Source organism: Seriola dumerili, unplaced genomic scaffold (assembly GCF_002260705.1).
Source record: "Seriola dumerili isolate Sdu_G_001 unplaced genomic scaffold, Sdu_1.0 BDQW01000043.1, whole genome shotgun sequence".
Taxonomy (NCBI): domain Eukaryota; kingdom Metazoa; phylum Chordata; class Actinopteri; order Carangiformes; family Carangidae; genus Seriola; species Seriola dumerili.
The window spans coordinates 2,196,959-2,269,047 of record NW_019174298.1 but is presented as its reverse complement, the minus strand read 5'-3'; the positions used below and the strand labels follow the sequence as shown (position 1 = coordinate 2,269,047).

The 72,089-nt window shown below is 40.6% G+C and overlaps 2 protein-coding genes across 2 annotated transcripts; one reads left to right on the top strand and one right to left on the bottom strand.

Annotated features, from left to right (window-relative positions):
• The first annotated feature begins 19,585 nt into the window (after positions 1-19,585).
• LOC111217353 (prickle-like protein 2) lies at positions 19,586-55,379 on the top strand. Its single transcript, XM_022739178.1, has 9 exons — positions 19,586-19,726; positions 45,955-46,139; positions 49,914-50,027; positions 50,138-50,275; positions 50,813-51,016; positions 52,290-52,476; positions 53,088-53,242; positions 53,379-54,180; positions 54,270-55,379. Exons 2-9 carry the CDS (start codon positions 46,008-46,010, stop codon positions 55,220-55,222), a joined length of 2,685 nt encoding a protein of 894 aa, XP_022594899.1. The 5' UTR covers positions 19,586-19,726; positions 45,955-46,007; the 3' UTR covers positions 55,223-55,379.
• Positions 55,380-59,241: 3,862 nt separating this feature from the next.
• On the bottom strand, positions 59,242-69,319 carry LOC111217372 (zinc finger CCCH domain-containing protein 13-like). The gene is made up of 7 exons (XM_022739205.1): positions 68,994-69,319; positions 67,802-67,882; positions 67,581-67,684; positions 67,197-67,420; positions 63,628-63,686; positions 60,654-60,812; positions 59,242-59,791 (listed from the first exon to the last, which is right to left on the bottom strand). Exons 1-7 carry the CDS (start codon positions 69,030-69,032, stop codon positions 59,609-59,611), a joined length of 849 nt encoding a protein of 282 aa, XP_022594926.1. The 5' UTR covers positions 69,033-69,319; the 3' UTR covers positions 59,242-59,608.
• Between the last annotated feature and the right edge of the window lie 2,770 nt (positions 69,320-72,089).

Here is a 72,089-nt window from a genome sequence, read left to right as displayed (position 1 = left end):
TTGTCACATCAATATTTTTGGTAAGGATCTTTTCAGAGCTGAAATGATTAGTCGCTGGAGGAACATAAAATTAGCTGGAAAACCAATTTTGACAATCGATTCGTTTGCTTCAGTGATTCTGTGGTTGCAGCTTCACCAACGCAAGAATGTGTTGCTCCTCTCTGTCTTTGGTTGGTCAACAAAACAAAACATTTGAAAATGTCACTTGGAGCCCTGAGGTGGGCATTATTTCACCTTTTTTCATTTCACAGACAAAAAAATTTAATAATTAGAAGATGAAATTATTCCTTAAATTTGGTTTTTAGTACTGAGCATAACATTTAGCAGTTGAAAAAGGAACTTGTCAGCTGAAACATGCAGCATCTTTGGCATTTCTGCTCCTTCAATTTCTTATTACTTATCCACAGACATCAATCTGCAATATGCTAATATCAGCCAATATACTGCTCTACAGGCAACCTTGGTAAAAGTCGAAGATTAACATTTTCACTTTGCTCATCCTTCCACTGCATGATAAACAACACAGCTCAAAAAACACATCCAGCCTCATTGTAGACTCGTCTAAAATATTGCTTAAGGTGACATTTGACATAACATCCCCAATAATGACAGCAGTACTCCTCTTTAACTTCCAAACCACATTATCCTCTGACTAGAGTCTAATATTACAGCAGATGCATCCACCGCTGCCATCAGCCACCAGTATCTCACTGCTTCAAATTACAAGATGCACAAAAACAGTTGGACATGTTATTATTTAATGCCTTCCATGCATGAATAATGTTCAGTTCCGACACATAGTTTATGCAGAGTCAGGGTCTTGATCAACTGTCAAGAGCCACCTAGCTTGATCCCACAGATGCATCACACCAAACCTATTACGTATTAGGTGTATTACAGCTATTAGGTCCTGGTAACACAAGGGTGGAGCACGCTGTCACACTGCCAGTCTGTCACACTGTCAGCCTCAACAGGAGAAACGCAAAGCCGTTTTGTGTTTCATTTCTAGGCATCACAGGTCAAAAGAAAGTGAAGTGCGTCTAAACATCGGGCTGTTGAAGCTGTCCTACACTAATATGTGTAGATACATTAATATTCATTATATTCAAGTGTGTCCTACATGAAGGGAGCAGTAATCCACGATGCCACTGTACTAGTTATTGACAAGATTATCCTTAGTTCAGAATAAAATTCTTATTCATGCGTGACTGTACGAGCAGCTCGCCACTACTCGTTCCAATTTACCACCACAGATTAGTTTTGGTGAACCAGCATGCTTGGAGGTTTTGAAGGCATTAATCATCGGGCTCATAACGCGGTGGAAAGTGGGCGAAGATGAAAACATTCAACCAGGATATGCATCAGTGGAGCTGCCTCCCCAAATTTGTCAAGTGTGTCTCCAATTTAGCGAAAGAGAAGGGGAGATAGAGTTTCAAACATGTCAGAGAATTAACACAATCTCCAATTAAGGCTTTCATTTCCTTAATGAGAGGGAGGGACAACTGCAGACTCCGAGACAGATCAGCAGATGATGGATTGGGCTCCTGAGGGGTGTGACTGGGAATAGACAACAAAAGGTTTTACACCCCTTGGTAACCTGATTTGACTCCTATAGAAAAGACATGCCATTACATTACCTTGATTTATGAACAAAATGTTTTGAATAAGTATTTTCCTGTAAGTATGTGTGAAAATCGAGTCTTTCACTGTTCTAAATACCAGAGGTAACATTACAAACGATCAAATCCTCTTTCCTCGTGAAGAAGAATTTGCATTTTGCTACCTCACTGCTATGAAAGACTCCAGCGTGTCTCTCAAGGCTACAAAGTCTGACAGCTATATTTGAGGAGCCTGAGGTACAGCCTGAGAGTTGATTGAAGTCTGCTAGTTAGCCAGACTCCCCTGCAGAAGCAGCAGGACCAGGCCTCAGGTCTGTTCATTGAATTACATGGGGGGTTTGATGATTGGCATAGCAACTGGCCTGCTGGTAAATTGACTGTGAGAGAGGGGGAATCATGTGACTTGTCCACACAAGCAGCTGATGCAGGTGAGGAAGAGAATCAATGCATACAGATCAAACTCCCTCCTGTTCGCACTTAAAAAAAAAAAAGACAAGAAATATTGTTTTATATACATTTAAGGTGATACATTGTCTTGTCTTAAATCAGGCAAGTCAATAGATGATCAGCATCAAGTCACTCTTTTAGTCGTAAGTCACGTTCAAGGCAAGCAAACTGATCTGCTGACAGAAAACTAGTCAAAATCAATTTTAATAATTAATTAATTGGGTAAGTAATTTATATCCATTGATATACCGTCTTCATCATATTTTCCCTTTAAAATCCTATGTCGGTCAGGCTCTGCCGGTCATTACTGCTTCTGTGTCTGGTTATGCAGTTTGCCTCTACCAGCTACACACAGCTGCTGCTGTTCACGCCTCCTCCAGCCCAACCTCCTGCCCTGTGTTTTGGTTTCTTATTAATCATACATTCACTGGCATTTCTTGCCTTGTGCATTATATATGTGCCACATCTCAGTGATACATGTCTGTGGAGTTCTGTTCTGTTACCTTCTGCATTTTCTGTTGCTTGAAAGCTGAGTGGAGCGCCCTTCTTTCCACCAAATACAAATATAAAGCCATTTGTAGCTATAAATGGTCCAGTCTTCTTTGATGCAAGTGGTTCTGAATTATTAATTCTTACTGCGCGCTGACAGCAGACGCAGCCAAATATAAAAATCTAACATGACAGGCTAAGAATTACAACACAGAAAAGATGTTTACATTTTGTCAATCGGTATGTTGTTTGGACTCAAATCTATGGGCAGAAAATGAGGTGTTAATCCTGCATTAGCCACATGACAGATTAACATTTCCAACTGTTTTCACCAGACAATGAAAGGGAATAGCTACACACACACACACACACACACACACACACACACACACGTGCTTGAATCACCCTCCCCGCCTTTGGAGATGGTGATTATTTCTAACAAGGCTCGATGTATTTTTCATTTTTAACTTCTCTCAGTCTGCCTTCGAAAATGTGCAGCACAGAACACCTCATGTGCTTATGTGTGCGGTGGCTGATAAAAGATGGATCAGAAGAATATTTATTGTTTATGCGTGTGCGTCTGCTTGCGTGTTTGTGGAGTGAAAGACCGTCTCCCTGGTCAGAAGCGAAAGCTGCACAGCATCTTGTAATGTCTGTCATGATTACCACTGTTAATGAAAGGTTTTAAGCCTGCTATTTTAGACACAAGACAATTAAAATAACGTACTGTACACATACACATCTTCCTCACTCCCTCATGTATAAAAACACACAATTGTGCTTCTTCTGTCTCAACCTACTCGCTCACTTAATGACACAGCCCATATTAGATAATTCCTCTTAAATGATGTTGCCAAAAATATGACAGGCCCATCAGTAATCCCTACGACGCTTGGAATAGACCTGAATAACCCAAATGCTTACATTATCACCCAGTACTTAGTTGCGTAAGTGTTGGTACTCGCATACGCCGAGTGGTTAAGTACTGCTGTCCTTCACCCCTTGCACTCGGTTCTTGTGATTCTGCTGCTGCACAGTTTAATCTCTGTACTTTCAGAGCTGTTTGTTGCTTGTCGAGGAAGCTGCTGGCACAACACCTCCCCAAAGCTGTGAGCTCATCCAGGAGACAGAGCTCCTCACTGTCTGGTAAAAATGACAGTGTCTTACAGATCATGGCCAAACAGTGTGCTCATGTCTGCTGAGCTCAGGGTCTTACTGAGTACCAGTCTGCCCAGTTTAACATTCCAGACACCCACCATATGAGCTCTTACCAGGAACACAGCCCTCACTCATGCCTTGCTCTGGCCTTATCCTGGCTTTCATCAGGGGTGCAATAACCAACAGTGGTTTTATGTGCCATGAATAAGAGTCTTACTGTTGGTTTTGTTCGACCAAATACGAAAACAAAGACAAAGCAACTGATTTTTACTGGATCACGCAACTCAAAAGTGTTTCGCAGAAGAACACAGCAAAGGCGCTGCGATAAATCATGAGACGTAAGAGCATAAAACACAGCACAACTATCCCTGTGTTCCTTTGTCTGTTTTGTCATACTAGATAACATTGCTGCCAATCAAATCCATCCGATATAGTTAATCAGATTGTGTATGTTAAGAAAAGCAGACCAAAAGCAGCTATGTTTTGATAGCACACAACAGCAATACAAACAACTGCACATGTAATGTAATCTCCAATGACAAATCCTCCTGTTGTAAATGTTTGTGTTTTGTTTACTGAAGAGTTGGGGAAGTCTCTGGAGCATGTTTTAGAAGTTTATCTAAAAGGACTTATCTCAACTTAAGCGATTCCCTCTCACCTGGACGTCTGTGGTAGTACAGCCCTTTGATGTCAGCTACAGCATTTTCCATAAATAGGGCAGCCCGGTCATGTGAAAAAAAAAGTCTTGCATTCGAACACCTTATTTCGCTCTTTTCAAACTTTTCAAACAGCCGCCAAGCGCTACCATCTCCCAATAGTTTGCCTGTGAGGTGTTTACAGAACGTGTAAATTGTAGCTACAGAAAATAACCTGGGTTACAGTCTCCTCCTCTAAAGCTGCAGTCTAAACTGAGTCTCGACATGCACATCCACAAGTAAAGTCTCAGCCTACGGGAAACACTGATCTAGCACAAAATAAAACATTTACTCAGCTACATTAAAAATACATTATCAATTCCTTTAAACTGATGCTAAGAGATGGATGATATGCATGAGACAGAGTTTCACTCAAAACTGAAGTCACACTGGTTGATACATAACAGTAAATTTGGGGATCTGGTTGCAAAATGTAATGTACCTTAAATAGTATGATATTTTACACAAGAAGTCCTGAATTTTTAATTTTTGAATTAACTGTGGCCATGACTGGGGCCTTAAACAGAAAGACTGCAATTTACCCCAGTGGCAGAAAAACGTCATGCTAGGCCAAATCCAAATCTTGAGCCTGACAATTCCATTTCTACCGACTTGTCTAGGTGCAACAGACTATTATTACACCTATTATTAGAGGGGGGTGAAAAGGATAAAATCCCCCGTAACGGTGTCTGTAATTTTATAATCAATGGACAAGATGTTATGGAAGAGATTACAAGACAGAAATGTGTGTTTTGGCTCATCCAGCAACTTAAATACCTGACAAATCAATTCACTTCATCATGCCACAAATCATATAAAATCCAATACTGTAAATCAGTCTGGCTCACTGATTTATCACTTTGGCCTCATGGCTCAATAAAAGCAGGGATCAGCCATCTTGGTATAAGCAGTATGGCAAAATCTAATAGACAAGTAGACAAAGAAGACAAATTTTTATCGTCTCGAGGTGTTGACATATTGCCCAACTGTATGATGAACAGAACAACTGTCAAAATTATTCAGACAACAGCACAGTGCCATTAAACAAACAGGCTGTGCACCACAGTAGGTGCCTCATACATAAATAACACAAATATATAAACCATCCACAGCAAAGGCAGACAACCTCTATGCTACATAAACATAAACAGAAGCACAGTCTGATATAATATAAATGATTGTCATGATTGATGTTTTTTTCTCAAACCAAACACTTTGAAAAACCCCACACTACAGGCTGTTCTGCAACACTTATACTGTTTTGAAGAATGGAGTGACACTCCGTGTTATCATTTACAGTACTGTGTCAATGTTTTTTAAGCACTTCAGATGTTTCGATTCTTATCCGTCACACAGTACCATCAGGGAGGCGTCTGATGGGTCCCAGATTCATCCAGCAGCATGACAACAACTCCAAACACACACACACACAGAGTCATAATGAACTATCTTCAGAGACAAGAAGAACAAAGAGTGCTGCAGCAGATGGTCTGGCCCCCACAGAGCCCTGATCTCTACATCATGGAGTCAGTCTGGGATCACACGAAGAGACAGAAGACACTGTCGCAGAGAAACTGTGGCAAGTTATGAACTGGTGCTGATTTAAAGGCGAGGGGTGGTCACACCAAATATTGATTTGATTTTTTCCTGTGTAGTGAAGTTTGTATTGAATTGTTGACATTAGTTTTGAAAGCATCATCACTTTACTTTTAGTGCTTACGTTTGCACAGCACTGTATATAAACATACAAAATATAGGAACACAAAATGAATGCTGATCAACTTAAATGTGTTGACAAACTAACGCGCTCGGATCATATGAGTCACTTCCGACTACCATCTTTGTTTGGCTCAACAAAAGTACGTCACGTTAAAAACTGTGTTCACTTTGCTGTCCGTGAAATTTAAAATATATTTCCTGCTAAGAATATTTGACAAATGTCTTCAAAACACGGTAAATGTTATCAAGCGACTAGTTGCAACAGGTAATGTCGCAAACGGTAAACTTACCGCTAGCTAGTCGGCCTGGTGGAGCCTCCTCCTCCTCTTTGAACATCACCTGGGATCGGGAAACTTCTGTCTCCAAATTGTGACTTTTATTTATAGTTTTTAACTGATATTTACGCTTTACGCGTTTCACTCCTCTACACAATTTTAAGCACCTGCTGGAAACGCGGATTCATTTGGGGAGTGTTGGATTTGTGTAAGTTGACGTTCCCGCTGGGCGGTGCCACCTGCACAGATCGAAGTAGTTTTTCCACACCACCACCCCTCCCTCCCTTCTTTCTTTCTTTCTTTCTTTCTTTCTTTCCACACTGAGTTTGCAACCCATCAGTATACTGTATGCCCAACGGTTTTCCTCCAATTTTAAGTCTTGCATTTATCTGACACTATCTTTTTTTATTATGCATAATGTAGCACTGAGTCATGTTTCCTAGTCTTAGTTTAGAAAAATAGAATCTTATTTCCTACATTTATATCTATAACTTCTCACTGAGACAGACTTTACATTTTTGAATAATCTCTACATTTGCTGTCATCCTCCCAAATTTGAAAAGTGGTTTTGCGTCTGATTAGACAAAGGTAACTAACCACAGCCCCAGTCAAAATTGTCTGTTGAAGGCCCAGTTTGTACATGCCGCCAGAGTGTTAACATGCATCCGGGTCACAGAGAAAAGCATTGTTTTCACTAAAGGAAAATTAACCAGCAATGTATGAAAAACCCACAGGTTCAATTAAAACACTTCAGGGTCCTCAAAGACTCTTTTAACCATCTGGTTGAAAAAAAGCTGCAGCACAAAAATTATTTTAAACTGTTTCACAAATTGTGACAGTGTTTCCTATCAGATTTGGAAACAGTGGCAAAGCTTGAGAAACAGCTTCAAAATATGTTTTATCATTCAGCAAATTTAGCATTTTTTCTTATCCAGGTGATTAGAAGAGTCATTAGGGATTCTGGAAACACCTTCAGGACAAAGCGTTTTTAAATGACCTGAGAAGTTTTTCAAACATCCCTGGTTAAATATCTTTTACAAAAACCAAACCAACCTGTATTACTCAATTGAAAAATGAGAGGCCACAAACTGGGGTTACTGCTATTCTAATTAAATCAACAGGAAAAATCTGCCTCCTTGCCTTTTCTGGGTCTTTCAGTCACATCTCATGGTCTTCCTGAGTAGATGCTCAGTTGCTATGGCACATGGGTTCTTGCATTGAATGTTGGTGGCGTCCTTGATCTTTCGGCAGCCACTCCTGGTCGATGACTTAATGATGCTGACCGGTTTTGGTCTGTTGTTCTGTTGAAAGCTCCAGAAGAGCAAGTGTTTTTTTGTTGTTGTTGTTTTTTATCAAACTAATGTCATCAATATTTTATTAATTATATGCTCATTACAGGAGACTAGCTTTAATGAAAAAAATAGTACTAAAACCTTTCATTGGATATGTAACAAGAGGTTGTGAGTAAGATGTATATGTTAATCCTGCCTGTATGAACTGCAGCTCTCTCTATCCTTCCCAAAAAAAGAAACTGGAATGAAATTGAGAAATGGGTATGATAGAGACAGCCTATTTGGCAGGGAACGGGACTGAGCTTTTCCCTGTCGACAGTATTATACGACCCTTCCACCCTGCATCTAACAATGTTAGAGTGACCTGCACCCCACCGCTTGATGAGGTAACATCCTACTGAAGCTGTTAATCCATTACAGTCATGGAGACATGCCTTAGAGCGGACAGAAATAGAAATGCAAATGGTGAGAGTTTCATAACTCCCCATATAGAAATCATTATCCTGATCTGTTTACCTTTCTGTGCCACATCCTTTCATGCAGTGGAGTGGAGAAAACATATCCTGGGCTTCTTTATTTCGTTTCATGTTTGTCATCAATTCAGTGTGTTGAATTAGTTTCCTGTTTCAAAGCTGAAAATTGATTCATACAAAACATACAAGCATCTTCCATTGTAAGAGGGCCACATCATTCACTGAGTGATCAAATATATAAAGGTTTCCTGTCTCTTTTTTTCTTTTTTAATCCAGTATCATGCCATGGGTGGGTTAGAGGGTTTGGAGTTGCAGACTCTAAACACATGCTGCATATGAAATCCACTCAGAGGTGATTTACTGCCCTCACAGAACAGGCAAATGTCTGTATATTAAACTCAGTACAATCTGATCCCCAGATGTGACTTTCTCCTTTACTGTACTTTGCAGCACAGAGGTTTTATTCGGCATCCCTTAGCAGTTTACGATCATACTAGTGGGGTTTGCGATTTGTTGGGCTAATTTGTGCATTTATAGTTTAAAGCCTTTGTAGCTTTGCTTTTATTAGATCTAGTGGACTTGTGGCAAGAGAATGGAGAAGCAGGCAGACTAACCTTTAATAGCCCCCTGTGTATTTCTTTTGATGGTGGCATCTTGTGAAAATGGTAACAGATAGGTGGGGTTAGAGGGCAGACTGCACGTTGCCCATGTGGTTCCTGTCACATCTATTGAACGTGTTGTCATTAAGTGTCTCATCTAATTACGGTTAGCCAAAGTGGATGTGGCAGATCCGGGAGGTTCGTCCTCAGGGCTCCACGCTGTTGATATAATGCCGTGGTGATAAATGCAAAGGGAGTTATGCACTCCAACCATGTAATATATTATTGTTTTCAGCGGAGGTTAAGGAAAGGATCAAAGCAGTTTGACTGACTCTTTTATATAGCGGCTGATGGAATGCAGCACAGGATGAAGCAAGGATTGCTTCTGAAAGAAAAACAGCCAGAGACCTTGCCTATCATTGCTGTACTATTCATTTTAATTTCATCTTCCTTGAATACGAAATCTCCACATAAAGGTTTCTTTTTTGCTTAAATGAAAAAGAAACTAAAACAACTACTGAGATTTTCAAGCTAGGAATAATAAAGACACAGCGGTGAAGAGTGTGAGCTGCATGTTTAATGTCCTGTATGTATTTTACCACACCCGTGTATCTCTTCCTGTTGTGTAACTGTATTTTCAGCGAGTGCTCTCCTGCAGTTTTGTATCCATTCGTATGTGGATGTGTATGCGTGTGTTTGTGTTGTGCCTGTCTTTCAGTCGAGTTTTCTTTTCTGAGGGGGGAAAAAGTGACAGCTCAGTAGCTAGGGAGCTGTGATGAAGAACGATAACACATAGAGATGTCTGCTGGTTGACATCATCTTCTCTACGACATTATAACATGAAGTCCCTCTGGAGGAGTGCTGTTCATCAGTCCAGGGCTTTAAAGGGAACAGGTGGACATGGGAATATGTGGAGGAGATGGATGTGAATAGATGGGAAATGGTTGAGAGATGGAAGGAGAATGATGTTTACATAGCAAAGAGAAGAAAGTATGTTTCAGTGAGGCTTTTAGCAAAGTTTTTAGTCGTAGTGATGCACTTTGCATCCGTGATTTTAGCACAAACAGGCATCTAATTCTACCTAAATCTTCTTTTTCAACTGTTTGTTGTGATCCAAATGCTTTTTCTGGCCCATGAAAGTGGATTATCTTTGCTACGTGACTCTCCTCCTCCTGTATTGTGCCTGTGCAGTTGTGCATTGAGCCACCAGGGAATCAATGGCTCATCTCCTGAAAGCTCTTAGTGGTCTTAAGCGTGAGTAGTTATAACCGAGTGTTAACCCCTTAAGTGCTGTCATCCAGGCAAGATCCTCGATAGCCTCAAATCGAACACAAAACAAAACAGCATATTTTCTGCTGCATATTGTCTCATCTTAAACACAAAATATACGGAGACGTACTTTATAAAAAGCTTTGTCTTAATTCTTTAAAACCTCCAAATGACATTACAAAGACAGGAACTGTGCAACATTTACCATTGAATAGTCACATCCCTGCAGTCTGAGATTGAATAGATGTAGCTTCAATTAATTTCATCGGTTTCATTGCACTAACATGAAACTCATCTGATAAATAGATTCAGTTAAAAGAATATTTAATTGACTGGAAAAAAATATCTTCTTCAGCTAGATCTCAAATAGTATAAAATGTAATAAAACAGCTTTGTTGTAGCCTTATTAGATTTCAGGGAAGAGGTTGATATTGTCACAGAGAAAAACACAGACCTTTCTTAGCTAAAAGCAGGTGTGGTAATTGGAAATGGGACTCTGGGACATAATCACTTCATCAAAGTGCTCATATGCTTTGTTAATATTCACACTTTGGTGACATAAAATAGCATTACCTGAAAATGGTGATGTTTTGTTTGGATGGAGAGGGAGAAGGTCATCTATAAAAAGCAGGGCCTGTCTAACTGAACACAGCCTGTGTCTCAGGCCACACTTCTGCAACAAAATGTGTTTTCACCCGGAGGAAATGTGTATTTTTCTTGTTTGTCTTTGTGTACGTTGTGTTTTCTGGGAAGGGGTTGGCAGTTTCTTCACCCTTTAAACAGTAGTGTGAATTGTATCTGGTCTCAGCTGAATAGTGGCAGTTACAGACGGGGATTTTTTTTTAGTCAATGTTTTTGTGCAGCTTGAATCCAACAGCTACAATAGACTTTGGCATTCTTCTTCTCCCTATTTTCTTTTCTTTTTTGTTGGGTGAAAAAAAAAAGTTAGTAATGAGTTAGAAGCAGATGTTGTCATTATTTTTGACTAACAGTGTAACTCTACATTGCTTGAATATTCCGGTTACACATTTTTCCATGGGAAAGTGTGTCCAAACTTTTGACTGGAGGTGTATATTGACAGGACAATTTTAGCCACGGCTTTAAGGTTGCCAATGTCGTCCTGTCTGTCGATCAGTCTGTGGGTCTGCCACTTTGTTTCAGTCTTAAATATCTCAACAACTATTGGATGAATTGCCATGAAATCTGGAAGAGACATCATGGTCCCCAGAGGCAGAATCCTTCTGACTTGGTGATCCTCTGACCTTTCCTCTAGTTCCACCTCGAGGTTGACATTTATAAATATTTTGGTTTATTACTAAAGAATTGCAAAAATGAAGGCAATCCCATCAGCCTCCGCTGTACTAAGAATGTGCACATTGGAAACATTATCCTTGCTAAGCATTGTTTGCATTGTCATTCTGAGCATGTGAGCATTTTACATTAGCACATAACATAAACACAATTATTTGGCACTGATCCCTCACATTTATCTATGAAAGAGAGACAAATATATACAGTATGTTGGGATTTTTTTTTTTAATAGATCAACAAAAGATAACAGTAAATATGAGACTACTAGGATGAAGTATTGTGTGTAATATTCAATATTTATTTCCCCCTAAAAACAAAATCTGCCAGTTGTGGTACTGACAGTTTTCAATGCTGAGTGCCAACGACAGATTTCAGTCAGTACCAGGTAACTACTGAGGCTTCATACCCTGCCCCCTAAATAATAAGTACATTTTGAACAACAACACAGTAAATGAATCATTCTAAACAATAACTAAACATAAAATTACAAATACAACACATATATCCAACTTGAATTAAGAAAAATAAAGTTCAGCTATGAATAAAAATGCAGCCTAAGTTGCATATCTGCAACGTTTACACTGATACAGAAATATCTGTGACAGGCCAAATTAATCCTTATTAATATCAGCCCTCCAATGTATTAGTCAGGCTCTATAAGTTTCAGTACAACAAATCACGCTGCTTGCTAAACGTCCATCCTTGAGAATGACAAAAGAAGATTTAACTAGTCAGTAGACTGAATCCTGATTGGTCCAAAGCTCAGGGAGAGGGAGTTGTGGTATAAGTGAGAGGGGAGAATGAGGACAGGGAATAAAAGAGAAAAAGGGAAGATTCAGCTCCAATGGCATCCTAATTTCTTTTTTCCATTAATCTAAATGAGTTTCTGATTTTTTTTTTTTCCAGTACAGCTGCGTATTTGTTTAAATGTAGTCACTGCTTGTTTTGTTATCTGACTAGACCTCTGTTTTGGAGAGAGTCTGGATGTCAGTGCTCCCTGTCATAGTGACAGTGAGGGATGAGAGTCCTGCTTATCAGGCTGTAAAACTGGTTGTGTGATCAAATCAAAGGGCACGCAGGATGACACAGACAATGATAGAGGCAACACATCACTGTCATCCTCATTATCTCCCTTCTCCATTGACCTCATCACCTCAGTAACACTGCTCACCCAGCACAATTAGTCTATTAAAGTGCAAGTAATTTTCTCACTGTGGAGCTGAATCATACCTGCAGATGCAGCTAATTGACATGAATACAGTACATACAGTGTCTTGAGAAAGTATTCGTGCATTCATCCATCTATCAATCTATTCTCACAATAACCGATAATGACAAAGTGAAAACTTGGTTTAAGAAGTTTTTTTGCAAATTCTCCCTTAATTCACTACATTAGCTAAAAGTCTTCTTGGGATGTGTCTGTGAACTATCACCTTTAGGCCTCTCCACAGACGCTGGGGTTTAGGTCTGGGTTTACACTTGCTCCAAAGCAACTCAAGCCTTTTCTTGGCTGTATTCTTTAAGTCATTGTCGTGCTGAAAGGTGGACAGTCACCCCAGTCTCGGGTCGTATATGGACTCTGGTGCGGGTTTTCTTTACTGATAGGCAAACTGCAAGCAGGCTGTCGTATGCCTTTTACTCAACATGGCTTCCCTCTTGCCGCCCTACCCTCCAGGCCTGGTTGACGGAGTGCTGCAGAGGTCTTCAGAAGTTCTGTCAAAGTGACCAGTGGGTTCTTGGTCACCTCCCGGACCAAGGCCCTTCTTGTCCAGTTGCACAGTTTGACTGAACGGCCAGCTCTAGGAAGAGTCCTTCTTCCATTTCACATTTATTGAGGCCACAGTGCTCCTGGGTCCATGCAGCGCTATAGAAATGATGTTATACCTTTGCTCTGATCTCTGCCTCACCACAATTTTATCTTAGAGGTCTTCAGAGGGTTTTCAGCTGGCCACTGGTGGACTTTGGTCAAGTTCTAGACACTTTTTGGGGAGATGAAAAGAAAACAGGATGCACCTGACCACAGTTTGGAGTGGATTATTGACTGTAGATTGATGGACAGAAATGGTGATTTTATCCATTTGAAATTAAGTCTACATAGCAATACACAGGAGTCTGAATACTTTCTGAAGCCACTGTATATGTAACATACGTGACTGCAGGCAAAGACTCAGATGTTGACACACAAACTGTATGTGTTTTATCCCAAAGAACACACATGCACACCAAACTCCCCCAAACACTCAGTTACACCTCCTTAAAAAGAAAGCCTTCAGGGTTGGGGCCTGACAGCTCCATCATCCCCTGACACTGCACAGTGATGGGGGAGATAAAAAAAAAAAATAAAAAAAACCATGTGTCTTCCTCACAGTCCCCCAGAGCAAAGACATTCCTCAGTAACTGATATGGAGTATGGCAGGACACTGCTCCCCCCTGCTAAGATCATTTAACATCAGTGAGCTGGTATCAGATGTGGACGTCCTCAAGGGAGCAGAGGAAGTGTGCTGTGGGTGAAAACATGACTGAGAGAGAAAGGAGTCCCATATGGGATGCGAGTCGACTACCTTGACAAACAGATACTGGTCACAATCTCTTGTGGATCAAATTTGACCTTTTTATTGTTTCTTTTTGTTTTTTGTTTTTTTTGCCTGACAGGCTATCACCTTTGCATCTATTTTTGCTTGCAATCCCTAACTCTTCCCTTCTTTTCATAACTTGTGAATCACCTCCTTTTGACACATATTGAAATCCTTTAACATCATGTTATCTCACTCACACAGAAATGTGACAAAATTCCCTTGGATACAGGGTCACATAATGTATTCAAAGATGCAATTGATCAGGCTCCAGCCACAGTAATGTAGAAGAAGCTGTCAAGCCAATTGATATGATTGTGCTATTGTCGGTGCACAATGGCCACTAACGAATACATGATTGTGAATAACAGTGTTAATGGAAAAAGGCCAAGGCTGCCTGTTTCAATGCAGAGTGGCTCTGTGATCTAAAGAATTTTTTTTTTTTTTTTTTTTAGATTTTCCTATGCCACGCATAATATTTTTTCTGTTCATGAATAAAATTCAGAAATATTGGGCAGTCTTTCTAACAGCTTTTCTTCCCAAAAGTTGTTCGATTATATGTCAAAGATTTGAGAAACATTACTCCATTAATATTAAGCAGTTTAGTTTGATGAGTAATAGCTTCACATCCCGGCTGATATTTTCAAGTCTTCATTGTAAATGTCAAACACAGACTTATGTGGTTTTTCATGCCATCTATCATTTTCCTTTGTATACAGCTGCTTTTACAAGGTCCAGCACTGTGTGAGGATGAGAAGAGAAACCTTCCCTGCTTTATAAACATTTTCCGTCTCATACTCATTGAAGTCTAGGTGTGTCTCAGTTATATTTCTAAAATGAAGGGAAACATCTGTGAGACATTTTGACTATAGAGTCCTCAGACATTTCGTTGGAGTCTAGCAACTGTACAAATCATTGTCATCTTTTACTGACTTTGTGGACTAGAGGCAGTTGAGACAGGTGTCAATGTGACATTCATCTTATATGACAAGTTAACTCGAGACAGTTGTTTGTCTGAAGAGAGCAGCTCCAGCCCTGTGATGAGCTTTTTCAGAATCATTATTTGGTGTTAACTGTAATTGGTGAAGCGTCCATTGGTCAGTCTGCTGTGGTGGAAAGTGCAGTACATGTACTCAAATGCTATACGTAAGTCCAGTTTTGAAGTACTCCTTACTTCACCTGCTCAGCTTCATCTACTTTTACTCCACTTGATTTATTTGACACCTTTAGTTACTGAGTAGATTAAGATTTTACATTAGACCCATCTCACAAGGGGTTTCCCAAACCTTTCAGGTAGTGACATCTTACATAGGAGGGTTCACACGGGTGTAGTTTTGTGTCCTTTGTCACATTTCATGTGTTAATAAGTTGTTAGCAGTTATTGATATATCTGTCGGGCCCCCAAAAAGTGAAAAAAAACATAAACATAAATTTGTTATTTTAAGACTTCTTCTACCACATTGTGTCACTGTAGTGATTGCTACTCTGTAGCCTACATGTCTTGTTGGAGAATGAAGAAAGTCATCTCATTCTCACTGTTTATTCCTGCCCCTTCTTTACTGTATTCACTCGTACTGAATAGCTGTACCAAAATGAATTAATTTTGCCCTCCATCATAGTGATTTTTGTGGAGATAATGGTAATTTGAGGAGGAAAAAATAGCATGTTAGGAATCAGTGCAGCTCAGGATATTCTATTATTTGCATCTGATGGCAAAGTCTATTTTCAGCCTGCAACAAAAATCTGTGGAGGGGAAATGGCTTTAACAGCACTGCAGCGTTCCTTTGAGTCATACAGAATAGCCTTCTCCTCACATGCTGCTCCTTTTCCTGTTGTTCTGCTCTCACACAATCAGCTATTGATCTCTTTTACCTCACTGTCCCTCCATTTACCTTGTCTGTATTTCCTCACCTTCACGCCCTTTGGCCCAAATCATTTCTCCTGCGGTGCCAGAGATGACAGAAATCCATTTGGGTATGTGACACTGGCAATAGACCACCACAGTTTTGGGTCTACAGTCGTTAAAACAATTTTTGGTGACAGTTATTGAGTTACCTTTATTGCATTATGTGCCCAGACACTTCACAGATGTCCCACACCTTATCAGATTTTCTCTAAGTCTGATACCAAATTAAATCTGTTCAAAATTGATTTCCAGTGCGATGCTTGAAAATAAACCATTTATCGAGCAAGTAGGGTGTCGATCCAGATTAATAACAATGTTTCTAGATTTTGATTTATTTTATTTTAAGTGGCAATCTTGAAGATTTTCATATGTCTTTTAAGTCACTATTTGCAATTACCATGTATGAGCAGAAGTGTCACCAAAGATAACAAAACTGAGATCTTCAAGATTGCAAATTTAACATCTGAATATTTTTCAGTTCCTTATAATGGTTTGGACGGTATCTCAAGTTTTCACCCTGACATAAATACATACATACAATACATACAATACATTCCTAGTATTTATTATTGTAACCATGACAACCAAGGTCCAGTACGTGCTACTGCTGTAGGGGTGCTATTTCAGGAGACAATCCTACGGGTCGTATCACAGTTAATAAAAACGGCCTGCTGTATATGGTTGTTCAGGTTGGAGGGCTTGTCTAGTACAACACCCAAATCTCCATCTGAACTGGTGGCTGTATTCTTGCATTGTGGGTAATGTAGGCATCAGGTTTTGATTTTTTTTTTTTGGTAATAAGAAATGACAGTATCTCTGGTTCTGCTGCAATGATTTTGATACTGTCCAGTGAGAATCTTATGTTATGTTATAGGAGTGCTATGCTAAACTGGTGGAGTGCTCTTTGAATTCTTGCATTTAGGAGGGGTGTTTGACCTTAAATGTACAGTACAATTAGAAAGAAATGGGACAATGATATTTTTCTCATTGTTGTGGCCCTGTACTCCAGATGGTGCTGAATTCCAGTTTTAAAAGTTTTTGAGGGTGGTGACATTCCTATTGGGGGAACAGCTTTAACACATTCATAGTCCCCCTGTTAAGGACAATGCACCAGGACAATAGTCCTCAAGAGACAAGGCAACCAAGGAGTTTTTTATAGCCAATTACCAGAAAGTTTGTGAAAGCCAAGTCCGTCATCTGACCTCAGTCCAACCTGCTTATGACCAGACTGGAGGCAAAACAACCCGGACACAAGTTAAAGGAAGAGATATTTGCAATTGACTTGGCTGAGCATCACAAAGGAGGAAAAATAAATATCTGCTAAAGTGCATGGCTCATAGACTTCAGAAAGTCCAAAGGATTTGCAGCCAAATTCTTAAAAATGATGATTAATTTACATTTATGTTAACATGTCTCATTACTTTCCTTCTCCTACAACATGAAGACAACAGTATCTATAAAAGGATATGATATTTCTGATATGGATGTTAACACCCTCAAGTTAGAAGATGAAATTCAGGTCAACTCCAATATCCTGGAAAACAGAGCCAACACATCAGAAACCTGAATGAGTGTGCTGTGCTAAGCTATCACTGCAGTCATATGTGTGTTCAGATCATTTTTTGAGGGAGATAACATGAATGGGATCAAAATAACAACTTTGTTAAAGTGAGGAAACAGTGTAGTTAAAGGTGTTTGTAAACAAACAAAAGTTATGTTTACATTCAGTGTTAATCACAAAATGCATTGTGTTTATCCTTGAGTCTAAAAAACATGTTATGCATTTCCTTCCTCATAAAACATGTGTAAAGCCAATCTTCTCTTTTTGACATTTTGAAACCTGCATTGTTTACTTCCATGTGTACTTGATGTCTTCTTCTTCCCTGCCTTTGTTGGTTCATTGCTGCATTTCTTGGCGTGTTACCACCAACAACTGTCAAACAGCGGAGTAGCATGAAAACATTGGCAGGGCTGTCACTCACATGCTTGTACACGAGATAAACTCTACATGGCTCACATGGGTCTTTTAAATGCAAACATGGCTAATATTAGGGATTTGAAGAAAGAGTTGCCATTTTTCTCAGTCAGCTTCTTACTATGAATGACATCCTACGTAAATACATAGTTTTCATGCCAAAGTTTGGTTATTTAACTCAAGAAATTTCTGTATTTGTATTTGTATTTTATTGTTTTGTCTGTGCTGTCCTCTCTCTGGTTTGAAGTGGGTATCGTGATGCTACTTATTTTCCTGCACCAATCAGGATTCATTAAGCTTTGAATGTGAATCTGATGACACTTGGAGGGTAATTTGCCTATGATCTCAGGCCACTGTCATATCTGCTCAAACCACTGCCTTAATGAAGCAGCAGTAGACATAATACCTGCTTTTTCCTACCTTTAAATTTAACTGCTACCTATTTAGTCATGACTATTTAACGTTTCATAAAAATACCTCAGTGGCTTTAAGCTTTCTGATTATGCTTTCTCACCATCATGCTCCCTGGGAAGTGGTGACTTCTCTTTGACTTTTTATCACTGAAGCTGTTTTTCTTCACACCACAGTTGCTCCATTGTTTTTACTGATGTCCATCCAAACCCTGATCCAACTGCCAGTCACCAAATACTGCCCATGTAGAAAATGAAAAGCAATTTAAGTTTTGGAACCTCGGACGCCCAAAATAACGCTTCCCACTTCACTACACAGAAGGGCACTTGCCACGGCAGGCAGTACGCTCCGTTCATCAGTGCGTAGTTACAGATTGCACTGTGCAGTAGTAGAGCAGTGACTGTGCTTCATTTTAGTAATTTACCTTCATTTTCCCAGGAAAGTTAGCGGGGTCAGACCTTATTCTACTCAAATGTGGCTGCAGCCTTGATAGAATGAATCATACACCACAGTGAGTCACATCACACAAGTGATGCAGTGATGAACACCGTACATTTATAGCCATATATTATGTGTATGCTGTATGATTTGTAAGTGATTATTTGATAGATATTACATGAAAGTGTAGAGGATAAAATTGTCTTCAAGGAGAAAATGTTTGCTGTGACATTCAACCATCACGTGATCTACCCATCCAGAGCAAAGTATGTCAAGTCCTCCCAGACAATTTCTCCATTTCATTTTCATACCCTCAAAACAGGAATGCATAAATACTCCTGTTATTCTAATCGGAGGCTGTGTGCCGCCGTACCATTGGCTGATAGCTGATGACTCACTTCAACAGGCTGGTGTGGGGCTGGCAAGAAGAGGGTGGGTGAGTGGGTAGGTGGTGGTGAAAAAGGGGGAGCAGGAGGTGGGAGTAAAGCTTTCTCCCACCGCCTGTACACTTGCGTGCATTGTTGTTGTCAGAGCATGCTTCTTCTTACACACAAACACAAAACATAAATGCTTGCAAAGGGAGTGAACTTAATGTAGAAACACTTCCTCACTGTTTTTCTGTTCATCTCTACAGCCACGGTTGCCTGTAGCCAGACTTGAGGAGAGACACAGAGCCTAGAGGAGAGGGAGAGAGAGAGAGCGAGGAAGAGAGGAGGAGAGAGAGAGAGAGAGAGAGAGGGAGGGAGGGAGAGGGAGAGGGAGAGAGAGAGAGAGAGAGAGAGAGAGAGAGAGAGACTTGTGCTGATCCAGAGTCTGCAGCCCCCAGCCTTCCCTCTGTTTCTGCTACAGTACGTGTGAAAGGCAAGAGAGGGAGAGGCAGCGGAGGCAGAGCTGGTGTTTGTCTCTGAGACTCGGAGGGGAGAGAGGAGAGCGCTGCGAGCTGTGCAGTGCAGAGCAGAGCCAGTCGGTCCTCTGGTATGTGTCCACGGTGAGCGACTCAGTCCGGTCCTTGCGCACCCTCCGCTGCTGTCTGAGCAGCCTCGCACACCAGGACTCTGACACCAGCCACACAAACAGGTGAGTGTCAGCAGCCTCATGATGACATAGTCTCTTTGACTTGACAATCCAGTATGACTATCACTTTATTGTGTTTTTTACTGCTGTCATTAAAAACAAGCTTCTATTATTTACATCGATGACATCAACGTGGATTGCTGAAAGTTTTTCCTGAGAAATGAGATGCATCCATCATCTGTGTGTGTGTGTGTGTGTGTGTGTGTGTGTGTGTGTGTGTGTGTGTGTGTGTGTGTGTGTGTGTGCATTGGGTTGTGACGGGTGGGGGTGTTTTTACATGTATGTTTGCACGCATGTTGGCTTGTGTGAAGGCTTGTTTACCTCATGACTGACAAGTGAAAAAGACCACTGGGACTTGGGGAAAACATTGCCTCTGATAGGAGTGAATCTGTCTGATTTCATCCCCCAACATTTCCCCCATGTGTAAATCCATGTGTCCCTGGAAGAGAAAGTGGGTGGAGTGGGAACTGTTTCAGCTCTGCTACTGTTATTGCAGTCTTGTTTAGAAACAGAAAAAAAAAAAACAACAACATGAAGGAGACTGAGCTATCTCAGATGCCGTGCTTTAGGTTGATTCGAGTGTTTGATGGAACGCAAATTGTGCATTTATTTCGGGTCTTAGTGTGTGTGGACACAGCAGTTCATCGACAACTGTCAGGAAAATCTGCAGGTGTTTACATTTCAGTCTTACGCTGTTTTTCTTGAGCTTACTGAGCCTTTTGTCTCAACTGCGCAAGAGAACTACTGCATCCATCCCTATTTGTCATAGCATTGACAGGATGCGATCACAGTGGCATAAGATTGCAACAATATCCTCAGTTCAAAGTCTAATCTGTTACATAATAAGGTTTTGAACATCGAATCAAAGATCCATCTAATGAGCACGATGATGTGTGGCTCTTTTTTCTGTAATCTTATATGCAAAGGACAATGTTTTGTTAATGTGGTATGAAGTTGTAATATTGAATGGTACATTTTGTTGCCTATATGCTGTTTTTGACAGAATGTGTGAAAGTGATGTCTCAGTTTTAATTCATCATTTTATTAGATTTTTTTTTTAAACTAATTGCTTTGGCCAACAAATGATTTGTATTATGATACGAAGCTGTAATGCTCTAATTTATCATCTAAACCAAACATATCACAATTCAGCACCTTCTCCTCCATGTTAGTATTTAACACTTGTCGCTTGTACTGTTGCATCCTGGGATGTAATTTGTGCGTAATGGCAGATCATGAGTGTGTACCGCAGGGAATCAGCAAGTCGGTCTAGAATGATTTCTTCTAGCCTAGTGCACAACTTGTTGAATCAAGTTGAGTTCTTTTGAACTTTGCTTGTGAAGTAATTCTTAATCTGCCATGACTCACTTCAAGCCTGTATGATGTACGCACTGAGGACAGAGAAATACGAGCCTTTGAATAGGACCATGTGGCTGAATGTGATTTCACAGGGCGACATTGTCAGCGTTTAGATGGTTTAAACCCCTGAGCCATGACCGTGATCTGGACTGCCACTGAGAGTGAAAAATACCCTCAAGTGTTTGTCTCTCTCGCAGTGGATGCTGCTGTTGTTTGCCTCCGACTGTCAATCTGTCACTCACTGTGATGCTGAGGAATCAGCCCCAGCTCCCGATTGACCCTGCCTCATCCCTTTATCACCCATCCTTCAATATCTGTCCCCCCATCCATCCATCCATCCATCCATCCATCCATCCATCCATCCATCCATCCATCCATGCATCCATGCATCCCTCCCTTCATGTTTCTCCCACCGGGTTTCAAATGTTTGTCTCTTCACTTTCACCGAGCATCTCCCTCCACCCCCCTCCGCTCCGGTCGCCACAGAAACGGCTGATTCAGGAAGGGTGGGCGGGTGTCTCAGAGCTCTTGCTGCTCTGCCCCATGCGGTGCTTTCACAGTACATTTATGCTTCTGTGCTGCTTTTATGGCCCCGATATGCTGACAGTTCAGGTGGCTCAGTCAGATGTTATACAATCGTATCAACCACACAAAGGCTGTTTGTTCAGTTCCCTCAAAGGACATGTTCAGTATTTAGAGTTGCATTGCCATTCATGTTCAGTTTTTCTTCTAACAATAGCATGATCACAGGGAGGCTCTTCATCAGACCGCTGACCAATCACTTGTGGTGGGAGATTTTTTTTATTTTTTTTTTTATAAAAGGTTCACTGAATTTGTGAAGAGATTATTTATGATTCTGACGTAAATGTCTGCCTCTTGACTCTCTCTAATTAAATGTTGGGTCGATCCTGGGAGATTACAGCCCTATTTTTGCTTAAACATATATGACACCCGGGTTGAAGTCATACTGTGTGTGTTTAGAGACTACGCTGAGGTGATTAATAATGTAATATACCATGACCGAGTTGTTTAATAATAGATATCCTATGACCTTTCTCTTACATAAGGTTGATGAAACAGATAGGAGTGATGGGGTACAGGACTGAAATGAACAGATGGAACTGGAAAGAAAATTCTTGGATAAATTACCCCCTTCCCACCCATGTATTACAGTAGCCCTCCCACTCAAAAAATAGTGAGCGCCAGATAAAAGATTTGTTTCTGTAATTACAGATGAATTTGTCAGAGGTGGCTTTTTGTTTTTTCATGCTGTGGTTATATCCATTTTGTTGCATTTTTAGGATAGCTCTGGTTGCCATGGTGATAGTTTGTACAGTAGCTTAAAACACTGCCTTTTAGAAAAGCTTAGAAAGGACAGGAAATGAAACCTGTATTGCACCGCAGTCAATTCCAAGCAGGACCCCAGGAGCTCGTCCTGCTGCGCCTGATTAAATTAAAATGGGAATTTGTATTCACTGAGGAGGTAATGGTGAGGACCAGCTCTGTCTAAATTGTTGTGTTCCCTGAAAATCAAGCTTTTGATCTTTTGTGTTTTTGTGTACAAACACATTATTGATCACAGAGTCACAGTCTTTCTACCGCACACGGTCTCTGACAAATTAGCTGCTGAGGAAAGTCACTCGCCGTTACTGTTATTTTACTCTTTACTGCTGTGTATACAGCGACAAGAACCGTGCCCTGCCGCTCTTGTTAATATGAATATTAACAACTTGCTCATAACACTCATCTTATTTGATTAAAATGTCTCAGATCATATGTTTTCTTTCTAGTTTTTGAAAACAAAACAAAAAAAAAAAAAAAAAAAAAAGAAGATATAAATATATCCAGGCTGCAGTGGTTTTTCCACCCTGCAGTGTTCAGCCATTACAGTCAGTGGTGACGCAGCCCGAGACTCACACAGCACACTGCAGACCCGTCACGAGACACAGCCAGAACAAAGAGCACAAACTGTCATCTAAGAGAAAAGCTCAACATGGATGATAACACTGAAGCAGCCTTTTCACAGTACAACAAAGGACTGTAGGTTTGGAGTGTGACATTCAGTATGACGCCATGTGCTGAGACCTGACTGCTCGCCCTGCTACTTTTAAAGACTTGTCCCAGGTACCCGGAGCACCACCGTGCCACCGGACACTTCAGGTGCAACACTTTTACATTAACTTAGGGTCAGTGAATGTGTATCCCTTTTTCTAATCACTCCTCCATGTAAACATGTGAGGTGTATGTGTGTGGAGGAGTTCACAGATGACGACAACCATAACATCAGGCTCTTTGACGAAGTCTGTGCGACTGCAGCCTTACTTGATGGTTTAAGAAAGCCATAACTAAACCTTAAAAGGTAAGTTTATAAAAGAGTCATCAAAAACACATGGCTTCAAATTTAAATGTGTCTATGTCTGTTTGACGGACAGTTAAAGACGTGTCAATGAAAATACAGACTAAAAGTTTTGTAAATACATTTATGTTGACCCCAGCAAAAATAGCACTTGTTGCTATGGTAAATGTGAAACTGAATAACATTTTTATTGCACAGATCAAATGCATTGTTCAAATGAATTAATAAACAGGTTTGAGTTAAAATGGAGAGATGGGTTGACCTGTAGCTAGACTACATTAATATGGGAACCTACTACCACACGTACAAGTGACACTGCAATGATTCCCTGCAAAGAAAGTTTAGTACACAAATCCACTAAATTAGCATTAGAAGGGACAGTGGCCTAGCACAAAAATAGGGCCCTGTATATATGCAGCTTCAATAGGGCCCCTTCCCCTTTCAGCACAGTCTAAAACCTTTGCATATTTCAGACCTATTTTAACAACAGACTGTAACTGAAGTCTCAAGCTTTCACTTTGAGGTTTAAGAGCATTAAATTATTTCTGCCACTGTTTTAGGTCCTCATTGTGCCCCGAGTGAAAGACAAAGGTAGGCTGAGGAAGGATTGCTCTTTTATTGTATTTCAGGATAAAAACAGCCAAATACTGTAAGACTTCACTGGAATCATGTTTATTTGCAGTATTAAGGTGAATTACTTTACAGCAAGTGCTAGTCCAGACTGCTGTACCATAGACATAGCATAATAAAACATGAAGAACTTAAAGGTAGCACACAGATACAGTATATATATGAAAAAGGTAGCCCTACTATTAAAACTGAAAAGACAGGGTTAGAACCTGCTATTATGTATGTATATATATATATAAGTGATTGACTTGTCTTGATACAAGGAGTGTCCATAACTCATTCTAAACTTTTCTGATGCTGCTGCTAAATGTTTATTTGCACGTTTTGTATGTTTTGATGTTGTGTTTGTGAACACAACATCAAAATTGATCAAAACATTTTAGTAAACCATTTTAAGCATCTTAAAACTGTATAGTGTTACATAATGGTCACACACAGGGAGGCTTTTAATATTGTTCTCAATAAAAGAAATAGTTTGTCAAATCTATTCAGACAACCAACAAGTCATACTGTAGTTTACTTACAATGCTAATTCCGTAAAAATTGCAAAATTGCCCAAAAATGTCCACAATGTCCTTCACTACTCCTGCTCCAGGAGCGAGAGAATAAAAAGGGAAGTTTAAAAAACCGGTTTGTCGTCAGAGGATGTGAAACAGCCCGATAAACTAATTAAAGCTACAACATAGATAGAAGCAGTAAACAACATTTGTGAATCACTATGGACAAAATAAAACTGTGTGAAGAAAGATCTACTGTAAGAAGTCAAAACAGCAGCAGGTATCCTGTAATAACACAGACCGCTGGTTAGTATCAACCTGATTTACCATATTAATAAAGAGGCGCCTTCATGGATATCATGGGATCATCATGGTCTGATGATATTTTATGACTGTCAACAAATCCCATGAAAAGACCAACACCAACAACGAACTGATCCTACTAACAAATATTATATGTTTAGTCAAACCCTTATATAGCGTTTACCTCTGTTTAGACCTCCATCATAATCACAAACATATTTAAAACCCCTAATTTTGCACCATTGCACCGGGTTACATGTTCAGTCATTACTATTAACACACACACCAGTGTGTTTATTTTGAGTATCAACAGCCTTTATCATTTAAAATCCATGATTAAAAACCATCAGAACTGTGAGAGAACTGCATCAGACTAGAATAATGTAGGATAAAGATGTTTAAACATTGATTCAATAAAACCTGTGTCGTATACCTGCCTAAAAAAAATAAAAGCTTTGGTCTAAATGCCTACACCTAGAAAACAAACACACTTGTTGTTTCAGGGCTGACAATAACCTGCATACTTCACATGTGTGTGTAGTAGTATTAGATGGGTTTGCTGTTGCTGATGTGATGTGAGGGAGCAACAAATCCAGACTTGGTTGTGCTCATAAAAACGATTTAAAAACATTAGCTGCAGAACTCACTGCTCATGTAGGGATATTTTCTCCTTTGCTTTGATGACCAGATGAATGATTATTGAGTGTTTCTCGTTTTATTGACTTTACTCTTACTCCACTCAGAAAACCCACCAGGATTGATTTTTCCAATAAGATGGTCCTGTCTTTTAACTGAACTATTCTGGTGAAGGATTGGGTAATGATGGTGTAGCAGGATATCTTCAAAATGCTGCCACAAGGAATTAATGCAGATAAATGATTTGATCATCTTGGCGAGCGAAAAGAGAGCCTGTGCGTTTGCTACCCAAATGCTGAAAGGAACATGCTCAGTTCAAAATACGCTGAGACAAAATCCAGTGACTCATGGTCTATATAATGTTTGAGGTGCAAACGGCTTGGTTTGATTTCCATGTGGAGCGAAAGGTGAATATTTAGCCTCCAACTGGTCGTTACCACAATCAAGCTCCTCTTGAAGTGGATCCTGTATGATTCCCTGCGGCTGCCTGCTGGCTGATGACTAATGTTCTCCCAAGTGCCATATTAAAGCCCCTTAATTGGTGAGAATAAACCAATCATTAACTTGCTCATTAAAGCTTATTGTAGTGCTGAGACCGCTGCGACTCGATCATAGCAAACTTCTGTAATTGTTCCCAAAGCTGGGTCATGGTCCTGTCTGCAACATTATTGGGGACTAATCAACACCAACATTCTGACTCTCTTTGCTTCTTTAAAGATTCCTCGGCATTTAGTGTCGGGGTGATTCTGCACTAACCTCGCTATTCTGGCCAAAAATTCCCATCTGGACTCGCTCTTGCTGCCATCTGCTCTCTTACTGGCTAGTCCCTTTGACAGTTGTGAGGCGTCTATTTCGAAATGGCCCCCACACACTTCTGTAGGATGAAAAGAAGAAAGGAGATGAACTGGAAGAATAGAGGAGGAGGCGGAGGAGGAGGAGGATACAGAGATTCATAAAGCTTGGGGTTTAAACTCGATTCACTACGACGTTTTTCTTAAGCAACGTAGCACTGTGCGTCTCAGCAGTTTCCACCCAATCTCTGTGTATCCTAGGAAGTGCTGACTGGCTTATGATAGGGATCACTAAAAGAACAATATGCAGTTTATGCTTAGTCAGAGAAAGACTGTGTCGCTTAAATTAAAAGTTAGACCCAGAGAGGAGTTGAGAGGAAAAGAGAAACAGGGACAAACAAAGGCTGCAGTCATAGTGCAGGTGTATGGATTATTGCCAGGGGAGAGTGACAGCATGATGCTGCTGCCGCTGCTGCTGCTGGTGTTGTTGCTGTTGATTGTGGTGCTAGTTTGGCCTCACTGACTCATGGATACGAGGAAAATGAATTCCAGGGGAATCGTCTGTGGTGCTGCTGTGCCCTGAGGTTTAGCACCCACTCCATCCTCATATTAATGGCATCATTACTGGGCTTCTGAAATTTTCCTACTCACCAAAATGTATATACACACACACACACACACACACACACACACTCTTGTGTGTTCTCCCTCCATCTTTCATTGATACGTACAAACTAAGTGTGCTTCTGTAGTGCTGACTGAAGTACTAAAGTACATACCATTGGTTCTTCACTTCTCACTGACATCACTTCCTCTACCCTGATAAGAGGAATGATGGGAATGGATGGAGGAGTTAGCACGAGTAGAACATCCTTACTGAGTCAAGTGTCATTTGAAGTGATTTCACACATCTTTATATGGTAAAGGTGCTTGTAGAGGCTTGATTTATGTTGTTCTGTTGTCTCAGGGCTTGGTTTTGATCAGATAATGTGATGTACTATCGTAACAAGTCTTATATTTCTCAGTTAACTTATGGCTACATTCTCTAATCTTTGTACTAATCTCTTTTAAGGTAACATGGCAGATGTGAAAATAAAATGCATGTTATATTGTATACGATAGTTTCAACAAACTGCTCATAGGGGCCGTGTTATTAATAATCAACCAACCACTGACGTGCCTAACAAGCACGTAATAAATCATTGTCTTTTGTTTGCTTTATCATCTTTTACAGTCCAATGAGATCAGCTGCAGTATCCAGCTGCTGAACAGATTTGCCGGCTGATGCCTCTCAGCTGATTAATCAAGAACGCACAGTCTGACGATATATAAGTGACAGAAGGTTTTCTAACTTGTCACCTATTCATACAGAAACACCCCTTTTATGGACCATTGTGGTCAATGTCAAAACATACATAGTTTTAGGGCAAAGTATTCTGATCCAAGTCACATTTTGAATTGTGCCAAATGTGAAGATAGAGAAGACAGAATTTATAGTTTCATTTAACCATAGACTTTAAGTATTATAAGTATTATATACACTTTTCTAGTTTTTCACCTTCCAAAAGAAACCGAAGTTTATGATCAAACAGAACATCCAGTTTTTATTTGTTTTAATAATTTGCTCTGAAATAGTTTTAACCCTTAAGAAATTCAATAAAACAAATGGTGTACAGAGAAACAAAAGGACAAGGATGCATAAATGAGGAGCTGGAAAGAATCCCATATCACCCCAAATGTCCTGGGTCCAAATCCAGCAAGGGCCTCTGGTATTCATGCCATCTCCCCCAGCTTCTTATATTTTATGTTGCTTTCCAATTTCAACTACTATAATATGAAAACAAAAATATAGGCCCTATATATGTTTATACAGAAATAAAGTTTTATGATTTCAAATCAAAAGTAGAGTTTTTTTCTCCAGTGTATCATATTCATAGTTCCATCGGTCTCCTCAGATCAGTCTGAGGACTTCACCTGCAGACCTCTTCAACTCTAATATGATAATACAGGGTAAATAAAAACAATGTGAAGTATATTCTGTCTTATTTTCGAATGGTATCCCATCTTGGCCAAAAAACAGGTTATGAGTGGGACAGTATGGCCAATAATGTGATTCAGCAAACTCTTTGTATTGGGTGGAGCAGTTCATTTCCATTCAGACAATAAGTAAATAAATAAATGAATAAGATGAATCCACAACAGCATAAAGGCAAATACTGTATCTGACCTTTCATTAGAGCTGCCAGTTTAAAGGTGCTGATATGATCGTTGTAATAGTTATGTCAAAATTGTCATGGCATTCATTTCTATCTATGTATTTAGGAACGTTGGTACGTCAGTCTGGCGCTTTGCTAACATTTACTAAATAGCAAGGACAGTATTTGGCCATACACCCTTATGTGTAAAGGCTTAGAGTCATTTCTATTCAGGATTTAAGTTGATTTAATTTCAAATTTCCCGACAAGGAAATTTATGTTATGTATGTAAATGTAAAAGCAGCGTTACACCCTTGAGATGATGTAGCAAAAGTCAACAGTGCGTGATCCATTAAATCTTCCATTCCCATGAGGCTGCAGTGGAATTACTTTAGAGATCGCAAGGCTTTGGTTTCCTCTTATGAGCTCTGCGTCACTCGGCTCTGACGAGATGAGACTGTGACACAGGCAAAAGCTGTTAACTATTACACCTCCTTTGTGAAAACCACACACACACACACACACACACACACATGCACACACACACACACAGTCAAATACTTCTAACCAACAGATCCTCTCCCTTGCTCTATGCTGTACCACCTGCCTCTCATCAACCCCCTCATCTAGCAGAATTAGATCGCTGTTAATCCACTTGTGTCAGCCCATGGCGTACCAACAGCGCTCCCACTGCAGGGCTCAGTTGTTCCCTCAGGGCTCCCTGGAGGCCAAGAGTATAGAAAGGTGCTCACATCCTACACAGTCCCTTTTTACCTCTCCGTCCATAACTTTCTTTTTCTCTCTTTTATACACACACACACACATATACACACATCTTTTCTCTTAACTGTTTTTTTTTTTACATAAAAGACCATGTTGGTGGACTTTGGAAAGTCTGGCACATACAGGAGGATTCTTAAGTACAATTTTGAAGGTGCTTGTACTTTACTTCAGTATGTTCATTTTATGCTAATTCCTGCTTCTGCTCCACTACATTTCAGAGGGCAATATTGAACTTTTTTGTTCTACATTTATTCGACCACTACAGGCTTTTGGCTTGTGACCCCTTACAAAAAGGTAGTGTCTTATCATGTTTCAGATGTCTCTTTGTTGTTAGCAGCTCCACCAAAGAGACACTGTATCCTACGAACCTCTCACATTTAAATTTTTATTTTCAAATTCATTTAAATAACAGCTTTAGGCCCAAAGAGGTCATATTATCCAATACTTCACAGATTAAAGAAAAGTGCAAAAAGAAATGAACATAGATCATATCATTTATCATCTCATGACCCCTCAGATTTTTCTTTTCCCCCTTTGGAGGGTGGCATTTTACTGCAGAACAAGTACTTAGATGCTTTGAGTACATTTTGCTAATAATACATTCTTGTAACGAAATAGTTTTCATTTGGATAATTGCTACTTTTACTTAAGTAGAGGATCTGAGAACCTTCCACAGCTGTTGCGTGATGTTTGGGTTTGATTTGAAGCGGCGACCACTGTGCGAAAACCTGTAACATGTTTCTGTGTGCGTCCCATCCAAATGTGTGGTCACTCAGTCCTGTGGCACAGCAAATCATGCCCCTCTCATTTTGAGCTTGATTTGTATTTGTTTACTTTCGCCACTCCCCACAAGCTCCCTAAGTGTTTCTCCAAACATTTCTGATTGTGTTGTTTCCATCGATGGCGGCTGCTGATGCCTGCTCTCTCATTCGGCGGGGGAGTTCACAAAAGTGGGGGAGTTATGGGAGCTATTTTGGCCTCAAAGTCCTCTGGAGGACCATCGAGGGAGATCCAGCACCAAGGAGGTAATTGAATTTGAGGTTTCAGCTAATGATTTTTCCAACAGCGGGACGTTCCCCCGTTCTCCTGGGCTCGCAGTATCATGCATGGCCTGCACAGAGCGTCACTCAGGCAAGCGCTAAATCATCCAATAATGGCTTTGGAGAAGCTAAGTACCTCTTACTCTTATAACAGGCGTGATTTAATAGCACTTGTTAATCCGACAACATATACAGAGCTTTCCATTTTGTATGTAGTCTTATAGGCTTCGCTGAACAGATGTTATACTAGATTCATTGCCTTTGGACAAGAGCTTCATTGTTAAAAACCAATTAGGGGCTAATGAATCTCAATGAGCTCAGATTACTATATTACACCTTCATATATGAGTTTGTTAGTTGTCTTATTTAGGTTATTGTGTCTTTAACTGCTAAGGGAATTTGTTTAGCTGACATCTACATCAGTGTTTGCTGATAAGAACTTGTTGAGCCTGAACATTATCTATAGCAGTTTAGACAGTAACGAGCTTTAACATCTGTAAGACTAGATTGATTTTTACATGTTTCGTAACTATCTAAGCATTCTTTTAACTGGCGTATACTTGATTAGACTCCATGCTGTCTTTTGACCAGACAGACTGATGGCTTTGCAGATGCACTTAAATTTGAAACCTGGCAACCTCAAGGCCGATTAGTCTCCATTTGTAGTTCAGTCAGGAACACATACTTCCCCCCTTGGACCCCTTGTCTCCTCAACTCCATTGTTATCCTTTTATCCTTTTTATGTTGCTCTACATAATCTCCAGCTCACTTTCTGTCTTTTCTTTCACTAAACCTTATTCAGTTATCTGCCCTCTATTAAGCTGCTTAATATATTTATTTCTCTTTCCAGCTCAGTAGCAGCTCTTATCACAAAATGAGCGAGTATCATAATTGTTCCTCTTATCCCAACCCGGCACAGCCCACCACACACACACACACACACACACACACACACACACACACACACACACACACACAATAATCGTCCCTGGTGCTGGGCTCTAACCCATTTAGGTGCGACATCTTGTTGCTGCCCTTCAGCTGCACAGACTCACTGTGAATGGCCACCAGGTTTTCTCATTAGTTAATTATGTTTTGTGATAATGTCTACAGCTTTGAGCTGTTAGCTGAATGGCTTTTAGGCTAATGGTAACTGATCACCTCTGTACACAGTCCAAAATTGGCCTGTTTTTGCACTTGTTGCATTGTCATGGCTCTCTGTTATGATGTTATGTATTCTTCATTCAGCCACACAGACATGCTGGTCAGTCTTGGTGAAGTCCAGTGAACATTTCTGCAGCATCTCATTGGCAGGGGTCAGAGGTCAGTGTAAAAAAAGCCTCTATCAGAGATAATGGTGGCGCCCACCTGTCTATATGTACTCATACTCCTACTGGTAGCTGCCCAGTATAATTTTCTTCTCAGTGTGCAATTCCGGTTTTCCAGTCATGGAGGTGTAAGTGATTCACAGATTTACAAATTCCCTGGGACAAATTCACCTGCAGCACACAGACTGTGACATACATAGACACAGATTTGTTCTTTTCAGAATCTGGCTTTGACTTTATCTACTGAGATCCAGTCGATTTGTCCCAAATCACTGTCTGCTTCTTTTGTACTGTCACAGTCAATTTATATTTCTTTGTTCGCTCTGGAACGACTCTGGCGTGAGTCATTACATGTCCATTGTTGATTCGTCGCTGCACAAAAGCATTGCTTTTCAAAAAAGGCTACAACAACGATCAAGGGTGTCAACTGAATCATTCCTTCAGTGGCTACTTTCGCCATTCTTTTGAATTTGGGTGGGTACTCAACTGTATATAGTCAGTATTGGATTCCTTTTTTTTTTAAACTGAAAGCTCAGTGGCAAACAGACGTTATTGGACGTGGATTTTCCATGCTGTTTTTTATATTTAAAAGCAATGCTCAGCTCCATTCAAACCTCTTGGGCCTATATTCTGTTTTGTAGAATATAGTGTGAATATTTAGGAAGCAACTCGCTCCATTCTCCAGTGTACCACTCATACTTTATCATGCTAACTGACAAAGTAGTCCAGAACATTGTAAAGGTCTCAGGCAACTCATCTCCAGACTGAACACCAAAAGACGTCTCTTTCATATGCACAGCACTTTACACACGCACAGGGAGCAGTAAATGCTTCCAATATGGCAGCATCCACACATTTTTCAGCCCTTCTGCGTTTGTTTTAAAAAAAAAAAAAAAAACATTTGTGGCCAGTTCAGTGCCAGTAAAAGAGAGATTATGGAAATATATTGAGATTCATAACATTATTTCTGGAGTGAGTGCTGAGATTGTGAAATTCACACAGTACTGTCACTTCGAAGCCCAGTTGTTATCAGTCATACATGTCAGAATAGAGAAAGGCTTTCTCTACTTGGCCCTGAATAATTTACCTCTTTTATAATTTATCACAGTGGGACTGTGTGGACACTGGTGTTTTACGTGCCCTTGTCAGAACTTAACCCATGAACAAAATTATGTTGGCTCATATTCATTTAACACCAAGCTCCTCTTAAGATCACACTATATTTGTGCTGCAGTGTTGTTCATGTTGCAACCTTCAGTATTGACATATTTGAATCTGCCAAATATGTAAATTAACAATATATCCTTTTTAAATTTACAAACCAGAATTACCGCCTCGCGGTTGAACGCCTCTGTCAGCGTGCCAAGTTGGAGGAAATATGGTCACAATCTCACCTTCCTGAGTTAAAACATTGATTAACGGCCAGTGTATTTGCAGAACATTATGATGTCACAGTGAAGTTGACCTTTGACCATTGGGATTAAAATGTCATCACTTCATCAATCTATCCTAGCAGACATTTGATTTAAATTGTGTCACAATTACAATGTATGAATTTGTGAGTTATGGCCAAGAATTTGTTTTGTGAGGTCACAGTGACCTTTGACTTTTGACTAAAATCTAATCAGTTCATCCAGCCCAAGCGACAGTTTTTGCCAATTTTGAAGAAATTCTTCAAGATATTACTGAGATATCAAGTTCACAAGAATGCTACGGACACATGGTGGAACGGATGAAAAAATAATTCCTCCGACTCTGGCTGTCGCCGGCACAGAGGCAGGAAGACATAATCCAGCCACAATTACCAACTTTAACATGGGATACCAAGGCTGGTTTCCTGTTTCCTATATTCAACAGTGGTTATTTTAATCTACACAGCATTTCCAAACCGTAACTACGTGTTTATTATTATGACCATGATGATACATGTCCTTAAAACATTTGTAAGTTTTCTCTGCCACCAAATATGGTTTCTTGCCATCAGCAGGCGGTGGTGATTGTCGTTAGGCAAGAACTTGAGTCAGTGTTGACTTCATAGTACAAGAGGTTATTATGCGCCCTCTGAGCAGCATCATGTCTTCAAGGCAGATTGGAAGCTACAATGAATCGCTATCAGAAATTGACAATGGGTCCAGCCAGACTTGGACTAGCTAATTAGCGTGCTAACTTCAGTAGAAGAAAAGAAGTAATAGAAACAATAGTAAACGTTGCTTTCCAGCACTGGAGACAGCTTTTGGAGAGTAAAGGACTGAAGTTTGATACTGAACTTGCAACATTTCTTCTGGACATTGGCTTTGTAGCAATAGTAAAACTTACAAACAGCTCCTTTAATGAGGAGAAATTTTAGTCCAAATAATAACGTTTTCCCCTAAACCTAACCAAGTACTTATTTTAACCCAAACCAAATTGTTTTTGTGCCTAAACCTAACCAAACTTTAACCACTGTGTTGTCACATCATAAAAGGGATATATTGTAAAACAGTGGGTTTTAAAGGTTTGGCATGGCACTGAGAAATTATGTAACCTGTCGAAAAGACTCGTCAGATCAAAAAACTGCTGTCAAACCAGATGCTGAGATTTTTTGCAACAGGCTTGATATGATCTGACAGGGAACCAACAGATGGCAGAATTAGTTTTAACAAGGTCTGGGATCCAATAACAAGGATCTCAGTTTTGTTTGAGTTCAGCTGAAGAAGCTGAAGAAAATGATTTGACATCCAGTTTTTAACACCACAGGAGCAGTCATTCAGAGAACTCAGTGTTCCAGGGTCAGTGGATCTAACTGGCAGATACAGTTGCATGTCATCAGTACTAAAATGAAAAGAAACACCATGTCTTTAAATAATGTACCCAAGGGGAAGCATGTATAGGTAGAATAAAATTGGTCCTAGAACTGACCCCTGAGGCACACCATACTTCACACAAGAAAACAAAGAGACATGGTTGTTTACAGAGCCACAGAACCTCCTATTCGACAAGATAAAAACCACTCTAAAACAGTGGCACCCACTTGGAAAATTAGTGCCACCTGCTGTTATCTATCTACATAATGGTAGTGGATGGAAGCGTGCATTATTTTGAGTGTTTTTTCCAAATTCATTTGTAATTTGTGATGAATTTAGAAACCTATTTTGTCATTTCATTTGTAGAACTTAGAGCATAAAACTTAAGAAACTGTTTGGGGCTTTCTTCGTGGAAACCCCACACGTTACCGGTGTTTCCAGAGAGAGGGAGAAAGGAGGACACTGTTACAGTGTCCTCCTTTCTCCCTCATTCAAATGTGAACCTAGTTTTTGAGCCATTATGCAACTCAAAAATTATATAATAACCAATGGAGCATAACTCTAACACCACAGGTTAGTCTGTGAAAATAACACAGTGCTTTGATTCAACAGTTGAATCTAACCCTGGAATCCATCGAAGTAATGGAGCAATCTGGCGAAACAACAAGCAATTTAAGGGGGTTCAAGTCCTTGTCCCTCACAGCATCAAGACGACTCAGAGATATGCCTGACCTGTAATGCTGCGCTGAGGCTCTCAGTGGTTTTACTGCTAGAGTGTTGCTGATCACTGGAAAATGGCTATTATACAGCTATATGTGTTCAGCTCCTCTCTGCCATGATGCTTCATATGAAGAGACCCGTGGGAGGACGTGCAAAAACGCATAGCAACAGACTCTTTCTTTGCTGTTCTTTTGCTCTCTCTCTCTCTTTCTCTCTCTCTCTCTCTGTCACACACACATTATCACGCAGGCACATTAACACAGACACATGTACAGACAAATAGATAAATGCCTGCACAGATATAGCACACATGTAAGGGCCCACCCCCAACACAAGGCTCTGTGGAATAGTAATGGCCCCATATTAAAGACTACACCCTCAGGCAAATGATGTAAATGGCATCACACAACAGGATTTAGCTTCAGTTTGTGAATCACCAGCAGCAACAGTCGAGGGAGAACATGCACCGCTGCTCGCCCAGCTGCACTCACACAGGTCATGGGCTCGCTCTGGAAAATGAACCGCTCTGTGTGTGTGTATATGTATGTATGTGTGTGTGTGTGTGTGTGTGTGTGTGTTGCCATTTCAGACAGAGTCACTCTCCTGTGGCAGCCCCACCGCTCCTCAGCCCTCTTTGTCATCATCCCCAATCACGTCTGTCTGTCAAATCATTTGGTGAAATTCCCACAAAGACAGTGAAGGCTCGGGAACACCAGGCCATATCCATTTCTCTGTGCGAGATGCAGGATTGTGCCTGTGCAGCGGTGTAGAGTGCGATTTGCCTGTTGAAACCCTGCAATTCTATTTCAGGCCATCCCACACACAGTGGGAGAAGAGCAGAAATGTGTCACCCTTTAATTACAGCTTTTCAGGTCCTTGTGAAATTTTGTGCATCTGTAGGTAAGAGAGTCCTACTTTGGATTTCAGGAACACACCTCCAGCAATTATCACATCAGGGACATGAACAGTAGTGTGTGTCAGTGTGTACGCTTTAATTGGTTTGATTTAAGTATTTGGGTTTATTTGCCTGTACCTTTAGGGTCCACAGCTTCAGCACATGAAAATTATGTCCCTCCAGCTATTGATGACAACACTGCGTGAGTAATGCAGACAGCCAATTTGAGTGTGTGTTATGTTCCCAATTATATCACCAGTATTGTCACCCACTCTGAGCTTTTCGCAGTCTGTTCTGCCAGCTGAACCACAGAGCTTTATTCCTATAGAGTCAACCCCTTTCAATTAATTTCTTGTTAGTCCTGATCCAAATAAGCTGCAGTAAGAATTTAATCCTCATAACTGGATTATGAGGTGATTGGCGCTACAAGAGAGCTGTTTGTTACTGAAATGAAGGGTTACACAATTCTGGATTTGATGGTGTATTGACAGCCAATCAGAAGCGACCAGTTAATGAACAGCTGTACCACTGAAATCAGAATCTGAGAGGAGAATGATTCCTTGAGATGAGACCTAACAGCGTCTTGACTGTTTTTTTTGGAGAGTGGGGGGGGGGGGGCCCTTGATAATGTTTTTCCATGCAGACCTCAGAGAGCCATTGACGCACACACACACACAAACACACACACAAACACAAACACACACCTCCCCTTCTGTGTGCTTTAGGATTAAGAAACAAGATGGAGGAATGAAACACACTGAACTTGCTTGAAAGATTGTATTTTAAAAGAATTTTTCCTCTCCTCCTTCTCAACAGCTAATCTGACAAATCTTTAGTTATATATTCTTTCTTTTGTCCTCAATCACACACACACACACACACACATACACACACACACACACAGACACACACACACAGACACACAAAAAGGATTGCGATGCTGTTGTTGAGATTTTCCCTTTCATTACATGGCTGTGTATCTGAGAGCGTTGTGCACAGGTTACTGTATTTATTCATCCAGCCTGACTCCATAGCGACGAGCTTCCTGTAGGGAAGGTTACTGTGCTCCGTTCCCTGCTGCATGAGATAATTCCCCCATCACTGGGGGACAGACTAGAGAGGCTGGAAGTTTGAGGATTGGGAGGTGTGGGTGTGTGTAGGCAGTCTTTTGTGTGTGTGTGTGTGTGTGTGTGTGTGTGTGTGTGTGTGTGTGTGTGTGTGTGTGTCTATATCCCCTTTATTATTAATCAGTGATAACTGCGAGTGCAGCAGGGGAGTGGGGAAAAGGCCAAGGGTTGACATTTTGTGCTGTTGTAAGTCCAGTAGGGAGGCTCACGCACCAGCGTTAGTGGAGCAGTAGGTTACTGTTTCAGTCCTTCCCACAGTGCTGCGTTGTGTCACTGTGAATCTGTGGAAATTCCTTGAAACGTTTGTGAAAGGGGATCACATTATGGCTGAATTCAACAGGATTATCATGCATGTTTTAACTTCAAGATTCAACACTGTACTTTTTTTGTCTGTGTCTGGGAGTGTTATTGAACACACTCAGCCCAGCACGGAAATCCAAACTGCGCCCGCTGAGCCATTTGAAAGCCATTTGCATCAGGAAACTGATCGAGGTGAAGAGGATGATGCCAGATTTCCTCCATCTGTTGTCCCGTAAAATTGATTATATCAGTTGATTATGTAAGTGAGGAATGAGATGAACCAACAAATTAGTTTCATAGTGCAGCTCTGGGAGCCAGCATGAAGGATCACAATATCAGATGATGAGAACTAATATTAATAAATGTACATCAAAGCACATCAGTTCAATCTACCTTTTTCTTTGTAAAAGCAAAACTATAATCTGATAAATGTCCCGATCCTCATGTTCTGCTTCTGCTTTGGAGATGTAAAAAGGCACTTAGGCAGATAATTATCATTAGAAGTGCTCCAAGAATGATTACAGGAATATTAGTGACACAAAAAGGCACAGATTTGCAATGTTTTTCTCATGCATGTTGAAAGAGCTGAGAACTAGAAGGAGCTGTTTCAATTTTGTATTACAGGCAAAACAACCAAACAAATACTGCCAAATATAAGCTGCTGATTCTGTATTGGTTTTGTCTTGCACTCTCTATTCTGCATTTTAATTCATCACTTAGTATCTCTGGATATTTGTGTTGCTTTAGCAGTATCTGTAAATCGAATGAATAAATGAATGAGGTCTGGCTGATGACAAGATACATGGGACAGTTCATTACAGAACATCAAAAACATCCGCTTTCTCAGTCTCCCACCGAGCTACTCTGCTTATCCAAAGGAAACAATTTGCATTTCAATTTTTCAATGACTGACCTTCACTGTATGTACTTCGTCACTTCGTGTTTTCGGTTGCCACAATTTTCCCAAGGGGATATTGTTGAAGTGTTTGATGTTTTACAGAGGGAGGGGGCTGGGGACAAACTAAACCACTAACCACTTCTTTAACATTCGGAGCATGTGTTTAACCACTACACATACAGAGTAAGCAGAAAATGTATGGAGGAAAAATCTTCAAACCTCCCACTGCACTATTTCATCGGACGTGCCGAGTCTTTGAGATGGAGTTGAAAGTGGTAAAGTGCTGCCATTAACAGCAGAGGGGAGTAAATGACGTGCTGTATCTGTTGCATCTGGTTTGATGCACATAGTAAACGGTTTAACGGTGTCCATAAATCCTGGACCGTGTTGTGTCTGCCACATTGCAGCAGCAGAGTCCGCACACAGGCAAAGGGTGATTAATTACTGTATGTTAGAATAATAATTCCACACCGTTTGTTTACAATCAAATAATTGCCTGAATTAGCTGAGAACCAAGAACCTGTTGAGACCATTAGTGTCCTCTTTTGTTCGTCTTGTGCCCATTAGAGTTGATGCAGGAGTGAATTCATCTAATTTAATGATTAAAATCAAAGTGTCAGTTTATTGTGTTGATTCGAAACATCAGTGAAAAGCATCATAAGCCAATGTCTGCTATATATCAATATCTGTGTTGTCTTAAAGGGTAAAAATGTAAATATGCAGAGGAAGGGAGGCGAAATTGTAATTACTGCCGACATATTGTACAGTGGTAATAGATAATGAGATTAAAAGTCAGGTTTGCATTATTTTTGCTGTCATGGAAAGCATACTGACGATCTGACTGCTCTCACTGTGAAGAGTTAATAGAGCCTTGGTCAGGCTCTGTGCTTCAGCTGAGCACCTCCTCTCATGTCAGCTTTTACATAAATAAGAGCTTTTTCTCTCCATCACTCCCTCTCCTTCTCTTTCTCTCATGCACACCCACACAGAGCCTGTCAGAGGCACATGAGGATGGGAGGAGGAAGGAGAGAGGTGGGTGAAGCATGACACGTGAAAAAGGAAACGCGTTGCTTTTAATGCATCTACAGCCCTCTATCTATTGTTTCTCTCTATTTTTTTCTCTTTCCTTCTGTTTTCAGACAGCGTATGTGTTGAAGAGTATCCCCCTCTCGCTGAAATCCGAGCTATTGTGAATTTATATGCAGAGCCTCTTCTCTTTGTTCTCAAAATTACCCAATTTGTTATGAAGATCTTCCCTCCTCTGGCACAGGCATGTTGATTAATCTCAGTTAATTTATGTTTAAATTAAGATACTCCTAATTGGATTTTACTGAGGGAGGGGCATATTATAGAAAAACTAAATTCAGACTCGGTGATGATTTATGATCTGTAAAACATGATATGCCTTCAACATTATCCCTTACATAACCCTGCAGTAGTACATAAGAAAAAAACACCGAAAGGAAGATTCATGCCGCTCGACAAAGACGGTAGTCGAGAGAAAAATATATTACGGGTCTCTCGCTGCTTGTACTTTGTTGTTAAATCAATTAAATCATATATTCCCACTGACACTGGTAAATGGGTGTTGTTCAGGACTTTGCACACCAATCGGTTGCCATGGCAACTTGCAGAGTTTTTCCAAACGACCTACAGTTGGCTGACTGCTGCCTCACTGAGGTACAGTTTGGATGAGTTGTCTTCTCCTCTGTATAACAGTCACTCTGTTTGGTTAAAATAACACATTATTGTCAAATAATTACTTTTTTTTTTTTAAATTTCCAAACTAAAGCCATCACCCATCACCGCTCTGAAAGCAGCGGGCTGCTTACAAAAAGGCTGACAGACTGTAAATGCACTGCCTATAAAAAGTAATTCGACATTAGAAGAAAATAAATTCCAAGTGGAATTGCAAATACTTGAGTATAGTCTTGTATAATCTTCAGGCATAAGTCAACTCCATCAGGTGTGGACATAACTGTAGATTGTACATTGATTTTTGACAAGCAGAGGAGACATGTGGTTTGTTTCTTTACACAAAACTTGACCTTCAGTTTGCTCGTCAGATGTTCAGGTTTTTATAACCATCAACAATTTAAATTTGTGAACCTTTAAAGTTTTTAAGAATTTTAAACAAATTTACATTATATTACATTTATATTTACTCATTTGGCTGAATGGCTTTTATCCAAAGAGACAAGTGAAGAACATCACTAAAGCTTAAATGTATGTTTGATAAGAAAGATCTGAAACAAATTATTAGGAAATGGAAAGCGTATGGCACAACTATGAATCAAGAGACCTGAGGCAACTTGGAGGACGAAGTAACAAGCTTCAAAGGCTGAGATTGGAGACTGTGTAGAGTTGACCAGGAGCTTCAGCAGTTGCAGCTTTATGGAAGAATGAAATAGAGAATCCTATTAAATTTACTTTAATTCAGTATTGTGAAACAATAAAACATGAAAACATTTTATAGCCACTGAATCATTATTATATAATTACTCGTTATTTTAAATATACTAGAAGACAGGTCAGTGTAGGAATGTGAAGGCAGACCATGTGACAGCAGACAATAACAATATTTTACTGTAATAAATCTGACGCATTTATTTTCTTCCTGTAGAGCTGCAACGCTGAGTCGATTAAACAGCAACTATATTGATAATCATTTCAGTTATATTTCAAGCAAAAATATTTTCTGGTCTCATTCTCTCCAATAAGGGACTCTAGTGCTTTTCTTTGTCACATATTACAGTTGGGTTTGGGTTTTAATCTGTTGATCAGATAAAACAAGCACATGGAAGATATCTATTACTTATGACATGGCACTTTTTCCACAGTTTTTAAAAATCTTTTAGGCTAAACTAAATTAATAATCGTTTAAATCAAGGAAATAATAGGCAAATTAAACGATAATGAAAATAAAGTTAGTGGCCGCCCTACATATGACCCCGCAGAGAGATGTTATCATTCCTCTTCACTGTTGCCCTGCTGCTTGAAGTCATATAAAAAATAGAAGATAAGATTTGACACATTATGGCCTCTCTTTCCTCCTGAGACAAATGTCAGTGTCATCTGAGCCAGAAAGTGGCTCTGATATCACTGATGTTAATTAGGATCTCATCGTGGTTTAAAGGTCAAATACTGAATAAAAACTGTGGGAACGTCAAGACACATGATAAGATGTTTGTAATGGTTGTAGACCACATGAGTGGAGGGCGATGAGTTTGCAGTTTTTTTTTTTCCCCCAGGCAATCACTCCCTCAGGTGCTTTCACTGATTAGTTCCTCCTATCTGGTTGAAAGTGCGAGTGTATTGATTGGCTGGAAAGATAGCGTACAGTCTCTTTGGTCCTCCATGGCACACGATTGCCTATTTCTGTCGTAGACCTTTATACATTGTTAATTATAAGACCCTGATCCTGTGCACCAAATCACTGAATAATATACCTTCACTGAGCTTTTCAATTGATATTTTAATGCTTCTTTCCGCATCACACATTCGTTAAGTTATACGTTTTATTGTTGAAATTAAATAAAACAACTTTATGAACATCATTAAAGTAGGGTCCCATCTCCACCCTCGACATTTGAACATTTAATAATTAAGATCAATAGAGCACAGTGTTCTGAGGACATAAACTCTTGGTTCTCAAATGGAAATGGTTCTCATGTACTAACATTTATAATCATGAATTAAAGGGAAAAAACAACTGCTCTACAGTATATGATTTGCTACAAGATGAACAGTGCACTCAACGATCAGCCATTAGAGCGGAGCTCTGCAAAGATGTGGGATAGTTTATACCAAAGGTATATTAACAATTCACTTCCAGGGACGCAAAACAATGACAAAAATATAGAAAATTACAAAGTAGAGACCAGTGAGATAAACTTCTTTCTGAAGCATGAAGTATGCCTCCTCCAGGAAACAGAAGTTCACAACTCTCTCCTCTATCCTTGTGTTGCTGGGGAAGAACAGAGGAGTGTGTTATGACTAACCAGTCGCCCTGGCGAGTGTGTATTGCGTCAAAAAGTCACACACTCATCAGCAGCCTTCTGTACCAGCTGATTGTGCATTCAGTCAAAAGTCAGGGTGTAAAGACGCCACATTACACTGAGGCTGTTTGACACTAAAGCTGTGTCTTTGTTTAACAATAAAGACTTACAGTACATCTTAATAAGTAGGCTGTGCAGGCACCATTAATCGAAGCACTGGTGCACACACTGGTGCTGTCATTCCCTCGATCTGACAATGTGTGTGCAAAATGAATTTCACATGCTCTGCCATATTCCATAGTTGTAAAAAAAAAAAATGGACTTACTAAAAGAAGGTTGTGAACTCCTGCACACTGTCAACACTTGATGATAGATCTTTTTCACAGCAGACATTTTGATTTGTCATAGCAGGTAAAACACAGGTGTAACATTAATCTCAGCTCCATTTCCTTTATGTGCCCCAGTAAGCCATGTCACAGAGTCAGCAAGCACACTAGAATGGCCATCATTCATGTCTGCTTTGGAAAACCTAACATTTTAGTCATAGACCCTCATCAGGCAAACTTGATTTATGTAATATTCTGACATTAAGAGAAATACTCTTTTTCTTACCTGGAGTTAGAGGATAAAATCTGGTCAGAACCAGCACTGTCTCATGTTTAGCCTAGCTTAGCACAAACACTGGACGCAGGGGGAAACATCTTGCCCAAATCCACACACATCTCGAAAGCTATATATATATATATGTATTATATGTTGTGTACTTAACACGTGCAAACATAGAAAATACTGATATTGTTGCTTAACGAGCAGTTTGTTTATGGGTTGGAACATTTCTTAATGACCAACAGCTGGGCCAGTGAACATTTACAGTCACAGTGAACTTGCTGACTTTGCATATTTACTAACTCATCAAAAACCAGGGCCATGCAGAGACCTTTAGGGGGGCAGGTGCTCACTGTTAAAAAAAAAAAAAAAAAAGGGGCACAGGGAGCAAGATTTTTAAACAGCTTACCCGTTGAATTACAGCAACTCATATTCCAACAGGATACAACATGGAATCAACATGGCAAAGGGACAGGTGCTCAAGCAACCTCAGCACACTTTACTTCTTTAAAGAAATAGTCTGGCATATAACTCCAAAATCCCAAATATTGATTTTTTTTTTACATTTTGGTTTTTGTAAGGAACGACTGAGATACAAGTTGTTAATTGGTGAGTTTTAGAGGTTTTTATACTGTTATCTTTAGACGGAGCCAGGCTAGCTGTTTCTCCCTTTTTCCAGTCTTTATGCTAAGCTAGGCTAACTGTCTCCTGGCTGTAAGCTCCATACTGAATGTACAAACACGATCTCCTCTAACTCTTGGCAAATAAAAGCAAATGAGGAACTTTTGCAAAATGTTAAACTGTTCATTTAAATGAGTGAAACAATACAAATTGGCAAAATGATTCATAATTTACACCTATTAATCTTCTCATGTAAGACAACCATCCAGCATATTTCACCCAATGGTTTCAATAAAAAACCATCACAGGAATTTTAACAACATGTGCATCAAAAACAAATTCCAGCCCTTAATGCCAGACCATAGTTAACATTGTGGTCAGGTTCTTCTGTAGCTTACTGCTCTGATTTCATATTGCCAACACAAGTCACATTTCAACTGATGCGGAACTGGTGCAACAGGCTGCATGTTTCCCAGCAGGACCTCTCTCTCTCTCAGCTTCCATACTCTAATGAAGATCAGCCTCGGGCCAGGCTTGAGGTTCAAGGTTACATACCTGTGATTTCTCCTCACAAAGAAATCAGCAGCACCCATCTTAGAGAGATAAACAGTACTCAGCTCTGCTTGGATGGAGGCTGACTCACTGGCTCAGTTTGTGGAAATGTCTGCTTTTCCTCGGCCACTGCTTAAGCTCTGTTGTTCTGCGATTTCTAATCTGCAGGAAATTGTGTTGCTGTCTGAAACTGCCAGAAAAGACCTGTCTCATAGTTTGGGAGCAATCGCTTTGAATCATAAATGTCACGGCCTGTTCACTCTTTCTCACCGGCAATCATGCAGTGTTGTTTTTGTCAGTGAACTGCGATGACTTTGGCACTTCACTACAGACAGGTATTAGCCTTTGTCCTCATTTATCGGATTATACTCTGAATGAATTACAACAACCTCAGCAAATTCAATAGTCACTATGGATTTTTTAAATCTATACAATGTCCTGACAATGATAGAAACCACAATTGCTTTCTTCCATTTTACCTTAATTGGCCTCAATATCTCTCCCCTCATCAGCTTTCAAAATAACAAGCCGTGAGCTCATTATTGCTTTCATTGCTGGCCCACTAAATATTGTAGTCAGTAAAATGAGTTGCATTTCATTTTCATTCTTTGGTGGTGGAGGCGATACCTATTCTTGTTAATTATTCATGTGTGGGTAATGTGTGCAGCTGTTCTCCTCTCAGAAAGAAAGAAGGAGGAGACGATCAAATCTATCTCTAATCCATACATTCAAGTAGAGCAGTGAATGCAGATGCAGCAGTGTCATCTGATGATGACGTCTTAGGACTGCATTGTTAAAGTCATATATAAAGTGATACATAATATACATTTAATATGCATTTTACAGATCTGGACCACTGATGTTTTGAGCCATGGCTCCAGGGATGGCAGTGTCAGTCCACTTTGGTCCAGAATGAAATATCTTAACAACTAATGCATGGATTGCCATGAAATTATTGTGCAGACATTAGTGGTTCCCTCAGGATGAACTGTAATCACTTTGGTGACCCCAATACTTTCCATTTGCACTATCATCAGGTCAAAATTTTCTTTCTTAAAGTTTTTTACATTTGTATTACTAAATACCTGCAAAAACAATAAATAGCTTCCTCCCACAGTCCAAAAACATGCATGTTAGGTTAACTGGCAACTCTAAATTGCCCATTGGTTTGAACGTGAATGTAAAAGGTTGTTTGTCTCTATTTGTCAGCCCTGCGATTGACTGGCAACCTGTCCAGGGTGTTCATGGCCTCTCACCCAGTGTCAGATGGGATTGGCTCCCGCCCAATCCTGATAATCCCCACCCTCAAGGATTAGCGGTACAGCTGATGGAAGGATGGATGGATGATGCCATTCCCATCACCCTCAGCTGTGCTTTTTGTTACTGCTAATTAGCAAATGTAAACATGCAAACACACTAAGCTAACATGCATGTTAGCATGCTGATGTTAGCATTTAGCGCAAAGCACCATTGTCACCAAGTACAATTTAGCCTACAGACAGCATGGCTGTAGAGTCTTTTTCTTGTTTTCATCTTGTTCCATGTTTTTTTTTTTGTTTGTTTTTTTTCCCTGAGTATATGTGAGCGGGGCAGAAAGCTATTATTCATACCATTCATTTTCTCTAAAGCCCTGGTGTGCCTTATGTTCACAGATGGAGAATCTAAAACCACATAGTCATATAGCAGAGAACACGAAGTTAAAACTTTGCCACCTCCCATTTTTTTTCTCCCTTTTCTGAATCACCCACTCTCTTTTTTTTTATATGAATCTTATTTTTTGCCTCGCTCTCACTCTTCTTTTCGATCTCAACAGGAATACCTGTGTCCACTGAACCAGTTCGTGTAGAGGAGCATGTTGTGACAGCCATGTCTCTGGAGATGGAGAAGACCATCACCAAGCTGATGTACGACTTCCAGAGGAACTCCACCTCTGATGATGACTCTGGATGTGCGCTGGAGGAATACGCCTGGGTTCCCCCTGGACTCAGTCCTGAGCAGGTACACAAGCTCCACAGTCTTCTTTTGCAAGTCACAGATATTCAGCAATGACACCCCTTCACTCCTGACACTACCAAGTGATTTATTGGCTAAGGCTTATTTTTGTCCGGCACAGCCAGACCACATCGAATTAAACCAAATCGGTCAGAGGAATGAAGTTAATCGATTGCTAAAGTATTTATGGCGTTTTCCGAATAATCCTGAGATAGAAAATTCACTGATCTGAAAACAAGACAATGGAACATTATTGTTTTTAAATTCCCCTTCATGGTGTTTTAGTCTCTTTGGGTTGGGAGTAGGAAGAGGGGGTGGGGGGTGGGGGGTACCATACAAATCACTGAGACATAGCTGTCAGGCGTGTCATGGAAGACTAATTGTGAGGACATTTTTCAGCTGTCAGTGTTGAAGCTAACACTGTGTAGGAACCGAGTTCACAGTCAGACAGACTGAGAACCTGAATCATGAAAAGGAACCACACGCTGATTAGCTGATTGCTGTCTGAAGAACAGATGTAGAGCAATAATCAAATTAAGATTAAATGTCTGAATCACTCTGTTATATGAGTTCAAAATATGACATTGCGTATTAATCAACTTATTATATATTCAAATGTATGAGGTTATGTTTATCCAGGAAGAAGAAAAAAGCCTTTCCCTTGATCACCATTAAGTATATGATTACTTATTTCTAAAAATAAACATGATACATTCTACATAACTATTTATATATTGTCATTTTCCCTTTAATGGTACTTTTGGAATACTAAGTCTAAACTTGTTTTGCATTTTAGTGTATCCTTGCAAGTCTAAACCCAGAGGAATGGAAGTAATTTGAGTCACTAAATGTTTGGATGAGTCTAATTGAAAATGGGTGGCATTGTGTTTATGTGTGCAGGTTTCAAAATTCCCTGTCTGTACTCATTTGCAGTTTAAATGCCTTTTAACTGCATGCCTGACCAAGCTAATGTAATCAACTGTGCACATCCAGATGAAGATACTTCCTCATCATTTTTATTTTTGTCCGTTGCTATCGTCAGTTCTTACATGAGATAATAAACATGGTTCTGTTCGGCTATATTGGGTATAAACACTTCTGTCTTTATTTAGTAAGAGCAGCACTCTAATGCAATGGGCCTCCTAGGGCTGTGTTAACAGATGACAGCCTGGGCTGATAACAGTCATTTTCACCAGTCAAGCCATCTTGACAGGATGCTGAAAGAGGCTGCAGCTTCTCTCATCCAACAGGAGGTGCAGGCAATTGTAGCCGCCTGTTGCTTTTTTAATGCACTTGAATGTAATGATTTTTTCAGCCTGTCACTTCTGGGTTCTCCCCGCACAGTGGCATTAATGTGACTCAAATTTTATAAGAAAATAATTATTTCATGAAGTACGGTTTGAGCTGTCAGAACTGTAAAAGTTTTGACGGCATTTGCTGTGACAATAAAGTTAATCTGTGTGAGGACTGACTTGTAGTGACAAAATGCTCCTAACTGTGGAGCACCCGACTGAACCGTCTACTACTGTCCATCTCTGAGTCGGTGTCCAGCAGACAATAACTGTGTTCATAATCACTGGTGGAATGTAACTAAGTACATTTACTCAAGTACTGAAATTAATGAAATACTGGACTTTTTACTCCACTGTATTCAGTTGAAAGCAGGACTTTTACTTGAAACAACAAAACAACACTATTTTTTAAAAAGTGCTATTAGTACTTTTACTTAAATACAGGATCTAAATACTGTTGTTCATAATAGATAATCTAAATAATGTTGCAACAGAACACAATCTTCACTGTCAAAAACTATAGTATCTGGTATCCATTGAGTTATTTCAAGAACTTGGAGAGACAGAGCTTCCCATAAGTTTAGAGTAAATTAATCAATTAGCCGATTAATATTATATCAGGTGGCAAAAATACCAAACATTTGCTTGTTCTTCTTCTTCTTTGATAAGAAATTGAATACCTTTGGATATTGGACTGTTGTTCAGTGCAGTGTATGAGGAGAAGAAGAAGCAACATGAAGATGTCATAATGGGCTCTAAGAAAAATGTGCATCCTTCCCCAGAACAGAAACAATGAATTGATTAATTGAGTAAATACTCAGTTAAGATTAACTGATCATGAAAATCATCATGTTACTTTTCCCATGTCCAAGTTCAAAAGAGATAAGAACTGTTAAGCAAAGTATTATATTTAAAAGGGTTTTTTGCAGCCTGACAGACAACAGAGAAAATGCAGTGTGAGAGTGACTACTGCAATATCGGCATTTGTCCTTTAGGTTACCTATATTCTCCTCCTTCCGAGCTTTTCCAGTTTGAAGAAAAGTCCCTCACCTCGAATGACCATGACTTGCAAAACTGGCACAAGACTCAGTGTCACCCTCCACAGCGTAGAACAAAACATGTGGGTGTGTTACAGAGAATCTGAGGGGCAGCGCTCAGAGACACGCTCCCTTCACCTCTCACTCTCCTCCTCTCAACAACTTCAGCAAAATAGATCTTTACACTGCACTGAACACAGCACCACTTTGTGTCAAAGGCTGTTTTGCTGAAAATCTGAGGAAAGTGACACAATTGCTTTCCGTTCTTTGAGTGTTTACTTCTCGAACACCAATCAAGGTTCTCTCCATTTCACCCTATTTCATATGCAAATACAAAAGGGGATTGAGGCCACGGATACCGAGCCTTACTGCATCACGAATTCTAATTGCGGTAACCAGTATGGGTAACTGAAATTTCCTTTAAGCAACGAGAATATTAGCTGTTGAAAATTTAAAGAAGCTGATGCTGTTCAAGGTTGTGTCTGCTGCAGCAGCACAGAGCTCATTGTGCCGCACACTTTCAATTCCAGACACTGATTTGCAAGGGCAGTGATGGTGGAGGGCACGGAGACCATGATAAATTCATTTGAAAGTAATTTCAGATTCATTTAGGTGGGTTTGTCCCCATGAATTAATGAAATAAGTCAGATTATGTAAATTTGCCTACTTTTTACCCAGCATAATGGACACATAGTGACTCAGATGCCACTGAGTGAGTCAGCTTTTATATTAAAAGCTGCTATTATCAGTGTTTTTATATTAACAACAGACCATGCGATAATTTGTATGGCTTTGCTTCTAGTGATGAACCCACAGAGACTTAAAGTGTCCAGAAACACAACTCCAAAATATCTGCTGAATGTGTTAACTGGCAATTGTTTGTTATCAAGTCGCCATATCAACATTATGATGTCATACAGTAGCTGGGTTTCCGTTACAGTTTTGTGCAAAATAGAAGCGATTTTTTGAGAAAGGTCAACAAAAAATTGTGACTGGTCTGTTGTCATCGAGTTATGGTGTGTGAATAAAGCAGGGTTTTCTCCTCTCGTGATATCATTCCAACTAAACGTGACGACAGGTTTCCAGCAATCTGCCTCTCGGTTGGAACTGGCTCCCTGGGGCCTCATACGGCAGGCGCCGTGACTTGAATGCAAAAAAAAAAGTGTTTCCATTTCAATTTTGAGAAATACTGCTTTGTTTAATAATTTGAAAAACCACCTCACAGAAGCGTTCTGATATTTGGGTTTTTTCGGAATTCATGTTTCCATTATTTGTTTTTACGTTATTAAATAAGCAAATTGCGCATTAAGGAGGTTAATGGAAACGCACCTAGTGTTGTTCGTAGCTTGTTTCCCCTTCCCATAAGTGGCCAAACAATCTGTGAATGCAGGTTTAATGTCTGAATATTGTAAATCTAAGGCTATGGCATGTTTGATGTCTGCTTGTTTCAGGTGCATCAGTATTATAACTCCTTACCAGAAGAGAAGGTCCCCTACATAAACAGCCCTGGAGAGAAATATCGCATCAAACAACTGCTTCATCAGTTGCCACCGCATGACAATGAGGTACAAGTTTCTATCACTCATTTATACATGAACTCTTTATCATTTTTATAATAACCTCCAGTTGTTTGGAAGGGATTCTAGTTTTCATGATGATGAACTGTGATTTTCAGGTGCGTTACTGTAATGCACTGGATGAGGAAGAGAAACGAGAGCTTAAGCTCTTCAGCAACCAAAGGAAGAAAGACAATTTGGGCAGAGGCAACGTCCGACCTTTCCCCCTCACCATCAATGGAGCCATCTGCGATAAGGTAAGCCCTTCAGCTAGCCCAACTGAAGATATCAGTGGTGAACCTAACAACCTTTAAGGGTTCCTCCCGTCTACAGATGAAGGATTTTTAAAAATGTTTTCATTTTTCTGTTCTATCTGAATAATTCAGCCCATTTTTAGTTTATGTTCTCAGTTTTGCTTGCCTAGGCTTCTTTTTGATTTTCCATCAGATATATGAAACAGAGTAGAAGTAGAAAACATTTCAATCTTGAAGAGTTATTTCAAGTACCATCTCCTAACCCACCCTCTCCAAAGCTTGATTTATATTCATCTTTTTCTGTGCCTGTTTTCCCACCCCTACTTTATCCCTTTCCTTTCCTTTAATTTCCTTTTCTCTCCTCTCCTCTTTTTATTGCCTTTAATTGTCTCCTCTCCTCTCCTTTAATTTCCTTTTCTCTCCTGTCCTCTCTTTTTATTGGCCATGCTTTCGTTTCCTTTCCTGTTGTTTCCTTTCATTTATTTTCCTCTCCTCTCCTCTCCTCTCCTCTCCTCTCCTCTCCTCTCCTCCTATCTCCAGTGTGGTGGTCAGATAAACGGAGGGGACATTGTGGTTTTTGCTGCGAGGGCAGGTCATGGAAAATGCTGGCACCCTCATTGCTTTGTCTGCAGCATGTGTGAGGAGCTGTTGGTAGATCTCATCTACTTCTACCAGGATGGCAAGATCTACTGTGGCCGGCACCACGCCGAGAGGCTGAAACCTCGCTGCTGTGCCTGTGATGAGGTGCGCCTGTCTGGGCCTGGAGCCCTTCAGGGTTGGAAATGCCTGAATGGTTCATAGCTCAGACTTGGATGTGGATGAAATTGGCCTGGAGAGAGAACATGTCTCAGTGTTCTTGCCATGCCTCAGAAAGTCTACTTGATTTCTAACCATAATGTGTGGCAAGCAGGCCTGAGAGAACAATAATAACTCTGGCCACAGTGCTCTGCACTAATTGAAGTCTAGTAAGGTTTGTTTACTTCAAATACAATAAAATGTAGTAGTTCAAATGATTTATCTATACAAATAGTTTCAGTTTCCTTAATTCATAAATAGTTCTGTGTGACTGATATCACATTCTTATCTCATGTGACGCCAAGACTTCAGCCAGCTGGTGATGTTAAAGGGTTGTGAGGTAGAGAGGTTTTCTATGAAAACAATCATTTTGGATATATTTGAAATTTGATGTGACTCAGAGATTATGTAAAAGACATTCACAAAGGATGTATAGATCAGCAAAGTCATTTGGTGAATTAGAAACCCAGTTTTTTTTTTCTTTGGATGCTGTATTTTAGAATAGTGGTCCCCAACCTGGAGTGACATCTTGGTGGAGTTACAAGTAAAAGTCCCGCATTCAAAATCCTGCTTATTATAAGTACATATGTACTATCAGCAAAGTGTAGTTGAGGTATCAAAAGTAAAAGTACTCATTATATGGTAGAATGTTTCCTGTGAGTGATATATTATTATATATTACATTATTAATAACCAATAATCTATTTAGTTTTAACAACTTTATACAGTTACACTCAGTGATTTTGTCCAGTGCGTCTCAAACTAGGGCTGAGCCCCCTCTTAAAAGGTCACAAGATAAATGGTAAATGTTGTGAGAAGATTAACAGGGTGAAGAAGAAAAAACTGTCCTGCTCCACAAAATAATATTTATTTGTCCGATTTTTCTCTAATCTTATCCAAATAAAATAGAATAAGAGGGGAAAAGTCAATCTTCAGGGGAAATGCGAACAACTCACTGACATATGCATCATATGGGGTCATAGGACAAAAAGATAAAGAACCATTGTCTTAGAGTAAAAAATGATGGGCCATGGATGGAGCCCTGGGGTATCCCAGACATCAAGAGCAGCATTAAAGTCATCTTTTCCATTAGGTGTAGAACTACTTTAACACCATTTAAAATTCATGGCTCATTTTACATTAATTCATGACCTCTATTCAACCTAATGCGATCTCTGTGTAGAATATCTCTGCTGATGAATGTAATGTCTGGGTCATGCAGATAATCTTCGCTGATGAATGCACTGAGGCAGAGGGCAGGCACTGGCACATGAAGCACTTCTGTTGCTATGAGTGTGAGACCACCCTCGGCGGCCAGCGCTACATCATGAAGGACGGACGACCACACTGCTGCAACTGCTTTGAGTCCCTTTACGCAGAGTACTGTGACGCATGTGGAGAACACATAGGTAAAACACATGGACGTGTTTATCTTACACTCAAGTAACATGACAGAAAACCTCTAACAGCATTTTATTGTGTGGGTGTTATCAGCTCTGTGTGCCACAGCTGTGAAGAGGTGGAGTCAGTGCAGTGAGATGTGGATGGTTATTATCATCCCAAGCTCCAGTAACAGTGTAAGAGTTTGTTTCAGAGGATGCTTCCATGTTGTATCCAGATGGGAGCCGTGAAAGATGATTACTTCCCCTAGCTGGGGAGCAGAGCTGTGTAAATGTATCCATGCTATCTTACAAATCGAGTGATCCTGTATGGGCATAGAATCACAAATGTTTTCCTTTATCAGAAATATGAGCTCTGTTGTTAAATTTTTTTCCCACTCCATTTCAGCACTAAGAGGCAAATGAGCTTAACCTACTGGCTAATAGCTAAAATCAGACTGTGGGCTGTGTTCATTAGCAGCAAAGACTTTGTGGAATATTATTTCTACAGTGGTATTAGAGATAGCTACCATCACATTAGCATTTTTATGCAGTTAGAGCTAGACCCCCTACTGTATTCTCTAATAAAATTGTCTCTGGTATGTTATGTGCCAAAATCATGTTTTTCCATCTTAAAAAAGGCATTGACCAAGGCCAGATGACTTATGATGGGCAGCACTGGCACGCAACTGAGGAATGTTTTTGCTGTGCCCGTTGCAAGCGCTCTCTGCTGGGCCGCCCTTTCCTGCCAAAGCAGGGGCAGATTTTCTGCTCACGGTCCTGCAGCGCTGGACAGGTAAGAGGACCAACAATACAGCTAGAATTTAAATAAAAGGACATCTTTTTTTAACCATCTACCTACAGATTATTCTATATTTGTACATATTAGCAGTTAGACAGTTGCAAAAATCTTTTTTATTTGAATCAATCAGGATCCAGACGAGTCCGACTCCTCAGACTCGGCCTTCCAAAGCGCCCGCTCCCGTGAATCCCGCCACAGCACCAAGATTGGGAAAAAGGAGCGTAGGAATGCAGAGCAGGAGCGGCGGAGTGCTGAGGCCCGCCAATCCGCTCCTCCACCCATGCCTGACCGTCTGTCTGCTGAAATTGATCCCCTGTCTGTTCAGATGGACCGTTTAAGCCTCTCATCTAGCCAGACTCCAAGCAGGACACCTAACCGCACACCCAGTCGCACTCCAAGCCGTGCCCCGAGCCTTAACCAGGTGTGGATGAGCCGGGATGAGCCCTATGTCCCTGCTGCCTATGAGGGCCCCCAGCGGGAAGCCTCCCCTACCCCAGCAGCTATACATTTGCTGGGTCAGTGTAACCCCAGGCAGGGCTACAATCCCAACGCAAACGCTCATCCTCCAGCCCAGAATCCTGCCAATCCAGCAAAGAGGCCTGATTCCTGGGGAAAGGAACAGGGCAATGCCAAGAGAACCCCTATGGCTGTTCTTAGGGGCCACTCCTTTAATGAAAACTGGATCCACCACAACCAGGAAGAGTTCAGGCCCAACAAGCTGCGCACCCAGATGAGCTTCAATGAGATGTCCAGCCAGAACCAAGGCTTCTCTGACAAGAGGAGCATCAGCCTGCACGGATTCCAGAGAGACGGCAGGCCCCCGCTGACCAGGAGGAACCCCATCAATGCCATGAGCTTCAATGAGCCCCTCACTCCTCTAGAACAGACCCCTCGTGGATCCATGGACTCCCTCACTATGTCCAACGCTACAGGTAAAGTGATTTGAGTAATATAGTGTCATACAATATGATATGATGGCAAATAATCTGAAAATGTGACATGAGATTTGTGGTTTTGACAGGAAACTCTCTGGATGGGGTCAGTAAGCGTCAGGAGCATTTGTCTAGGTTCTCCATGCCCGACCTGAGTAAGGACTCAGGTGTGAATGTGTCTGAGAAGAGCAACATGGGCACCCTCAGCTCCTCTGTCCAGTTCCACAGCACAGAGTCTCTGTCCTCTTCTCGTCCCTACAACAATAACATGTACACTCCACTCAGAGTGGGCTACCCACTGCAGTACTGGGATGTCCCGCAGCCGCTTGGTTTTGATGGCAAAGGTCGTGTCGGGGTAATGGGCAGCAGTGGAAACCTGCGAATGGCTCCCATGAGTGACAGAATGCCCCGCCGACGCATCAACGGGCAGGAACCTGTGTCACAGCAACAGCAGGTACAACCAAGACGCCGCAAACACCATCGTGGAAACCACGGTAACGGGCAGCACCGCAGTGGCCGCCACCACAAACGCTCTCGTCGTTCCCGCTCAGATAACGCCCTGCACTTGGTGGCAGACCGGCCCGCTCAAATGGTGGAGCTGCCCTACCGCCGCGTTCAGGAGGATTACGATCGCTTCCCCTCCGGCCATGCTGCCCGGGAGTTGTTTGGTCTGGAGCCAGGCGGGTGTAGGCAGCAGCCCCACCGACCCTGCCCCCGCACCACCTCTGATCTCACCCTTCAGAATGCTGGCTGGCAACCCGTGGGGCTGGGTGGGCCATGCTGGGGCGATGGGTACATGGAGGCTGCTGACCCCTGGTGCTCCAGCTGCTCCTCTTCCTCCGAGTCAGAGGCAGATGAAGGTTATTTCCTGGGTGAACCAATCCCTCGACCTGTGCAGCTGTGCTACATCAACAACGAGGAGCTGCGCCATCGCTACAGCCCTTCAGGGATGGGCGGCCATCACGGACCTCTGCATGGACCGATTCATGGCCAGCTGCACACTCGCCAGAGGAGGAAGAGCAAAAACTGCATAATTTCCTAAATATAGAGAAAAGAGATGGTGAGGGATGAGCAGGAGAGTGAAAGAGATGACAGAGAGAGAGGTAAGGAGACAGTTAAAGCAACAGAGAGGAGGAACAAAGGGAGTGGGAAGGTGAGAGTGAGACAGTTGACAGTGAGAGTGAGAGCGAAGAGTGTTTGTGTATGAATTTGTGTGTGTGTGTGTGTGTGTGTGTGTGTGTGTGTTGGGGGTGAAGAGCGAAAAAGGCCTATTTTTTGTGCTTGTGAACTTACACAACTCTACACCACGTAGTGTTTGTGCACACCTACACAGAATGATCTAATCATAAGAGGAAGTACTGGCTGGCTTACACAACAGAAATGTTTACAATGATGGAGATCGACTCCGCTGACGGTACCAGGAAGCACTGATGAATCTGATCGCTAAATATACTGTGGTCAGGGTAAATAACATGATGTGTGTGCGTGTCTGTGCGTGTGTCCATGTTACAGAGGGATTGAACAATTCCTTTGCAGTTTGAAAAGGGAAGTTCACACTGGTCAAACTGCAGTGATCTGACTGTTCATGTCGCAGCTCAGTGACCCAAGCCCTGAGCAGTAAAACTTATTCTATGTGGACAAACCAGAAATCGTGTTGGGATAGTGAAAGCTACGTGCTAGATTCCAAGCTATGTCATTGTTTACCTCAGTGGAATCCAAATGCTGCTGGAATATAGTGTTGGCTCGCTAGCCCTGTTATCACTTTGTACAAATAGTCTGTTGAACCTTGTGCTCTACATAGCCAGCTCTCATGCTTTACCAAGGACAGAGCGCCGGACAGCCTCTGCTCCTTGATCATTCAGGCACAGTAACGTCAGGTATGGTCCCGTTTTCTCTTCTGCAACATGCTTTGTTTTTTGAGAGTTACCTATAGATGATTAAGAGTAGTAATAATAAATATAATGCTAACAATAACAATAATAATGCAAATAATAATTATAATAATATTAAAGAATAATACCTGTTAAATGTATATATAGTAATAAACTTAATAAAGTAATGGATGTAGTACTGTAAATGTTCTGTACATATGGTCTTAAATATTTATATATTTTGTAACTAAAGAATCATTATTTGTATAACATGATGTAGAGATAGGGAGACTTGCATGTTAATTTGTTGTTGTTGTCTCATACTGAAAATAAAGTGTACTTCAATGAACAACCAGGAAGTTGTATCCATAAGTTGTATTGGGTTCTCTGGTTGGTCATGACTGACCTCTGATCTGATCAGCTTACACAGGTTACAGGTTGTGACTATGTTGTATGTTCACACTTGGAAAGGGACGGAATAAAGCAGACATTTTGAGAAGTCATAGCTAGAAAAGCACTGGGGAGACAAATTTTGTTAACGATGGCTCAATTCGATCAAGCCTCCCAGTAAGTCAATGCCAGAGAGCCAGCACATACAAGTTTTTAGTTTGATCTCAGTTTCAACTTTTCCTGACATGACATGCCAAAATATCTACTGTGGAAAAGGTCTATACTGTCATCAATGCACTGGAGAAATGGAGGAGCTGCTCAAAGGTGCAAAAAAGTGCTAAAAAATGTTATGAGTTTGGCAGGTACTTAGATACCAGAAACCAGATCAAATTTTGACCAAGTGCTGAAGCTGCAGGAATCATAAAGGAACTGCCAACATCAGTAGGTTTCATCTTCTGGGAACTATGGATATCTGTACCAATATCACGACAATCCATCCAATAGTTGTTGAGCTAATTCAGTTTGGACCAAAGTGGTGGACTGACCAGTGGTCAGAGTGGTATTATTATGTCTCAAGACAGACTTTTATTGTCTTTACTGGACTGTTACTGACATCGATAACAGAAAAAAACTGTTAATGATATATCATTTGATATTTGTGTCTTCCTATAAGCACAAATATTTTTATGCAGACACACACACACACACACACACACACACACACACACACACTCCGATCAGCTGATTGTAATGAAGCTGCTTGTTGTGTGTATGAGCTGCTGTGATTTAAGAGCGGAGGATATCGACAGACTGACATAACACGTCATTTAGTTCAGTTTCTTATCCTGCTGCTTTTCATGGCTGTAAATAAAATGATCTTCTGGAGTCAACGTGGGAGAGAGGCAGCGAAACGGGACACACCAGGGCCACGGGAAGATGTTTTAAGTTGGGGGTGCTGTAGTGGGAGGAGCATCTTTGCAAATACATGTTGGAGCTCATTTTGTAAAAATTCATATTCGGTGTCTCTCCATACAAATACAACACAGGCCTACAACAGTGCAACTACAACGCAGACCAAAATGACGACAACAACAACAACAACGTCTATAAAACACAGAAACACAATAATGCCATGGCTCAGCAATACACAAGTCCAAAAGCTCATTGCGCACAGCACACAAGAACATATCTAAACATGCACATTTTTTCAGCACATGTATATCCTACTGATGTTAAAATGTATTGACAACAGACTATTTAACTGCTCGGCGGCAGCTTGTTTATAAACCAAATATCTTACCTTGAGCTGCAGACAATTTGCTCCAGTAGTTACAATAATCCAAAGGTGGCCTTGCGCTCGGGCGTTGGGTATGGACGGGGCATGGATGTCCAATGAGTTCAAAATGTCACTGTGGACATGCATCAAGGAGAGATGAGTCGGTCTCTCCTGGGCCATGGTGTTGCTTAGCCATGTTTTCAAATAGGCAAGGTGGAGAAGGTCCGCTCAGATGAGGCCACGGAGATGGGCGGGCCCAGACGAGTATTGCACCACGTGTAGTGTGACCCCTGATGGTGATCCCCATGCTTCCCAGGAATGTGATGGATCTGAACAGTATTTCCAAAACGTTTGCTTGTTCCCAGCGTTGATCGGCACATCACGTAAAGCAGCATGCCTTTGTATCGGGACAGTGTTTTAACTCAGATCTCTCGTGCTCTTTTTTCGATTGCTTTATGGTATTTTGAAAAGCCGCCCTTCACAAAGGGATTGTCAGCCCTGATACTGTCTTCATCAATCCGTTCTTTTCCCACTTCATGCAAGCAAAACACACAATCTGATCACTCCCCGCCACGTAATGAAGGCACTTTCATTTAGCAAACCAGGCTGGTGTAAATGTGCGGCTTAAAGTTGCTTTTCCAAAACGTCTGGCAGGAAATTTGAAGCTTGATGGCTGGAAAGCCTCCTCACAGGCCGCCAAGTCAGTCCCAGCCTGACACCTGGGAGCAGCAGACCCCCGCTGTTTGCGGTGCCCTCGGGGGCCGGCCTCCGTCTCTGACACAAAGGTAAATTCTACCATAGAGTTGATATGTCCCGCCCTACTCTGCCTCTGATTAGCTCGTGATCATTGCCTTTGTTGGTTGGATTGGTTGAGGAGTGAGAATATGGTTTGGGTTTAGTTAAGAATAAGTCTTTCTGACGCAGAGTAACACTGGTCATGTCAGCACTATAAAAATGATCCTCTCGCCACTGGGGGGGGGCTGCAGGTACCTCCCGCGGCCATGTGTTTATTTGGTCCCTCCTCTTTCTCTCTGGTTCATAGGGTAACATGACCACCCCCACCCCCTTCTTCCTTTTTTTTTATTTTTTATTATTTTCTCTCTAAGTGATGAAATAAAATATCAACAGCTCAAATAATCAGACGGAGACAAACACCCTGCAGAGCCACAGAAATCAGTGGAGTGCCCCTTTGAGAACTGCGACCTAGATCCATGCCAAATTTTACTGCTGAAAAATAAACTTGTCAGTCTGGTGTGTTACTAAATAACCCCAATCATATCTTTGGCATTTCTTCTGCTGCAAGTTCTTGTTATTTATCAGCTGACATTTACACTGATATCGATATTTCTATGATGAGCCAATATCTGCTATGCTAGCAAACAACCTCTCCCTACAGATTCATAACCCCAACACAACAATGTGTGGCCTCCTCACCTACTGACCCATTAATGTATTTCATGTCTTATCCTTTATCCTTGAATAAATCATATATAATCATATATACACATATAAAAAAATTCAGCCACATGATGTTTAATATATGAATAATATGCTGTTAACAAAATTAAATTATTGAAAAGCAAGTGATAATAAATTTGGCTCGTCAGTCAGATTTCAGACATCTTCATAGGGACACTTAAAGCAATACAAACAGTGTATTTTTCATCATCACGTTATCAAAATTAGAATCAGTATGAAACCTTCAAATCACAGTTTCCTTTTCATTTTTCACCAGTGTTGCTCAGTGCTAAGCATGAGCCAAAGCACAGAGAGGGACTTTGTCCAGGCAGCAGACAAGAATGTGCAAACTTATTACAAATGAAAACACAAACACAGCATCCAATCACCTGAAATAAAAATGCTCAAAGGACAGGCAGCAGCATGTGTCTGATTAGTGCACCAGCTCTCTGGAGTCATAGTCCTCTATAAATTTCTCCATGGCTTCCACACAGCGCTTGCCGATGTCTCTGAGGTTCTCCTGCAGCGAGGACTGGATGGGATGCTCCAGGGACGGATCCTTTGCTATGAGCATCTTTGTCACGAGGCCAAACATTTCACACTCCTGATAGTACACCTGTAAGACACACACACACACACACACACACACACACACGGCTTTAGGGCAAATGTCCAGGAGAAGGGACAAGGCATGACAGGAAGCAGGAGAACAGACAAACAAGAGAAGGTGGGGGTGAGGGAGGGAAAGGAAGAGAGCGCAACAAATGAATCGAGAAGCCTTTTCAGGCGTTTCCAATTACCACTGAATGGATCAACAATCTGCAGAAACAATTGCATGCAGACTGTTCACAAGTATTGTGTGTGTGCCTGTATGCAGAGTTTTGTGGACATTTTTTGCATCAGCTAATTGTTGCCAGACTGCTTTTTCTTGCAATGCCTCTATAACCCTGCAACCATGGAGATATGAAAAGCAAGAGGCCATCTTTTCTGTCAAGTGGGTGGAAACACACGCCACAGACACTCTCGCACAAACACAGCCGATGAGCAGAGCCTCATGTGATGTCTGTCACATTGAAGACAGCATTAACGCACGTGTTGCAGACTCTTGTGATGCAGGTGAGCGGAGATAAACAGCCTCACTTCAAGTTTTTTTTTCTCAATTACATAAATAAAAGAATAACACCATCAATCATGTCAAACAATGAATAAGACCTACTTTGTCAGCATCGGCAAAGTGAAGACAACAATGACAGTCAGGATGCCGCAGGCTCAGCTTTTCAATATTAATGTTTAGACGACAGGAAACAAATCTTTTTTTTTTTTCCCTTGTCTCATGTCTCCCAGCACTTTCTAAGATCTTTCCTCTGCCACTCTTTCTCTAATCCCAGCTACTCTTATCTCCCCTCGTCCTCTATCTTTTTATAACTACCCCTTCTCCCCAGGTGTGTGTGTGTGCTTGTGTAATGAAACCTCTCCACCTCATCTATCTCTCTCCTCTTCTGTTGGATGGCTCTGTCTCGTGCCGCCGTCTGGCTCGCAGTTAAAGGGAGTTCCCCGTCTCTGCCTTGTTCCCTCTCTTTGCTTTTGGTCCCCCTGTGATCTCTCTCCCTGCTTTGGTTCCTGTCGTTCTGACAAACCTGCGAAAATGAAAAAAGAAAACGAGGCAGGAGTTGGACTGTAGAAATCAGACAGTTGGCCAAAAGCATGAGTGCAAACACTGATGATGACTGAGCTGCTAACGACCAGAAGACGACAGGAGTGAAGAATAGACTGAAGTTCCACATCAGCTTGTAACACTGAGGCTAGTGAATTCAGAATTTGTTTGGACCATGTACGCATTTAGTGGTAAAAAATGTACAACAAGGGGGAAACACAGGGAGGTTAAGTGACAAAAATAAAACTGGTGCCACTTCCCAATAAATACAAGGGTTTCATAAAAAAAATAATTTATTAAAGGTTTAGAGTTTAGTAATAAGTAACTAATAGGAACAACATCTGGGTTGCCAGGCTGTGAAAAGCATAACCCATGATCTGCCCATTACTACAGATGATGGCCGGAGCAGAGACTGACAGGACCGGTAAAAACTTTAAAGGTCCCATATATTTTACACTTATTTACACTATATTTGATTTGAGATATAAGAAGATATATTTGTGGTTTTAAGAACCAAAAAACATCTCAATGTAGTTTTACATCTCCTCTCTCCGGCTTATCTCTGGAGCTCTGGTAACAACAGGTCGGTCAGCCAATCAGAAGGGAGGAGACTGTTTTGTGAGCAATTAAATAAAAATATAGCAGATTTCAGTTAAACACTCAGAGAGAGAGAAATTTCCTGCAAGGTTGGATGGTGGCTCCAGCTGGGCGGGGCTTGTAACATGGCTGACAGCAGTGACTGCTTTGTTGCGACATCACAAAGTTAAAGAGGTCCTGTCGGCTCATTTTAAGGCTCGGTTTCTGAATACAGGCTGTGTGCATTTATCTGTGGACTGAGCACTCTGATACTTTTGCAGTATTAATATAGAACCAAGACCTGCTTTATAATCAAACAACACATGGAAATCTCACTTTATACAACATGAGACCTTTAAAAACTTTATGGATGTGTTGACGGTACACTGGCCAACAGCGCACTTGACACCGACCCACTGCTGCAGCAGCCAGTTGGTATTTGTCCCAGTAGTCGTGATGGCCAGTCTAACTATTCTCTCTACTAGGGAGAAGTTGAAAGGCATGAAGACGGATGTGGAGTTTGCTCTGTTTCTGCTTGACAGGTGGGTAACATTAGGTTTGCCATTGGTTAGTTATCAAGCAGGTACTGGTGTCACATTTGTGTGTTCGACGTCGTGAAATTGCTATAACCAATATATGCTGTTGGTGTGATGTTAGCTATAGTAGCAGGAGAGCTGTGAGTATCGCCGTCTGCTGGCTATGGGAAACCATCTCATCCTCTCTGCATGTTAGCTTTGCAGAGGCATCTGTAGCAACGGTTTACTGTCTCGATGTTTGCTCTGCATCATGTTATTTATCCGTACAACATGCAAAAGGTTTTATAGCCACAAAGACCTAAAAACACAAGTCAAGTATGTCCATGAATTTGGGTGGCGGAGCTTCCGAGGGAAGGAGTATATTTCTTTTCCTTTTGAGTCCAAATATCAACAGTCTTTCTCCAGCACTGCTTACTCTACCTTTAATTCGTCCTTGTAATAAAACACCTGTTAATCACAGATCTGCACCTTTAGGCAGCGCATAAAATCAACGGCTACTAACACAGCGCTGGTTAAAATATTGATTGTGGAAAAACAGCCAGCAGTTCTTAGATTTCTCCTCGTCTCCTCACTTTGACTTCACTGCAGCAGTGACCAGCAGTGATTCATCATGTGCTGCTCTGCTCCTCGCTGTGTTTAGGTCAGCCAAGGTATGTGATCATTTGATTTCAGCCTTTTTTTGCAGCACTTGGGCAGTTAAGTCAATCTCTGCTCTGAATTAATGTGATAAACACACAAAAACACCATATACATGGATATATAAATATTACTCTGGAGTAATTAATGCGCGCATTGTTAAGCAACAGAAAAATAATGGGGAATTATTTTGATCATTTATTAAATACATTTTCAAGCAATTCCACCAAACATCCTGCTGTTCCAGTTTCTGTAGTTGTAAACTGAATATCTTAGGGCTTTGGACTGTTGGTTGAGCAAAACAAAACATTTCAAAATGTCACTTTCAGCTTGAGAAAAATTGGATTAGGGCTTTTTCAGTATTTCTTGGCATTAAACAGACAAGAAAACGATCAGCAGCTTAACTGACAAGGAAAATAACTGTTGGTTGAAGCCCTTATTTCTACAATGTTATGTTGTACTGCACGTGACAGAAAATGCCGCTACATAACGATTACTGTCATTATCAGTTAATTATTTTCTTAATTAATCATTTGGGCTATAAAACATCAGAAAACTGAAAAGTACCCATCACAATATTCTACATCACAAGGTGAGGTCCAGAAATGTCTTGTTTTGTCTGACCAACAGCCCAAAACTCTCAAAAATTCAACTTTATGAAGTAAATTATAAAGTAAATTATAAAGTAAGCAGTGGATCTCACATTTGCAAACCCAGAACTATCTAAATTTTTGCTTGGTGAATGGCTGAAATGATTAATCGATTTCAAAATAGCTGCTGATTAATTGCCTTTTGATTAGCTGACTAATAGTTGCAGCTCTGATTCACACTCACACACAAAGACTAGCATTTCATTCCAATCACTGTCGTCTTTGAATGTTTTTCATTTCATGTTCTCTCCACATTCAGACGGTGCTGCCTACACCACGCTGATAGTTTGGAGGAAAGCACAGTATTATGTCATTTTAAAGGAATGGATGGAGCACTATATTTTTCCACATTTCTTAACAAAATGGAAAAGCAGAACAGGTGTTCGGCTTGTGAACTTACGGTGAACTGCATGTCCTTGTCTCTGCTGGAGGTGGACCTGGGTAAGAAAGGTCTAGTAGCTGGAAAACAGACAAACCACAAGGTCAACACAACAGCACAAGAGACTGTATGTGTACTCTAAAAATGATTGATACATGTTATAACGGTCTTTTTTTCTCTAAGTATCTACAGCATCTATAGGGGTATCTTTAGGTCACCGTTTCTGTTTAAAGCCTCCTAAACATTCTCTCTTTCTCTTCAGCATCCCACTAGAAAGACTTTTTTTATTTTTTTTTATTTTTAAGTATCAGGATTTAAAATCAATATACTTTAAGCAGAATCTGCTGACATTTGGGAAATCTGCCTTTCCAATGTTGGACTGCAGTATTCCTATGTGAAGCAATGGCTTTGTTATGGCTCATTATATACTGCTGGCTGGTCTCTCTCCCTCTCTCTCTCACTCTCATATACACACAAATCAGCGATGAGTCACCATCATCGCACCATCACTCAGGCACACACACACACACACACAAAAAAAAAAAACCTGTTCCACACTCACACATACACAAACACACACCTCCACAGTGCTGCAGTGTGCGCACAGATACAGTGCCTGAGTGCAAGAGAAGATAAAAACATACAGCTCAGTTGTCAAAAAACAACATATACCATACACCGCTTCATACCAGCGAAAGATCAACAAAAGTCTGAAACACGGACTCTAGGATTAGGGTTAAAACCAAGGAAACGTAATCAGATTTGAAACCCCTCCTGTTCACTTCTACACTCTTCCACCTTGCAACTGATGAGGTCATTCTCAGGTGTATAATAAATCTACCTGTAGCTGACTAAATCCCACAGTTGACATGAGACAAATTGAGGCATACACTGTATAATAGCTCGACTACTATCAGTTCACTGGTGACATAATCCACGTATTGAGTCCAGGAAAAGCTTCTTAGTGATCAGCATTATGTAACATTGGTTTGTTGCTACCAGAGTGCGAATACCTACCAACCAACAGATACCACAATGAGCAAATGCCCTCCAAATATTTGTAATGCAAAGTGCTCCTGAAAAAATGTGTGCGAGGTCCTCTGCTTGCTTATACCGCTACCCAGTGGTTATTTAATAAAGTGCAAGAAGATATTGTTAAGCTTGTAGAGTACATTATGTAAATGTACTGTATATGTATGTCTAAATATGTTAATATATACAGGAGGTGGAGACAGTAACATCCACAGTTTGTAAGGTTTACAATTAACCACTGTTGTAGGGACGCGTAAGAGCGATATGTGTTTTTTCAGGCCGTGGTTTGTGATGGCGTTGTACTGAACTGTACTATAGTGTACACGCGCCTCTTTTATTGTGTCTAATCACTGTTTATGTATGTGAGACAGCACGGGCGTGTTCTTGTGATTCACACATTCAGCATGTATGCAGTGTTGCATATTGAAACACTGAAAATAAACTCCTTGCAACTCACAGTCTATATGCCCAAAAGTATGTTGACACCCAAACGTTACACCCATATCTGATGGCTGAACATCTCATTCCAAAACCATTTTCCATTTTGGAACCTGGCTGCAGGAATTTGCTCCCACTCAGCCACAAATAAGCTAAATCATTTGAATCATTTTTACTTTACATTTCTGTGTGCAGGTAAGACTGTTGTACGGTTTCTCTTTGATGTGTGACTCAAGCTGCTTTCAGAGCTTGTATTTTTTTGAATGTGAAATATGCTACTTCTGATAGTCCTGTACCAAAGGTAATGCAAAATAATAAAGTATTTTCACAGTGCTATTATAGTTTGGCCAGACATGGAGAAATTGTTGGCTTGTAACAGTTTTAACATTGTTGTCTGTGCCGCCACATCCAGCACAGAAGAATAAAGAAAAGGATAAAATTACAGCAAATTACTTTGAAATGTGTTTTCTTTCCTTTATGCTCAGGCCTTTGCTACAATGGTTTGATAAGAGTCAGCTATACCTTGGCTAGGCTTGGAGAAAAGAACAGCACCAAGCACCTTTACAGATATTCTGCTCTCTGGTCTTTCATCACTCTTTTGTTTTGACCTTTTGTTTGACGATAGGTCACTGGGACCAAAGGTGACATTTGGACTCACCCATATTTAGAAACATTAACCTGCTTATTGGTTACATAACGGCAAAAACAAGGACTTTCAGTTTGTCTAACAGTGCCTTGTTCATGTACCTATAGCCACGTCAACAAATGTGTACCTATGGCATCCCCTGGAGTAAACCCCTGTCTCTTCATCACTTACTGTGCAAACTTTGTCTGCAGTCTGTGTAAAAAATTACAAGACAAATTAAATAAAGCTCTGTGTTCTGTTGCTGTTAAAAGATTATGTTTGTATGTTTGTAACAGGCAGATAGTATGGAATAATGTTGCCATGGCGTCCTGCAATTATGGTAATCAATTCCTGCAGTATAAGTTAATTAAAAAAATGTAAATAACACCAAGAAAAAAATGCCAGCTAACAATTACTCAAATATCTTCTGCAGTTTTTCACTCTGCTGTTTGATCAAGTATAAACACTTTGAATTTCCGACATGGTCGGTCAACAGGTGATACGATCCAGTTGTGACGGGGTGTGTGTACACAGTGAGCACAAAGAATGGCAGAGGTCATCAACAGGCAAAGGTGTTGACTGGGGGCTCAGTGCAGGCTAATCACATTCTTCTACACCAAACACGGACAACCACTTCATTATTTGTGCTCAGGGGCGAGCTGAAACAGGAAGGGGTTTTCCTCGAAACATTGGCACAAAGTTGGAAACACACTCTTGTCTAAAATATCACTGTAGGCTAAAGATTTTTTATTAATTGGAACTAAGGAGCATGGTCCAAAGAACTGCCACAGAGCACTAGTGTTTTTCCACCGCATGGTACCGACTCAACTCAACTCGACTCTCCTCAACTCTACTGGTACCAGGTACTTCTTTTTCCACTGCAGATAGCCCCCCCCCTCAATGCTGCAGTGTTACCATAGCAATGACAAAGCTACCCCGCCATCATCTTCAACACGACACACACATGAACAATGGAGGATATGGAACGTCTGCACCTCCTCCATTGACTACAGTGTGGTTTTGCAGGTTATTGTACTAAAAGAATAGTACAATAACTAACAGAAATGTAACAGGCTACAGTGAGCATGAGCAGTGTAGAGTCGCTTGTCTGTTCAAAGATGGCAGGTTTGTTCAGAGCATACCATTGCGCACAATGATCACACAGTTGTGATGATTCTCTCTGACCAATCAGTAGTCTGCACTCTGCACCTTTTGATATCGCCTCAGCTCACTTGGAACATCTGCAGAGGTGATACCATAAAAAGTACCAGGTACCAGGCACTGTCCACAACTTTTGCTTGATGGAAAACCAAAATTGGCGAGTTAAGATGGTATCATGCAGCGGAAAATGGCTACAAAAGTACTTTTTGACATATAGTGGACATTTTGTCAACGTCTCAAAGCGCCTAATTTACTATGAAACTGTTCAAATGAGATGAAGTGTGTGTGTATAGTCATTGTTTTCACAGACTTTTGCTGCAGACATTAAACTTACGGTTGTTTTGTTTTGGGGGTGAATTTCCATCAGCGCCCTCTCTCCGCTCGTACCGCTCCTTCTCCTTCTCCTTCTCCTTCTCCCGTTCCCTCTCCTTCAGTGCGATGCGGGGAAATTTAGGATGGAAGTGATCTCTCCGGTCTAAATAAGCCCGGGGGTTGAAGTGGTGGTACCTCTGGTTGCCAAAGCCAGGTTTGTGGAATGGATGGTCATCCCTTGGAAAACTGCATCATCAACAGAGAGGAGAATCTTTCAGAGCAGCCACAGGTCAGCCTCAGTGTTATCATCAATACTTTGCAGGTGACTCAGTAAAAAAGTTGAGTGTTGCTGTTATGTGGAAAACAAACTAGAAAGCGCTCCTTGTTTTCGACCCGTCTGCCTCACCGAGGTCTGTAGAATCGCCCTCCAAACTTTGGTTTGTAAGAACTGGACTGCCACGCCCTCGGTCTGGAAGGGCTTCGCACTCTTCTGATCGGCCTCTTCTCGTCCTGAATAGACATTGGTTAAAACAATTTATGGCCCTGTGGTACTTTACAAAGACAGCAGATCAATTGTACAATTTAAAAAGGTCATTTTGAGGTGCGACATTTGAGAACAGGATGTACCTGAGGGGGAGCCAATGAGCTGTCAGTGGGCCTCTTGTCAACAGACTCATCACTGCATTCCCTGTGTCGCAACATGGAGCCCTGGAGAGAGAAATAGCACCATGTTAATCACAGTTAATATAGTGTCACAGTACAGGTGGCAGATGATTATTGATTGATTATTATTAGAACGGAAATAAAAAATTGATTTAACTAGAAAAATGATCGGCATCTATTCTAACGTTTGATTAAGTCTGTTGGTCATTTCCTAAAGCATAAATGCAAAACATTCCCTAGTTCCAGCTTTTCAGAGGTGAGAATTTGTGGCTTTGTCTTATATAATAAAGACCTGAATATCTTTTTGCTTTTTAACTGTTGAATAGATAAAAGCAATCTGAAGATGTCAGCTTAGGTTATGTTAAGTTCTGACGGGCATTTTTCACTATTTTCTGGCGCTGTACAGAATAAAGAATAATCGATTAATCAAAAAAAAAAAGACATAGATATGACACAAATAATGCTGAAACGCTGATGATTCAGATTTCTTGATGATTTTAGTGCTAATAAATAGCAGCTGTCAAACTGTACATTCAAGCCTTAAATATAATGTTAGATCAAAGATTGGAAACCCAGGAAGTCTAATCTACATCTATTTTCATATCAGCAGCATAATATATTCGAACACAAGACACTTCATAGATAACATAGAGTGATACACGTTTCTAAAAATAGCCAACAACATACTTTTGAATATGCAGTGTCTTGTGTGTGAAACTGTGTATGAAATAAAATGTGTTATTACAACTCAGTCTCAAAAGTGTTCAAAAGTATGGAGCACCACCAACCAGTACTTTTATTTTAGTGTGTGATACTCATTAGTGCCCTCGTGTGTTTACAATCCAACGTGGATTTACGTTAATATTCCGTTATTTGAAGCTTAACATTTACATGAAATCAGTGCAATTGTTGTTGGTATCCTGTCCAGGTCTTTTCTCAGTGATTCAGCTCTCTCGCTCTCTCTCTCTCTCTCTCTCTCTCTCTTTCTCTCTTTATATATATATAAATATACATATATATATACATACATACATAAAAAAGATTACTAGGTCTATTAGTCAGCAGCTGGAGGAAGCAGGTTCACATGCTCCTCGCACATGAAGCGTTTGTAGAGGCTGTCACTTCTTACTCTTCAGGTGCACTATAATGATTTTACCTTGCTTTGCGGTGTGTCCTGCGGTCGCGCATGATCCATGTCTTCCTGTTTGCAGCGTTGTTTGTTGTCTATGAATGACACGCTGACTTTATTTCTCTCGACTCCAACAGACCAGGAAGTGCGTATGACCGCTTAAATTAAATACATATGGAAAGTGAAACTTTGCATTTCTGTCCCCGTGTTTATTACCTCACAACCTACACTGTGCCCACAGTTTTAAAACGTTGACCTTGTAGTTACAAATCTCACGTTGTGTTGAAGAGTTGAAGCGCAGGGGGAAAACGCAACATGTTTTTACTTCCCTTTTCTGCAGCCGCCCAATCAGGTTCAGACCGTGGTCATAAAGACTTATCAAAACTTTTCTCCCAAAAACACGCAGGCGCAGTCCATCATACCTGCTTACACCTTTGTTTTATAGTCAGGCTGCATTACTGACTCACTGTAGTTTTACCAAACGATGGCGCACTTCAACAAAAGTTGGGAGAGGAGCTGGGTGAGATCTGAAGATTTTCAAACTGTACAGACCAAAATATAAGTATAAAATAAAAATGATGCTGTTGCATAAAACATAATGGCGATGCTTTCTGAGAATTGGAAAGTATTTGACCAATGAAAATATGATTTAGACTTTGTGGTAACTGAGTCTCTCTAATGTAATCCTACACTACACACTTTCAACATAAGAGTAGTTCCTGTTTCTAAAAATAATCAACCTCAAACAGTCTATCAGAATACAGTCCCTTCCGAATTAAATCGTGGCGAAATTATTATCAGTATTATTATTCAGTTTCTTCCAGGCCTCGAGGACCTATGATGGTCCCTAGACACCAGTTTGTAAACTTCTGCCTCTGTGTTGCAATAAACTGTACGTCCATGTTCTACAATGTAGTTTTGTACAAATATTAGTCAAATATGAAAATGTATATATACTTTCGTTGTTGGATCAAGATATGTGTGCTCACAAATCCTTAAAATAGAAATATAACAAGCTTCTTTTTTTTTCAAGTACAGTTTATCACTGTATGTTTGTAATCCATGTACAGTTCAAGTGCCCAGCCCACATGGACTTCGAACACATCCTATATTACACTAAATCACTCTCATAGTGTGGAGTATATTCAGTACATATTAAAATGATTACACTTTAATTAGTCTTTTTAAAAAACAAGAACACACTTGCCCATTGTTAACTTTAAGTGAGACTAGATAATCATGAGCTCCAGGCTCACACGACCACAATGGAAAAATAAATCTGTACTAAGAAATGAAGGACATTTCTTACAAATAAAATCATTTTGTTTTTCTAGTGCAAGGAGCGACACGGTGAGTACAAAGAATAGCTGCAGCCATCATATACTGACATCCCTCCCTGGAGTTTAATGTTCCTGTCTCCGCCCACTGTCTCCACCCATCACATTTCTTCCTGCATGGAGAGACAGAGAGAGAGAGAGAGAGAGAGAGAGAGAGAGAGATATTAAAAAGATGACTTGGAGCAGTGCAGTCCTCTCCTACCACCCTATTCTTTCCCTTCAGTCTGTGGCAGACTTAAACCATTCATCTGAGGCCGGTTTGTGAAGGTAATCCTGAAACAAAAATATGACACTGACCGTGTGGGACTGTCTGTTTTCTTTGTTATTTGTGTTTGGGGTTGAGAACTTGTTGGAACAGGTTTTCTTTCTTGTCGGGTCAGTGTCACTGACTGTCCTGTGTGAATGATGGGCTGTGCTTATGTATGCTTTTCTATGATAATGAGACCATGGGAGGAGAGGTATGATAAGAATTGGAATTTATACTTTCCTTGGATTGATAGAGTCAAACTGCCGGAACCTAATTTAATTACAGGTGTATTATAGCTGTTCTCATCTGCACAATTGAGTGTCTCAAGAATGTGTGTGGTGTCAAATGCCTCTGTTTAAAAGGTAAAATTCCTATCTAAGTACTAGGGGGAGGGGAAAACAAGAGGTAGACACAGATGTTCTCAACATTTCAGTTACCGTTTTACCGCTTTATCACTTTGCCACTGATTTTATTTGATTTAAGTTAATTAAAGTTTCTTTATGAGGCAGGACTTTGTAATCTTTTCTGACAGCATCAACACTGAAGTCATCCCGAGCCCCTGCTGAATTTCTGTTGAGGTTTGAGGTCCGCAGGAAAAGTCATGAGGTAAGGATGACAAAGTTCCTTGTAGCATCCTGAATATGCTTAAATGATAACTCTGGAGATATTTGTATATTTTCATCGTCATCAACAAAATCTAGTGAAGACCAAAACTGTTAGTCTCTCAATATTTTCCAACTTGCATACCCTGTCTGTGGCACTCAGTTCTAAGCACATTACTGAGGATGTAAATCTATAAAACAGGTAACAAATATATACTTTTTTTCTTCTTTTTTTTTTTAAAGGCTCAGAACAGGTGGCTGTGGTGGAGGGTAGACAATGTTGCTCAGACATCAGTAAATAGCAAATTTATTGGGGAAAATTTTCAGCTGCAAATTTGGTGCGCTTGTTAGTATTTACAGCAGCTCGTCAGTGTATGTTGGTTCGATTCAAAATGAACTACAGTGCCCATGTTCATTGTAGTTTTTTTTGTGTTTTTAATAGTGTTTGTACAACAACAGGCAACACTTTAGCACAGAGGGACAAGCTAAATCAAGCTATACAGGCTACACTGTGAATAATTATTATGATTTATTTATGTATTTGCTTGAAGATAAATAAGGATCACCACCACACTTATCAATATTGTCTGATTTAAAGATGATTTAACGTAATACAATTGTGCAATTTTTACAGGGTGCAAACTTTCTCAAGAGTGCAGATTCTGCAGGAGTTTGGTTTTCGATGCCAGGCCCTTGCTGCCAATGACAACAGAGGCTTTAAACAGGAGTTTGAGGTAACTAGTAAGTTTATAAATTGACATTGGCATTAGATTTATGATTCGTGAGGCTAGAAATGTCTGTCACGAGTGCTAATGTCTTTGGTTCTGTGAAGTCGCTGAATGAAGTTGGCAAAGACCTCCCCACCAGAGCGGGGGACTCAGAGGCCAACAGAGAAAAGAACAGATACCCCTACATTTTACCATGTAAGTGCAAAACA

What these genes read in the sequence shown, in the direction of transcription:
- LOC111217372 (XM_022739205.1), bottom strand. Translation starts at nt 69,032, where the DNA reads ATGGATCATGCGCGACCGCAGGACACACCGCAAAGCAAG. An exon ending in AGGACACACCGCAAAGCAAG is followed by an intron (nt 67,883 to 68,993) that starts GTAAAATCATTA and finishes TTCTCTCTCCAG; the next exon opens with GGCTCCATGTTGCGACACAG. An exon ending in AGAGGAGAGAGATAGATGAG is followed by an intron (nt 59,792 to 60,653) that starts GTGGAGAGGTTT and finishes TGTGTCTTACAG; the next exon opens with GTGTACTATCAGGAGTGTGA.
- LOC111217353 (XM_022739178.1), top strand. Translation starts at nt 46,008, where the DNA reads ATGTCTCTGGAGATGGAGAAGACCATCACCAAGCTGATGTACGACTTC. An exon ending in GCTGCTGTGCCTGTGATGAG is followed by an intron (nt 51,017 to 52,289) that starts GTGCGCCTGTCT and finishes TGGGTCATGCAG; the next exon opens with ATAATCTTCGCTGATGAATG. An exon ending in CGCATGTGGAGAACACATAG is followed by an intron (nt 52,477 to 53,087) that starts GTAAAACACATG and finishes ATCTTAAAAAAG; the next exon opens with GCATTGACCAAGGCCAGATG.